The sequence below is a fragment of the Eriocheir sinensis genome, chromosome 16 (genome assembly GCF_024679095.1).
Source record: "Eriocheir sinensis breed Jianghai 21 chromosome 16, ASM2467909v1, whole genome shotgun sequence".
Lineage (NCBI taxonomy): Eukaryota > Metazoa > Arthropoda > Malacostraca > Decapoda > Varunidae > Eriocheir > Eriocheir sinensis.
The window spans coordinates 9,192,815-9,250,498 of NC_066524.1; the positions used below are offsets into that span (position 1 = coordinate 9,192,815).

A 57,684-nucleotide genomic window follows, 5' to 3' on the forward strand; every position below is an offset into this window, starting at 1 on the left:
ATTTGCTAGCCAAACTGTGAACATTTTAGCCACTCTCCTTACGGTGGGAGTAACAATTATTACTCAGTGCAAAGACCTCTGTATAAAAAGTTGGCGAAGAACGCTATAGATTCAGTGGCGGTAGTGGTGACGGATCAGTATGGACGAAAATATACTTTGAAGAAAACCGCTCGGCCACGATCGTCTTGCACATTACACCCACCCACCCTCTCTTTAAAATCAGTGGGCCAGCAAAAACGCTCACTCATGGCGAGACTTTTGCCATGGAAGAGTGTTATGGGGAAGACCTTATCGATTTATTTCCCCGCGAGCGAGGAGGAGGATATTTGTGGCCGGTGCGTCAGGATCTGGGAAGACACAGCTAGTGACGCGACTTGTGCGGAAATATTGTGACAAATTCTATCGAGTTCTTATTTGCGGTGCAACACATCATCCCATTCAAGACTTGCCAGAGCTGCAAAATAAAGTAATACTTAGTAAGGACATTATAGACCCAGAACAGGAAATTGATCTCTGTCAGAAAAATAAATCTATGTTAGTAGTATATGACGATAACTTTTTACGCGCTGCCAATGATGAAAGAGTCGCCAACGTTTTATTAAAGGCAGACATCTTGGCCTTAGCTCCATACTCATTTCTCAGAACTTATTTATGCAGGGAAAGTATGCGCGAAGCATATCCTCAATTGCACTCATTTCGTTTTGCTTAAACAAAGAGATCTTGGTCAAATTGAACTTCTAGGTCGTCAATTGTATGGTCGTGACAGAGCCCAGGCATTTCTCAGTATCTACAAGCGAGCTGTTGCGGGAAAACCATACGGCTATCTGCTGGCTGACGTCTGCATAACTACCCCCGAGGTCCTATCACTGAGATCAAATATAGCGAACGACGGCTCCTGTGAGGTTGTGTACTCGTGGAGAGAGTGAGCGATATGCTAGCCCCATCCAAGACACGTCTTTTAAAGTCACTTTATGAAGACCCTCAAGTACCTGGAGGCTTAAGTGGAGTGAGGCCTTTATTTTTAGCAGCGAGAGCCATTGAACCCGACGTTTCTATGCGCGATGTTGAACAGTTTATGGAAGGTTGCAGAACACACACATTACATAAGATACAACCCCATAAGTTTAAGCGACGCGCTATTCTCAGTCCCAAACCGCGAGTTATCATAGCAGCAGATCTCGCGGACATGAAAGAATTGTCCCGCTTTAATGGAGGTCATAATTACATCTTAGTCTGCGTTGATGCATTTTCCAGGTACGCCAAAGCCCTGCCTCTTAAACGTAAAGATGCAAAATCGATGGTAATGGCAATGAAGACATTGCTAGAGGAAGACGCTGCTTTCAGTGGGGTCTCTAGGCTCTGTGTTGACCGAGGCAAAGAGTTCTATAATCGTCCACTTCAAACCTATTTGCAAAGTAAAGACATAAAATGTACAGCGTTTACTCCCAAGAGATAAAAAGCAGCCTTGCTGAGCGATTTATCAGAACTCTGAAAGGTCGAATATATAGGTATATGACAGCTCACAATAAACTCGAGTATATTTCCATCTTGCAGAAGGTACTCGAGAGCTATAACCGCACGCCTCACGCACGTCTAGGAACAACCCCAGCCGAAGTACATGCCATGAAGGACCCGCGAGGAATCATTCGTCAGTTTAAGAAAATGCATAATTATAAAACAGAGAAAGCGTCAAGGTAAAGCCAGTCGTGTGCTGAACATCGGGGACTACGTTCGACTCGTGGGCGCGGATAAAGCTTCTAAATTTAACCGAGGCTTTCATATCCAAAACACAGAAGAAATATTTAAAATTGCAAGCGTGGATTATCGACAGTCCCCATTGGGTTATACCTTGCAAGATTTATCCAATCAACCCATCCAAGGCTTGTTTTACAAAGAGGAGCTTATCAAAGTTCAGCTACCGGACGTTTTCCCGTCAGCATAAAAAATCGAGAGGGGTGACCGGTCGCAAACAATTTGGGGTATCTTGGTTGGGTTATGATCCGAGTCAAGACTGTTGGATAGACGCTCAAGATATTTCCTAATGACCTCGAATTCACCAACAAGAAGAAAAAAAAAAGCACCTCCCCTCGCCTTTGTTCACAAGGATCTTGTTTTGTTGTTGGCTAAACTCTCCCCCGACAAGCGGAAAAAAGTAATTGCAGTGTTGAACAAGAAACATATAGATTGCTTGTCAGAAGTGTTTCTAAATTTCCTAAAAACTAATCTTACGCGAAATACAAAGATTGTGAAATCCTGAACAAATATAAAAACACATAAGGAAACTCGCCAACAAGGGGGTAAGTACACTAAAAAAAAAAAAAATACTGCGAACACAGCGGGGCGGTGCTATACTCTCTGTGCTGTTACCTCTGGCAGCTAGTGTCATAACTGGTCTTTTAACAAAATGAAGGAATATTGTCTCATCCCGAAATCAACAGCAGAACAATTTTTACTCAAGTCTTCTACGGGGAGCCGTAACATAAAACGAAACAGAAAGACGGACGAGGAAAAAAAAGAAAAGAGAGTGCGGAAACCGTTGTCGGGTTCGACGGTCAAGGCGTCAACTGCATTAAAAAATATAAAGAGACGCGCGCTGCAAGATGTATTAACCCCAAACAACCACCCGCCATCTATAGCGGCCATAGGTCCTCGCACGACGTTCCCCACCAATACTATCGATTCGAAACCCGCCATAGATAACAGGATTGATGTTAGAATGAAAGCAGCTCAAAGGGATTATGCCAAAGCTTTCTTAGCTCTCATGAAACATACTCCAGGAATTACATGGGATACAAACGGAAATCTTTTGAGCCCCATTAATAATTTTAACGTCATTGATATATTGCAAACCTTAAGTGACGTCAACAGCAAATTAGGCTTCAAAGCTGATGATATACCATTTATTAAAATGCTTTTCCACAACACAAACTTAGATCCCTCATTTATACGCAATAATAAGGCAAGGAAGCAACTGTTTGGAGGAGGAGGTGGGGGAGGAAGGAGAAGTGCCCCAATTCGGGCAAAGCCACGCCCCACGCCTTCTTTCTCCGCCCCCGCGCGGATGCCGGGTATGACGTGGGAGAATTATCGCGTATAAAAAGGATTTTGTTTTGGGGTGGGATATAGGCACTTGTGTGACCTCGCGGGACAGGGAGACACTAAGCGTGAGTAAGAGCGAGAATTAATATATATTTTTCTATAAACATGTCAGATTATCCCATCATTCCTGTGAAGGGCGAATGACCGATCGCCAGTTCATTGACGACAGTGTGTGTTTAGTAGCCACCATCAACGCCAGCAGTTTTAAACTTAGCGGTATAGCCAAGGACTTGGCTGAAGTGTATGGCTATGCTAATCTCTTTGAAAATCGGAAACAACTTTATAATTTGAACAGAGTCGTTTGGAGTGACAGACCGAATGTGGGGTCGCTGGTAGTGAAGGAACCACCCACGGAATCAAATTATCCCATTGTGGTGGGTATGGTGACTCAATTTTGTCAGGGTGAATCTGTAGAATATAATGACGTGTCAAGATATTTTATTGAAACCAGCAGAGATATGCATTATGTGAACGGTTTAATGTCGGACACCAAGCAAAGCAGACGCGATAATTTTAAATGTTGCCTCAATGAGCTTGGTGATTATGTAAAGCAGAAAAAAAACATTCGAAAAGTCATTTTTCCTACCGGCGTAGGACGAAGGGGAAAGATGGATCATGAATGGAACGTGGCCTACTTGAAGGAGTTAAGATCTTGTGCCCACCAACTAGATTTGAATAACGTTAAGGTAATGCTCTTGGGGCAGGAAGAGGGACGAAGAATCTCCCGCGAAAGCCTCAACTGCCGGGGATGGGCGACAGACACAAACCACTGTGTAGCTATAAAAATGACGCTTTATATATTTTTTTAACTAGTGGTCATGCAGTCATCGTCGCGAACAGTGTTTCTTCCGCCTACGGAGGGTGAATTTTCAAGTCTTTTGAGTAGCTTTCCACATCAGGTGGGGGGTGGTTTTGACAATATTCGAACTGTGCATTTCGCCCATCCTGCAAGACTACATCAAAGAGGTGGCGGTATTTTTAGTACGCTCGCAAACCTAGCCAAGAGTGTAATGCCCTTTCTATTCAGAACCGTTAAGCCCTCAGCGCTTAAGTTTACTCAAGATGTTATCCAGGATGTGAGCAGTGGACAAAGAAGTGTGAGAGGCGCTTTAAAGAAAAGAGGTATTGAAGCCTTAAGTGACGTAGGTGCTAGAATTATTAAAGGAGGAAAAAAAAAAAAAAGTTACTTCGCGAAACAAGAAGAAAAAAAAAATTAATAAAAGGAAAAGTGGTTGCAAGAGAAAGAACAGCGATGTGTTTGATATAATTTAGTAATGTGGAGGTGAGGTGGACACTCATGAAAAAAAAAAAGGGGAAGGAGGGCACATTCTGACCTGCGCGCGCGCGTGGGCTTGCCATTTTTTTTTAGCGAGTGGTCTCTTATCAAGTTAACACGTCGCCCGCTCCCGCGACCAGTGTCTCCATTAGTATATAGCGGGCGACGAAAGCGACAACAGCATGGCCTCCGCCGCTCCCTCCGTTCCGATTTCTGATTATGCGCTCAGTGTGGTTGACGAATTCCTAGTCTCAACAGACAACGGCAGGTTGATATCTCTAGTGCGTCTAAAACTCTTGTCGAGATTTTACCTGTAAATTTGTCCAGCCACGCCCGGTTAAAAGATAAGTACCTAGAGTTCCGCGTGCCGGGGGTGAAGGGGGCATTTATCGATCTTGCTAAATTAATTCTTGAGTTGAAATTAAGTGTCACTCAAGCTGATGGACAAACAAAAGTCGAGGAGGCTGTCAATGTCGAATTCTGCAATGGCACTGCTAATACCATGTTCAAATCAATTCAGGTGTATGTAGGCGATCAAATGGTTGAAAGTAACCCATACTTTAATTACTGGTCATTCCTAAAAATGCTCACCACCTTCTCCACGTTAAAACTCAAATCATTCGGAGAAATAGGAAACCTCCTCAAAGATAACAGGTCGGGTGGAGCAGGCGTAGCCGAAACCTATGACGCCGCATACTTCACTAGCCTTGGGAGCAAATACAAGAGACATTTAAAAGATATCAAAGATCACGGTCTTCATCTCACCTTCCCATTAATGTCGGACATTACTTCTTGTGATCAGTATTTATGCGACGACATCCCATTGAGAATAAGGCTTGAGTTAGCTAACGAAGCTTGGTATTTGAACACTGACGGCGATGGGAGTGCTGTGCGTGCCCATATTGATTTTGCTAAACTTTGGGTCACCAGACTCAACCCTATCCGTCAGCATTGCTTGCATTAAATAAAGAATTAGATACAGGAAAAATAACGCGTACAATATTTAACAAGACGTTATATAAATCTCTGGTTCTCGGCAAACAGCAGACAAGTATTGTCTGTGACCAACTGTGGGAAATGTCATTCCAGAGCGTTTATATATCGTTATGGCTGACATGAGGGCCTTTTCGGTGTATATAATAAAAATGGCTTGTATTTCAAGAATGCTGATTTGTCTGAACTAACAGTCTCTGTCAATGGTATGAATATGTATAAAAATACGGTTTCTTTTCCCCACGAGTGTACGCGAGTCTATTATGATATTTTAGATAGTTTAGGAGTAGAAAATGACACTTTGCTTGATTACGATAGCTTTAAGAAAGGAAGGACAGTGTTTGTTTTAGTTTGTTACCGGAAGACATACGAGGCACAGTGCCTCTTGAACACAGTGGAAACTTACGCATAAGTCTTCAGCTTAAAAAGGCTTGGATGAAAATTTAGTAATTATCTGTTTTGGGGATACAAAGGGAGTGTTGTCAATCAACTCGGAGAGGCACGTGTCTTGCGACACTAGAGCATAATGAATAATCAACAAATTATGAAAGCTCTACAAGGAAAACTTTATCACAATAATATATATTTCTTAGGCTGTCTTCCCGCTGACGATGTAGCGAAATTAAATCTAAGGAGTGAGTCAGACAAGCCCATTGTCTTTATTGCTAATGTGTTAGGCGCATCGCAAGCTTCGAAAATGGGTCACTGGGTGGTGTTCTATGTTAGTGATAAGTGTATATATTTCTTCGACACATACGCCCTGACCCCATCATTATATTCTAAGTACTTTCGAAGTTTCTTAAATAAGCATAAAGATTATCCTGTTTTAAACTTGCCGCAAGATTACAGTCGGACAAAACTCTGGTGTGTGGCGTGTATTGCATTCAATTCGTATACTTATGTAATAAAATAGGCTTAGAGAGGACTAGTCAGTTTCTGAAAGATAATTATGATTTAGGAAATTTTTTGAAGAATGACAGAAAGGTGTTAACATATGCTTATAGAATGTTTAAAATGCCCCCATGTATAAAAACATTTTGTCAATCTAGTCAAGGACTGACTTACAAGCATTGTATTTCTAAGATATGTGGCTAACTTATTAAATGCTACAATGTGTGTGTGTGTAAAAAATGTAGAGCAGTAGCATGTAGCTTATTCATTTATGGCGTGTGTGTGCAATTATATGTAGTTATTAAGAACAGGATTTTTTTTTTTTCGTGCGATGTGACCGGGTGGGTGTGAGTTTGTTCACGCTTTCCTATGTGTAAAAAAAATGTAGAGAAGTAGTATATAGCTTATTCATTTATGGCGTGTGTGTGTAGTTATTAAGAACAGGATTCTGTTTTTTTTTTTTTTTCGTGCGACGTGACCGGGTGGGTGTGAGTTTGTTCACGCTTTCCTATTGTTCGGATGAAGAATGGCTTGTGGTTTTGGGCATGTGCGCGCGTGTTTGCATACATGTGTGGGCGTGTCCCCTATAACCTGGGGTAGCCTCGGAAGAAGAAAAGGCTTGTGGTAGTGTGCGCATATGCCCCAAATAACCCCGGGTAGCTTAGTCAGTCCCCTAACGTTGCGAGAGGAGCGTCATGGAGGAAGTCTTCGCCGTCATGAACTTACAACAACAACAGCCCCACGCTGCCGCTGCAACTCTTCATGCTGACGATGTTGACGATCAGATAATGGGTCAAGCCGCATTAGAAGTTGAAGCCATGGATAACACATCCCAAGCTGAAGCCGTGGATAACACATCACATCCCAGAAACGGAGGTGAGATATCCGCCTCTTGTATTTTTTTTTCTGCGCGCACAAGCGCTGGTGTGTGTGTATTTCTTATTCATTGTGTTTAAAAAAATATATATATATTTCTTGTCATTTCAGCGGATGTTGGTGGTGGTGAGGTGGGGGATGTTCCAGAAACTCCCAAGTCTACCGGTGAACATATCACGGGCGAGTCATTGGGCAACAACAACCGCGGCGCGTTGGGAGGTGTCGGTAAAATGGGGCGGCGTGTGCTGAGGGAAGGATGTGATACCTCCATTACCAGTGTCTCATCTGAAGAACGACCCACCGGACAGCGTAACGCATAGTAAGTATTTTTTTATTCTTACAAAAGAGAGAGAGAGAGAGAGAGAGAGAGAGAGAGAGAGAGAGAGAGAGAGAGAGAGAGAGAGAGAGAGAGAGAGAGAGATTGATTTTTTTTTGTCTAATAATGTTTCTCTATCTTTTCATAAGTCCACGGCAACTACAACAGACACGCTTCGGTGATGGTGTGTCTTGACTCTCCATCGGGCGCTGAATCGCGAGAGCGGCGGCGAAGTCGTCTGCAGCAAAAAGATCATGAAATGCGTCAATCACGACTGGAAAAAAAAATGAAGCATATGGCGGAAGTGTTGCGGCCGCGCCCACTTCTGACTTGACATACCCCGCTTGACCTTTCTTGGAAGTGTCATAGGCGGGGTGGGTGGTGGGGAAGTTACTAAAATCCATTATGGATTTTATGAGTGGAAGCGAATAAAATTCACTAATGTCTTGGAAGTTAGAGATGCATATGGTGGCCGAATCTGTGAGAGTCCTATATTTAGTGCTTAACAATCTTTTTTTTATATATGTACTCGCTCTGTGTGTATTATTTTATATATATATGTGCTTGTGTTGTGTATTTTTTCTTCATTTGTATATGTACTCGTTTTGTCATCCTTTTAAGGGCTGTCTTTGGGCATGTACGACATAAGTTTGTAATATGTCTCTTTCAATTAGGATTTAGTTTGGGGGAGGGACTAAAGAAGGGTAGGATGGGTGGGTTTCCCTTGTATGTCTTTGAGCCTGTACGGTGTGAGTTTGTAATATGTCTTTTTTTTTTTTTTATGGCGATTGTGTGTTTTTGTTTTTAGGCTTAGCATGTATTTAGTCTGGATTAAGAAAGAACAAATTAGCCTGGATTAAGAAAGAACAAATAAAATAGACTAGATTAAGGTAATATAATAACTTGTCATACCATTTTTTTCCACTATATTTCAATAAAAATGTATAAAATCTACTTTTCCCGTTCCTACCCCTCACTGAAAAGACAATCGATATAACTCCAGTCAATATGAAAATCAACAGTAACACACGCACACACACACACGCATATGCTGGCAAACAGAAAAAGCAATATCGGGTAGAGGGAGGGGTAGTGGTACCCTCAGACTGACCATCAAGTCACCGCTCGCGAGGGGTAGGGCATAGAGGGACACGCACACATGCTGGCAAACTGGAAAAAAATCAATAGCGGGAGAGGGAGAGGAGGGGAAAGGTAGCCACAGGCCTCCGCCCAACAAGTCACCGCTCGCGCTAACCGATCCCCGGCAGGAGGGTGACGCCCCGGCACGGTGCGAAAGGACCGATCCCCCGGCAGGAGGGTGACGCCCCGGCACGGTGCGAAAGGACGCCCCTAGCCGATCCCCCGGCACTGGGGCGAAAGGACGCCCCGGCACGGCGCGAAAGGACCGATCCCCCGGCGGGGGGGCGACGCCCGGCACGGTGCGAAAGGACCGATCCCCCGGCTGGAGGGTGTCGCGCGGTCACAGTGCGAAAGGACGCCCCTAACCGATCCCCTGAACAAGGCACCGCTCGCGCTAACCGATCCCCGGCAGGAGGGCGCGAAAGGACGCCCCTAACCGATCCCCCGAACACGTCACCGCTCGCGCTAACCGATCCCCGGCAGGAGGGCGACGCCCCGGCACGGCGCGAAAGGACGCCCCTAACCAATCCCCGGCAGGAGGGTGACGCTCAGGCCTCCGGGGAGACACGATGGCGTGGAAGGTGGTGGGTGTTTGGGGTGGGGTGGGTGGGTGGGGGGGGAAATGGTCACTTTTGGGTAGGTTTGTGACCACTCCCCGGTTGGGTAGTGGGGAGGTCCCCTCGGCGGCTGGCTGCCCGCGCGGCTGGCTGGCCGTCCGGCTGACTGGCCGCAAGGCCGGCCGGGAAATTCGACGTACCAAATTTTTCGACGTCATTTTTTTTTGGCTGCAAATTCTTGATTATGCTTGCGAATTATTTTGGTCCCGTCACTGTCACCATTACCTACTACTCTCCTGTGGCTGGGGCTGGCCGGGGGGTGAGGTAGCCTGCTCCTGTGGCGGGGGCTGGCCAGGGGGTGAGGCAGCCTGCTCCTGTGGCGGGGGTTGGCCGGGGGGGGGGGCAGCCTGCTCCTGTGGCGGGGGCTGGCCGGGAGGTGAGGCAGCCTGCTCCTGTGGCGGGGGCTGGCCGGGAGGTGAGGCAGCCTGCTCCTGTGGCGGGGGCTGGCCGGGGGGTGAGGCAGCCTGCTCCTGTGGCGGGGGCTGGCCGGGGGGGGAGGCAGCCTGCTCCTGTGGCGGGGGCTGGCCGGGGGTGAGGCAGCCTGCTCCTGTGGCGGGGTTGGCCGGGGGGGCAGCCTGCTCCTGTGGCGGGGCTGGCCAGGGGTGAGGCAGCCTGCTCCTGTGGCGGGGGTTGGCCGGGGGGGGGGTGGCAGCCATCACCAGTGGCGGGGGGTGGCCGGGGGGTGAGGTAGCCTGCTCCTGTGGCGGGGGCTGGCCAGGGGGTGAGGCAGCCTGCTCCTGTGGCGGGGGCTGGCCGGGGGGTGAGGCAGCCTGCTCCTGTGGCGGGGGCTGGCCGGGAGGTGAGGCAGCCTGCTCCCGCAACGAAGACACGGGCTGGCCGTCTAGGGTGACAGCCCGCTCCTGTGGCGGAGGCTGGCCGGTGAGGGTGACAGCCCGCTCCTGTGGCGGAGGCTGGCCGGCGAGGGTGACAGCACGCTCCTGTGGCGGAGGCTGGCCGGCGAGGGTGACAGCACGCTCCTGTGGCGGAGGCTGGCCGGCGAGGGTGACAGCACGCTCCTGTGGCGGAGGCTGGCCGGCGAGGGTGACAGCACGCTCCTGTGGCGGAGGCTGGCCGGCGAGGGTGACAGCACGCTCCTGTGACGGAGGCTGGCCGGCGAGGGTGACAGCACGCTCCTGTGGCGGAGGCTGGCCGGTGAGGGTGACAGCCCGCTCCTGTGGCGGAGGCTGGCCGGCGAGGGTGACAGCACGCTCCTGTGGCGGAGGCTGGCCGGCGAGGGTGACAGCACGCTCCTGTGGCGGAGGCTGGCCGGCGAGGGTGACAGCACGCTCCTGTGACGGAGGCTGGCCGGCGAGGGTGACAGCACGCTCCTGTGGCGGAGGCTGGCCGGTTAGGGTGACAGCCCGCTCCTGTGGCGGAGGCTGGCCGGTGAGGGTGACAGCCCGCTCCTGTGGCGGAGGCTGGCCGGCGAGGGTGACAGCACGCTCCTGTGGCGGAGGCTGATCGGCGAGGGTGACAGCACGCTCCTGTGGCGGAGGCTGGCCGGCGAGGGTGACAGCACGCTCCTGTGACGGAGGCTGGCCGGCGAGGGTGACAGCACGCTCCTGTGACGGAGGCTGGCCGGCGAGGGTGACAGCACGCTCCTGTGGCGGAGGCTGGCCGGCGAGGGTGACATAAGAACATAAGAACATAAAAACGCAGGAGTCTGCAAGAGGCCGGTAGGCCTGTACGAGGCAGCTCCTTTGACCCTAAGCTCCCGTGTATCTAACCCCACCTAATATCGCTGTCCATGAATTTATCTAGTCTATTTTTGAATGTGACAATTGTATTGGCACTCACCACATGACTGCTAAGCCTATTCCACTCATCCACCACCCTATTAGTAAACCAATTTTTGCCTATGTCCCTGTTGAATCTGAATTTATCCAGTTTAAACCCGTTACTTCGTGTCCTACCCGGTTCTCTTACCAACAAAACCTTATGAATGTCTCCCTTATTAAAGCCCTTCATCCATTTATAAACCTCGATCATGTCTCCACGCACCCTTCGCCTTTCTAGAGAATGCAAGTTTAACTGTTTGAGTCTTTCCTCGTATGGCAAGTTTCTCAACCCCTGAATCATCTTAGTCATCCTCCTCTGCACCGATTCTAACATTTTGATATCCATTCTATAGTAGGGTGACCAGAACTGAACCGCATAGTCAAGATGAGGTCTAACTAATGCTAAATATAGTTTGAGGAAGACTTCGGGGCTTCTGTTGCTTACGCTCCTTGAAATAAATCCCAGTACCCTATTAGCTCGATTTCTAGCTTGAATGCATTGTGCCCTTGGACGGAGATCAGAGCTCACTAAGACCCCTAAATCCCTCTCGCACCCAGACCTACTTATGTGACAGCACGCTCCTGTGACGGAGGCTGGCCGGCGAGGGTGACAGCACGCTCCTGTGACGGAGGCTGGCCGGCGAGGGTGACAGCACGCTCCTGTGACGGAGGCTGGCCGGCGAGGGTGACAGCACGCTCCTGTGACGGAGGCTGGCCGGCGAGGGTGACAGCACGCTCCTGTGACGGAGGCTGGCCGGCGAGGGTGACAGCACGCTCCTGTGGCGGAAGCTGGCCGGCGAGGGTGACAGCACGCTCCTGTGACGGAGGCTGGCCGGCGAGGGTGACAGCACGCTCCTGTGGCGGAGGCTGGCCGGCGAGGGTGACAGCACGCTCCTGTGACGGAGGCTGGCCGGCGAGGGTGACAGCACGCTCCTGTGGCGGAGGCTGGCCGGCGAGGGTGACAGCACGCTCCTGTGACGGAGGCTGGCCGGCGAGGGTGACAGCACGCTCCTGTGGCGGAGGCTGGCCGGCGAGGGTGACAGCACGCTCCTGTGGCGGAGGCTGGCCGGCGAGGGTGACAGCACGCTCCTGTGACGGAGGCTGGCCGGCGAGGGTGACAGCACGCTCCTGTGACGGAGGCTGGCCGGCGAGGGTGACAGCACGCTCCTGTGGCGGAGGCTGGCCGGCGAGGGTGACAGCATGCTCCTGTGACGGAGGCTGGCCGGCGAGGGTGACAGCACGCTCCTGTGGCGGAGGCTGGCCGGCGAGGGTGACAGCACGCTCCTGTGGCGGAGGCTGGCCGGCGAGGGTGACAGCACGCTCCTGTGGCGGAGGCTGGCCGGCGAGGGTGACAGCACGCTCCTGTGGCGGAGGCTGGCCGGCGAGGGTGACAGCACGCTCCTGTGACGGAGGCTGGCCGGCGAGGGTGACAGCACGCTCCTGTGACGGAGGCTGGCCGGCGAGGTGACAGCACGCTCCTGTGGCGGAGGCTGGCCGGCGAGGGTGACAGCACGCTCCTGTGGCGGAGGCTGGCCGGCAGGGTGACAGCACGCTCCTGTGCCGGAGGCTGGCCGGCGAGGGTGACAGCACGCTCCTGTGTCGGAGGCTGGCCGGCGAGGGTGACAGCACGCTCCTGTGGCGGAGGCTGGCCGGCGAGGTGACAGCACGTTCCTGTGGCGGAGGCTGGCCGGCGAGGGTGACAGCACGCTCCTGTGACGGAGGCTGGCCGGCGAGGGTGACAGCACGCTCCTGTGACGGAGGCTGGCCGGCGAGGGTGACAGCACGTTCCTGTGGAAGGGGCTGACTGGCAGGGGTGACAGCCTGCTCCTGTAGCGGGGGCTGGCTGGTGAGGGTGGCCGCCCTCTCCTGAGGCAGGAGGGAACTGGCGGGGGATGCGGCACCTCGCCGTTCATGGTGGGCCAGGGACAGGAGGCCAGTCTGCCTCACCGCTTCCCCCTGGGCAAGGGAGGCGACCAGTGAGTAAATTTTGTACTCATCTGCTCTGGTCCAGCATGGGTCGCTGCTCCGCCATCGTCGCAATTGAAAAGATTAAAGTAAGCAAAGCTCCTGGTCCAGACAAAATTACCCCTAGGGTCTTAACCCTATTCGTTCCGACCCGGGCCACATTTGCCCCCCCCTGAGGATTTTTGTCAAAACGATCATTTTTTTTTTATTACCAAGTTTAAAAGAAAAACAGACCTACTGATAAACGTAGAAAATACCGTAGATTAAGATGCGATATCAAAAATAACCATAGGAGCCTCCGTTATCTTGCTAAACACGAATATTTAGAAACACCGACGCGAATCATTTTGAAGCACGGCGATACGCTGTGAAAAAAAAACCAACGTTCAAACGCCTCCGGATGACGATATTATTACTGTTATAAGTATTAATATACCTGTATTGTATAGTGCTATACTGCATGTTCTGCATCTTTTATGTTAACAAAGCTTTAGCTGATACACTAAACAGACCAACAAACAAGCGAGCTGTACTAAAAACATAATCACAACGTCCACAGCCCGCTGTGTACGAGAGTTAGTCAACGGCAGTTGGCGACACGAGCTTGTGATTGCGGCGAGGCGATGACGAATTATGGCACATACAATACTTATTTTGACACTACCATAAGGTGATAACTGTGTCTCGTACATATGTTAATTTCTTGTACTTTGGCCAGACAATTCTATATATAGCTAATAAAGAAAAAACGTACGTGCTTGGAGTCAGAGAGAGAGAGAGAGAGAGAGAGAGAGGCCAGCCATAGGCTATTTGACCGTTTGAACCTAGCTCCCTCTTCTTATATATATATATATATATATATATATATATATATATATATATATATATATATATATATATATATATATATATATATATATATATATATATATATATATATTAACCAACAATGATAATACCCAAAATAATATCAGTGCCAGTGTCACTTGCTGCGAAATATTCATGTCATTCATATTCAGTTCCTTTCAATATAAGCAAATATACTCTTATCGGCAAAAAAAATTTAGCGTAATAAAAAATATTATGAAAGATGGAAGAGAGGAGCTAGGTTCAAACGGTCAAATAGCCTATGACTGGCCTCTCTCTCTCTCTCTCTCTCTCTCTCTCTCTCTCTCTCTCTCTCTCTCTATATATATATATATATATATATATATATATATATATATATATATATATATATATATATATATATATATATATATATACTATGAAAGATGGAAGAGAGGGAGCTAGGTTCAAACGGTCAAATAGCCTATGACTGGCCTCTCTCTCTCTCTCTCTATATATATATATATATATATATATATATATATATATATATATATATATATATATATATATATATATATATATATATATATATATATATATATATATATATATATATATATATATATATATATATATATATATATATATATATATATATATATATATATATATATATATATATATATATATATATATATATATATATTAACCAGGCAACAATGATAATATCAAAATAATATCAGTGCCAGTGTCACTTGCTGCGAAATATTCATGTCATTCATATTCAGTTCCTTTCAATATAAGCAAATATACTCATCGGCAAAAAAAAATTACTTTCTATAAATCACTGGCCTCGTATGGTTTATTTTGGGGGGGACCTGGATGCATTGAGAGAGAGAGAGAGAGAGAGAGAGAGAGAGAGAGAGAGAGAGAGAGAGAGAGAGAGAGAGAGAGATTATTTTGGGATATCAAGACGAATAGGAAAGCGAAATTTAGCGTAATAAAAAAAATACTATGAAAGATGGAAGAGAGGGGAGCTAGGTTCAAACGGTCAAATAGCCTATGACTGGCCTCTCTCTCTCTCTCTCTCTCTCTCTCTCTCTCTCTCTCTCTCTCTCTCTCTCTCTCTGACACTTATCATCAACGCCACCATCACGACCACCATCATCACCACCATCATCATCATCACCACCATCATCATCATCACCACCATCATCATCACCACCATCATCATCACCACCATCATCACCACCATCATCACCACCACCATCATCATCACCACCATCACCATCATCACCATCATCACCACCATCATCATCACCACCACCATCATCACCACCACCATCATCACCACCATAATCATCACCACCATCATCATCACCACCATCATTATCACCACCATCATCATCACCACCATCATCATCACCACCACCATCATCACCACCACCATCATCACCACCATAATCATCACCACCATCACCATCATCACCATCATCACCACCATCATCACCATCATCACCATCATCACCACCATTATCATCACCACCATCACCATCACCACCATAATCATCACCACCATCATCACCATCATCATCACCACCATCATCATCACCACCATCATCATCACCACCACCATCAGCACCACCATCATCACCACCATAATCATCACCACCATCACCATCATCACCATCATCATCACCATCATCACCACCATCATCATCACCACCATCATCACCACCATCATCATCATCATCACCATCATCACCATCATCATCACCATCATCATCACCACCATCATCATCATCACCACCATCACCATCATCATCACCATCACCACCATCACCATCAGCACCACCATCACCATCACCACCATCATCATCACCACCATCATCATCACCACCATCATCATCACCACCATCATCACCATCATCATCACCACCATCATCATCACCACCATCATCACCATCATCACCATCATCACCACCATCATCATCACCACCATCATCACCATCACCACCATCATCATCACCACCATCACCATCACCACCATCATCATCACCACCATCACCATCATCACCATCACCACCATCATCATCACCACCATCACCATCACCACCATCATCATCACCACCATCATCACCACCATCATCACCACCACCATCATCACCACCATCATCATCACCACCTTCATCATCACCACCATCATCATCACCACCATCACCATCATCATCACCACCACCATCATCACCACCATAATCATCACCACCATCACCATCATCACCATCATCATCACCATCATCATCACCACCATCATCATCACCACCATCATCACCATCATCATCACCACCATCATCATCACCACCATCATCACCACCACCATCATCACCACCATCATCATCACCACCATCATCATCATCACCACCATCATCATCACCACCATCATCACCATCATCATCACCACCATCATCATCACCACCATCATCACCATCATCACCACCATCATCATCACCACCATCACCATCATCACCAAAAAGGAGGAAGAAGAGGATGAAGAAGAGGAAGAGGAAGAAGAGGAGGAAATAGAGGAAGAGGAGGGAGAGGAGGAAGAAGAAGAGGAAGGAGAGGAAGATGCAGAAGAGGAGGAAAAAGAGGAAGAAGAAAAGGAAGAGGAAGTAGAAGAGGGTGGGGTGGAAAAGGAGGAAGAAGCTAGAAGAGGAAGAAGAAGAGGACGAGAAGCTAGGAAGAGGTGGAAAAGTATAGAAGAAGAGGAGGAAGAAGAGGAAGAAGAGGAGGAAAAGAGGGAAGGGGACAATAAGGAGGAAGAAGAGGAAGACTAGGAAGAGTAGGAAGAAGAGGAAGAAAAGGAGGAAGAGGATGAAGAAGAGGAAGAGGAAGAAGAGGAGGAAATAGAGGAAGAGGTGGGAGAGGAGGAAGAAAAAGAAAGAGGAAGAGGAGGAAGAAGAAGAGCAAAATCAAGAAAAAGGAAGAAGAAGATGAGAAGGAAGAAGAAAAGGAAGAGTGAGAGGAAGAATGAGGAAGAAGAGTAGGACGAGAAGCTAGGAAGAGGAGGAAAAGTAGGAAGCAGAGGAAGAGGAAAAGGAAAAAGAAGAAGAGGAAGAGGAGGGGGAAAAGAGGGAAGAGGGAAAAGGAGAAAGAAGAGGAAGAGGAGGAAGAAGAGGAAAAGGAGGAAGAAGAGGAGGAAGGAAAGGAGGAAGAGCAGGAAGAAGAGTAAGAGGAAGAAGAGGAGGAAATAGAGGAAGAAGAGGAGGAGGAGGAAGAACAGGAAGAGGAGGAAGATGAAGAAGAAGAGGAAGAAGGAAGGGAAGAGGAAGAAGAGGAAGAGGCAGAAGAAAAGGAAGAGGAAGAAAAAGAGGCGAGAAGCTAGCGAGAAAAGGAAAAGGAGGAAAAGGAGGAAGAAGAGGAAGAGGAAGAATAAAAGGAGAAAGAAGAGGAAGAGGAGGAAGAAGAAAAGGAGAAAGAAGAGGAGGAAGAAAAGAAGGAAGAAGAGGAAGAAGAAGAAGAAAAGAAGGAAGAATAGGAAGAGGAGGAAGAAGAAGAAAAGAAGGAAGAATAGGAGGAAGAGGGAGAAAAGGATTTTATTTCTTGAGAGTTTCTTTTCACTCATTATTCACTATTGCTTTACACCATTGATTAGGTTGCAGTACTTAGTGTTCACGAGCGTTATTGTTGTTCAGAAAATCAATACGATGCTAGCTATACATGAGCGCGAAAAAATCAAGGCGTCGGAACGTATAGGGTTAAAAGAAATCAAACATCAAATTTGTAAACCGCTCTCCATCATATTCAATAAATCTTTAACAGCTGGAAAAGTTCCGTCGGATTGGAAACTTGCAAATGTCACACCAATTTTTAAAAAGGGGGACAAGTCGCATCCAGGAAACTATCGACCAATTAGCCTGACATCTATTGTTTGTAAGTTAATGGAGACTATCATTCGCGACAATATGGTGAAATTCTTCGAAGAAAATAATATAATAAATAATTCGCAACATGGCTTCCGTAGTAAACGTTCGTGTTTGACTAACTTACTTGATTTTTTTCACTATATTTTTGAGGTGTTCGATGAAAGCAGATCAGTAGATATCATATATCTGGATTTTCAAAAGGCATTTGATAAGGTCCCCCACCAACGATTGCTCGGCAAACTACTGGCGCACGGTATCTCGGGTAACATTCACAATTGGCTTGCGGACTGGCTCTCTGAGCGGAAACAGAGAGTAGTTCTAAACGGTGTTACATCTAACTGGCTCGATGTCAGAAGCGGCGTACCTCAAGGATCAGTGCTTGGTCCCATGCTCTTCTTAATTTATGTTAATGACACCGATGATGGGCTCACTTGTAAAATATCAAAATTTGCGGATGACACAAAAATCGCTAGTAAGGTAACTGCGATACTGGACGAAGAAGCTTTACAATCAGATCTAGATCGACTTGCACGTTGGGCCGTCTTGGAATCACTATATCAAGCGATTTAAAGCCCGGTCAGCATTGTTCAGAGGTAGTTAAAACTGAAAACAAATTGGTTGGCTTCATCGGACGAGTCTTTAATAATAAATCGGAAAAAGTAATATTAAAACTGTATAATTCGTTGGTTCGACCCCGTCTAGAGTACTGTGTACAGTTTTGGTCTCCCTACCACAGAAAAGACATAGAAAAGTTGGAACGGGTCCAACGAAGAGTAACAAAGATGATTCCTAGGTTGAGAAATTTGTCATATGAACAAAGGCTTAAAGAAGTAAATTTATTCAGCCTATCAAAACGAAGAATGCGAGGCGATCTAATAGAAGTGTTTAAAATGTTCAAAGGATTCAGTGATATTAATGCGGAAGATTACTTTACAATTGATCGATCAAATAGAACAAGAAGAAATCACAATTTGAAGATAAGTGGTAAAAGATTCTCGTCGCACGAAGCTAAACACTTCTTCTTCAATCGAGTTGTTAATGTTTGGAACTCTACCTTGTGATGTCGTTGATAGTACAACAGTTACGGCCTTCAAGAATAGATTAGACAAGTTTTTTGAATCCAACCAGCAACTTAGATATTACTCATTGTCGTAATAACGTTAAGTTCTTTGGAATACTGGTGTCCTTGTCCGCTTTTATCGCCCGGTTAGTGGTAGCAGTAATGGTAGTTCTTTCCTCTTTCCTACATAAATTCCATGCAGTTTTTCCATGCTGCATGGTTCTTTTTCCTTTCCTGCCAGCTTTGGCTGGAGGGATGAGGGTGGGGAGAGCCTTCGCCTTTGCTGTCCTTCATCTTCCACCTTTGATTAGATAGTTAGTGTAGCTTGTCACAAACAACCTCGTAAGGACCAGCAGGTCTGCTGTTGTTTGTTCTTCCTTTGTGTTCCTTTGTGTCGTCACTATGTCGCCGCCCAGCTGCTGTGCCACTCCCCTTACCTCCTGCTCGAGTCTGCTGCAACGCACGTCAAGCACCACGCCTTCAATGCCGCCGAGACGGGTGTAGGGGGGGGGGGGGGACACACATCCCGGCACACCAGGGGCAGGTGTGCGTCAGCCGGTACCTCCTGCATCAGATCCAGGATCGTGTCGATGATGGTAGCCATGATTCTGAAAGCTTTCTTCATGTTGGTGGTGGGACGCCCTTGCAGGATCCTGTAGTAGGTGTCCCTAGCCCTCACTATGTCCTCATCACTGTAGTATTCGCATACCAGCCTGGCATATCAATCCCGCCCGTGCGGTGAGTTATCACAGCGACGAAAGCCGCATACACCGCGCGCGCGAGGGTCGACGGATACACTCCTCGCCCGACCCCTGATAAGAGCCCGGGCCAGCGACGCTCCACTATCCCGCACACTATAGTCCACATGTTATTATCCACATTATCTAATATTACAGACTGTAATATTATACTACAGACTGTAATATTCTATTACAGACTATTATATCACCAAAAACAAACAATTAACCTGGTCTTCGGCTGCGGTGGTGCAACGTGGGCGCTCGACTCGTGGCATGTCGTCTGTAGCACCTGTGTCTGCGTGCCACCGAATCCGCCGTGCTGCTGTGTTCCGGTGAATAAGAAGCTGACGGGCAATATCAGTAATAGTGACACCCCTAGCATGGAGGGCTACGCCAGCCCCTCGTGTCGCCTGTGATGTTTTCATGTTGATTGGCATGATCATGATACGAAGATAACCACGTAAACTTCCTGTCAGTCTTTGAAATGTTTTTTTTATCTGAATTATGAAACAATCGCTGTGTGGTTCGAATCTTACGAACAAGCCACAGTCAGCCATGCCAACCCTTCCACAATATCAGCGGATGCTCGAATGTTTGCTGTAGGCATCGCATTCCCTGTGCACCGATACTTTTTTTGACGTCTGTACGTTTGTGTTTTCCCGTGCTTACAGTTCCCTCCCGAGTTTCGAGCTTACTTCGTTCCGAAGGTATAGCGCTAAGCTCGAGGATCGCGAAACTTGGGGTATTGAAAACAAAGAAAAAGCACTAGATGTCACTCACTCGCCTGTCTTCATCAGTCATCACCAACACTAATTTCCAAATAGCTCGGGTGTTACTAGAGGCAGCGAGACGCACTGTATATCACTGAGAGCGCCTGCCGTTCACGCACAAGAGGGTACGCAACCCCTCTTGGTGACTCATGTTGTCCCTCCCCAAACTCGAAGATTTGACGGAGCCGCGCACAACACTGTCTCTCTCTCCTTTAGATGCTTGGGCTATGGAACCCCTAGCCCCCCCAGAAATTACGGCCCTGCTCAGACGCACAGTCAAGTTGGCTCCCTACTTAACCACTCAAAATCACTCGTATATTGGCAAATACATAATGAATTCTTGTATTAGGTCGTGGTTTAAGTCTTTTCAACTACTACAGTAACTGAATATACTGGTTTATTGTAAGAAAGGGTTCATGAATTTCTCAATGCTCCCGGAAAGGTGCATGAACTTAGAAAACGTTGAAGAACACTGTTCTTAGAAAAGGTTGAAGAACACTGTTCTAAGGAAAGGGTGAAGAACACTTCTTTTACGATTTATAATGTAACAAATATTGCCTGTTATACATAAACATAACAAAACAAAACAAAATCATTAGCAGCTGAATATTGAAAATAATTGAAATTCAGGGAACATAAGTTAAATACACTAGCAAAGAAAATTTGTTGACGTTATCATAGATGTCATCGTGTCGGATTGGTGGCAGAAGTGTACGTATATAACACAGATCCTTATCCCATTGACAGGCGCACGATTAATTTCAGAATAGCGAAAAGGAGTGCTGCATCGTGGTGTTACTGATTTACCTGCCATCTGTGATGTGCTTACACTCCACCACAATGCACTGGTTAGCGTCCCTGCTACGAATCTGCGGGCCTGCCAGGGGTTCGAATCGCGGCAGTCGGCGCGCAGACTACCCAGCCGTTCATCATTCCTTTCAGGATGGTCGATAAATAGGTACCTGGGGATACCTGGGGAAGGTAAGCTGTGGTAACCCGGATGTTACCCTGGCCCTGTTTGGGATAAGGGTTCTTCCCACCACAGGCTCAAAGGGCCAACAGGACGGAGATGAGCACCGGCTGACTTGCCTTAGCCATGAGTTACGAGGGTGTCCCCTTGGTCTCCTCTACGCAGGGTTGTCTCGTACAGAAACAACCCTGCAAGCAGGACTGACGTCCGGGAGGCGCGCCACGTGCCCATATAGCCTGAGTTGGCATTTACTGACTATTTAAGCTGGTTACAGGCCTCGATTCAGTTTCATGGAGTAGTCGTTGGTTCGGCATAATTATCCAAGCGATACCCCATGGTCCTGCGAAGGCACTTGGTACCAAAGGCATCGACACGTCTTTCCTGCTCGCTATTCAATGTCCATGACTCACAGCCATACAGTAAAACGGGGAGCACAAATGACTTGAAGATTCGAATCTTTGCCCGCCTACATAAATATCGATAACGCCATGGAGGCAAGTAGACGGTGTACCCCACGCTGCCATCAGCCTGCAGGGTCCCGTCGGCACAGTATTGGTGTGCGGCAGGAACAGTAGAAGACACTTTGGCTAGTTGTTTTTGTGGGAATGATGGGTCACTTTTGGAGGTAGGAGTGAAGAACACACGCGGCCGAAGAATCTTCCAAGGAGGTGAGCCCTGATCCACTTCAGCCACGGGAACACTGATATCGAGTCTTCGTAGGATGGAGCAGACTGTATTAACTAGGATGCTGGCGCCGGTTATGAAGTTGGGGCATAGGTGCACAGGGTGAAGTGAGGCTCTAAGGACATGAGAATTGTGGGGGCGAGGTGAGGAGAGTTGAGGCATTTGACATCAAAATATGACACGTTGGCGAATATTGCTTCAACTAATGGTGGAAGATTGAGTTCAGTCTTCATGTTGACTATTCTTGTGGAAGTTGGGCAACTCACCTATGGAATGTGCATGACGTCACCATGAACAACAATGCCCGTACCAACAACATAATGCGAAGGGTGGAATAATAAATTCTTCAACCTCGTTGGTCACTACCATCCTTCAGTCTGGCGAGTGACGAATATTTTTTGTTTGATTACTTGACTTTCTTTCTTAGCCAAAACCGACTTCTTTTTCCTGTGACTTTATTACCGGCCACCGGTCTATACAAGGCAGCTCCTGTAAGTCTAATCCCACCTCACCTCACTATCCATGTTAGACCGTTAAGTGGTTTGTAGTTAATTGGTAGTCAAACAGCTCGATTACCGTTAATTAGATAAGTAGTTAAATATGTAGTTTAAAAGTTAGTTGATTGATTAATTCATAAGTTTAGTGTTGCAGGCACAACAAAGGAGAAGGGAGGAGCATGCCATCCCTACCCCCAGGCAGTACAGAGTGTAGTTAGTACAATGAGATGGAGAAAAGTACAACACTAGGGGCCAGATCCTTCTGGAGGATGAGCAGGAGACTAGCAGAAGGATCAGCAGCAGGAGCAGAGGCTGACTGTCCGCCAGCGGGGCCAGTAGAGGCGGGAGAGGACCCACGGTCAGTGGCAGGAGCAGGAGGGGACTCACGGCCAGCACCCGGAGAGGGGTGGCGAGGTCCAGAACTAAGTGAGGGATGTTCCCAGGCATTATAGGCAGGAGGCGGTGCAGGGTGGTAAGTAGGAGTGACATGCTGATGGGGTAAGGGGTCCGCTGGAGCCCGAAGGGTGCTGGAAAAGGGTGCAGGTTTTGGGGGACACGCAGTGGAGGAAGCATTATGTGGGCCACCACAGTTACAGCAACGCGGCGGAAACCTGACACCTTCCTGGATCCGTTTTCTACACTCTTCCGAGTGGTGGCGGCCAGCACAGTACCTACACCGAGGCAACGACCTACACTTCCACTCCTTATGGCCCCACCGACTACAGTGTTGAGTGTTGACACAGGTCCGGCTCAGGTGTGTAAGGAGCGACCCTCTTACGGCCCAGGTCACAGAGCCACACGTCCTCAGGGAGGTCGCCCTGTACCGAGCCAAGGAGTTGTGGGCGCGCTGTCTGACCCTCAAACCGTATCTTCACGACAGAAAGCCCGGAGGTGTAACCAAACAGGTAACAGACACATAAGTAGGCGCATCAAAGACAATAACCACCCTCGGGGCCACCTCCGGCGGAACCATGACCTCCCCTTGAAAACCTTCCGTAACCAGCATATCAAACACAGGCCCTTCATCCAACGTAATGTAGGGGACGTTCCTACTTCTTTGAACAGCAGGGAGGCCCCAGGGTGTTGCTGGAGAAGAAACATGAACCAGTGATGCTTGGAAGCAGTTGACTGTGTAATGCCAGTATTTAAATAAGGACGGAAAAATAGAAATGTAGGAAGCAAAGAGTAGTTTAAGTATTGTAAGTAGTTATAAGTGCCGCCGGAAGCCGTTACTGCTTGGAATGTCCCCCAGTCTCACGCAAAGGGGCCCATACCCCACCCTCCTTTACCCCTCCTAGCATCCTCCAGACACTGGTCCGCCGCCCGACAGGCACCTTTCCACCAAAGTGCCGAGTTGGGGTGGGCGGCGGAGTTCACGAGACCAGTTTTGTAAACAAAGCGCCTGCTTTTGACGATGGACACCAAACAACACAAAACCGGGTGCCTTCAGTACCAAGGCATGCTCACAAACGAATATGGAATATCAGTGTATCTTCATCTATTCAAAAGCCTTAGGCCTTGGCGCTCTTGCTCACCTTCAACTCTGTGGTCTTGGGGAGGCAGGGCAAGCAATTGAAGACGTAGCTGTAACCAATCATCTTCTTATATCGAACCCACTGGTCAAGGAATGGCCAGGGTGACCGAAACTCAGACTCACTAGAGTGACTACACCCCACCGACTCTCCTCGTGACGACGGCGACGCGGCCACCGTCACTACTTTTTCAGTTATTCTTACTTATCACCATTAACACTTTGACAGTCACTTCAGTAAAGAAGCACTGAAGCACTGGGAACCGGAACACTGGCACTCACTCCGTCACTCGAGACGCAGCTGAGAGGCCACGCGGCACGCCGCCACGTGATTGATAACACAAGTCGCTAGAGTCCCTTGATAGAGAGAGTCCCGACATAGGCGGACCTGTGTATAAGGCTGCTGGGCGCCATTTTTGGCCCTTCCGGCACCGCGCCGACTTTGAACTGAGGTAATAAAAACATAATTTTACCTATTTTGGAAGCGGATTCGGCTGCTTTTCAATGTAACAATGCCTTGCTGCCTAGCCTTCGGCTGTAGCAACATGCCACAGAGGGGATACAAAGTGTATAATTTAACTGCAAGGCCGCTGAGAAGACAGAGGTGTGCTAACAGTCAGTCGTCTTGGGAGGAAACCATCGGTTATGACAGCAAGACACACACCCTGCCATTGTGTGTGTCTTGCTGTCATAACCGCCCTCCCTTTGCACTGTGTATAGAACTCACTGTGAGAGAGGCACAGCTACAAGGATTGAAACAATCGTTCATATCAGATACAGCCATCGAAGCTGATGAGGGAAGCCGTCGCGCTTCTGGCCAAAATTATTGGATGTGATCTCTCCCACAGGGCTCTAGCTGTTATTACAGACTCACAATGGATATTTCACTCTCATCAAGGCCACAGTCTAATAGACTGGACGTGTTACAAGAGTTTAATGAATAGAAGCTGAGTCATACCTGTCTCGGTAAGACTCTAGAATCACACCCAACTCACTCTAAAAGAAAACACATTATTTTTTTTTTTATTGTATTTGCTAATTATCACTCTGGTAACCGTTTCCATTATTATTATTCGTTTCTGAGATTTTAAATGCGGGGAAATATTACTATTTCAGCGGTGATAGGTTAGGTTACTATTTGCCCATGTACGTCAAGGGTCTTCAGCTAGAAACTCCTTTAGCTTGGGTTATAAGTGCATCTTTATTTAATAGCCTAATATATAAGGTTGCACAGTCTTCATTTTCATGGGTACCAATGTCATTATAATATGCTGATAACATTTTCCTACAGTATTCTCTAAACCTAGCTATTTTGACCCTCAAGCAAAATGAAACACGTTTACATGGCTTTAGTATTTTACTGTATTATTTATTAATCAACAATAAGTATTTAAATTAAATTAAATGTTATTTAATTATAGTCATTGATGACTTATCTTCACAATACCTTGGAATCGCACAGAACATTTATTGCAGCAGTAGTGTGTGTGTGTGTGTGTGTGTGTGTTAACACAATAAAGAGAGCAGCACGGCGAGTAATGGAATCAGGGCCCCTTCCACCCCCAGATAATTAGTTTACACTAATTTTCTCTCCATATGCTGAAGTTTACTGCAAGCAGGTAACGGAAAGGAAGCAAAGTGCCTTTGCATTGATGGAGCTTGGGTAGTGTGTCAGCCACGTGGCCCATGACAAGTATATCAAGGCTCATGACGCCCAGGAGGCAGCGTCCCTCCCTGCAGGCAAGGGTCAGGCGATGAAGGGATATGTAGGTAATAAAAAGACTTCCCAAACTGCTGCCGATAATGTTTTACAGCGATAAGTATTGTTTAATCCATCCATCACAGCAGCAACACTCAAAGAGAAGCACCCAGACTTGTGTGAAGTCTCTCAGTACCCTCTGAGCGCCGCTGCCTCTCAAGGTCGTCAGCAGCCCGCCTTGACGCGCATATATCACAGGCTACGTGGGTTACTGAGTGCCTATACAAAGATTTACAAGGAATATCAGACCACACAGACCCCATGGTCTAGACTAGGTGGTCTGTCCTTAAACCTAAGTGATTCTACATTAATCAAATGGCTCCAAAACGTTGCATTTCTACTCTAGTTAATATTAAGTTGAATAGTGTCGGTCGAGCTTGTTTTTAAAGGAGTCAATCGTGTTACACTGGACCACTGAAGGTGGGAGCTTATTCCATTCTTGCACTACAACGTTGGTGTAGAAAAATTTGGTGCAGTCTGAATTTACTTGTCTACATTTGAGTTTTATGCCATTGTTCCTCGTTCACAAAGTGTCATCGATCATAAACAATTTTGTTCTGTCTACATTCGTGAAACCATTAAGTATTTTAAAACATTCGATCAGTTTTCCTCGGAGGCGGCGTTTATCAAGAGAGAACATGTTAAGGGTGGAAAGCCTTTCTTCGTAAGATTTGTTGCGCAAGGAAGGAATCATTTTTGTTGCCCGACGCTGAACACCTTCTAATTTAGCAATGACCTTTGCATGGTAGGGAGACCAAAACTGTACCGCATATTCCAAGTGAGGTCTGACTAAACTATTGTAGAGCGGAAGTATTACATCTTTATTCTTGAATAAAAAGTTTCTTTTAATAAAACACAACATTCTGTTCACTTTATTTGCTGCATCGATGCATTGATGTGAGAATTTGAGGTTTGCCGCGATTTTGACCCCCAGGTCCTTAACGCATTGAACGTTTGTGAGTTTAACGCCGCCCATTTCGTAATCGAACATCTTATTTCTTGTTCCAACTTGTCTATGTTAAAGGGCATCTCCCATCTATCCGACCAAGCTGAAATTTTGTGCAAATCCTCTTGGAGGCCTTGCATGTCTTCGTCAGTGAGAACCGAGTTACCAATCTTTGTGTCGTCTGCAAATTTACTAATGCGATTATTGAGTCCAACATCCACATCGTTGATGTAAATAATGAAGAGCACTGGGCCAAGAACCGAGCCCTGAGGGACGCCACTAGTGACCGGTGCCCACTCTGAGTTAAATCCGTCAATCACCACTCTTGTTGTCTGTTGCTCAACCAATTCGCGATCCATTGGTTTACTTGACCGAAAATACATATTTGCTTTAATTTATAAAGTAATTTATGATGTGGGACTTTATCAAACGCTCTCTGGAAATCAAGACAGACTACGTCCAATGATTTGGTTACGTCATAAACTGAGAAGAGGTCGTTATAAAAGGTCAATAGGTTTGATAGACAGGACCTTTTTTTACGGAAGCCATGTTGTAAATCCCCAATTAATGAGTGGCTTTCAAGGTAACTCACAATTTTGTCTCTAATTATGCTCTCAAGTAGCATATATATATATATATATATATATATATATATAGAGAGAGAGAGAGAGAGAGAGAGAGAGAGAGAGAGAGAGAGAGAGAGAGAGAGAGAGAGAGAGAGAGAGAGAGAGAGAGAGAAAAATCAAGGGTCAAATCAGAAGTTTATTCCTGACTAGTTTCGCTTGGTACAGCTTCTTCAAAGGAATGAGTGAATGAAGAAAGGAATGAATGAATGAAGAATTCCTCTGAAGAAGCTGTACCAAGCGAAACTAGTCAGAATAAACTTCTGATTTGACCTTGATTTTTCCCTACAATTAATATATATATATATATATATATATATATATATATATATATATATATATATATATATATATATATTTATATATATATATATATATATATATATATATCAGTGGTGGGCACCGATCACTTTTTTGCTGTTCCGATCCCCGATCATCCGATCAGTTTGGGCAACTGATCCGATTCCGATCATCCGATCATTTTTAAAGTATTGCTACTCCGATCATCATTCCGATCATCCGATCATTAAAACTTATAATAATTATTATTATTTTTTTAAATAATAATTACAAGATACACCTATTTTAGGCTTTCTTTAAGTAATAATTTCAAATAAGTAAAAACTTAATTATTTGCTTATAAATGTCTTTATTTTTCCTCTTTCTTTTGGTACACAGGACATGTTAAAGACAAAAATATTATCTTAACTTCTTATTCTAGGCATTTATTTAAGTCTACTCTTTTTATTCAATTTCTGAAAGTATGGAAAAAGGAATTATGTTCGCTATTTTATCTTTTGTTTGAAGTTCATCTATATTTTTGACAAACATTTTTCATTTTTTCAATATTTTATCATCGATATCTAGGAATCTTTTTTTTTTACCATTCAATAAAAACGAGCGATAGTGATCATTAATCATCTCCTATCCTTCCTGATTAAATAGCTTTCTGAATAATATATATTGGTCCATAAATAAATTAGTTACAAGAAGAGCATAAGCATTAAGGTTTTGATTTTAAGTGAGCCGGTGTTGTGTCATCTGTCATTCACGTATCCTAAGACTAGGGTTGCACCGATTAATCGGCAGGTAATCGGTAATCGGCCTTATCGGCCATTTTGCCGATTAATCGGTAATCGGGCCGATTATCAAAAAATTTTTCTCTCTTTTATGGTGCAATGTACATAACACAATATCATTAATATTGATATAAGGATGGTGATGTTACCAAAACTCTTGACACACCTTTCCACAGCATTTATTACAAACAAGTTAATATGCAAATGTACATTAGACAATTCAAATTACATTTGAATTAATAATATGAAATACCTATATTTCCTTTAACTGTATCTAGAAAAAATAAACCAAAAAATATATACTTATTTCAACTCCTATAGTACAGTAACAGTAATATCATTCACCATATACTCATTCATTAATTATTTGAGAGAGATATTTTGCGGTCATTCCTTTCCCCTTCATTAGGCAAACATGAATCAATACCTACTCAAGAACTTTTTTTCCCCAAAAATTATGGCAGATGGCAGACAGTGTATGGCAGATGGCAAACGCGTGCCAAATTATGGCAGAATTCCATAATTATGGCAGACAGCGCAACACTGGCCGGTGGTCATTGATGTTCACCGTACTGGTACTGGACACGTTCTGTTACAGAGTTCGTATGATACCCTCATACCATTTTCAGTTTTACCTAATTGATGGACAATATTTATGTAACTTTTTCATCATTGTAGCTACACAAAGCTATTATTTAATCAAATTAATATATACGTAATCATTCTGCATATTTTATAGTATACTAATAGAAAAATTAGAACAAGCGTGTTTTTAGATTAGAATTAAGCTAACACAGTGTAAAACACAGTAAATCAGAACAAGACGTGAGAGATTGATAAACTCTCTGTACACTATCATTTCTAGTAGCATCTGTATATACGTACGATCACCACAAGAACGAGAAAACTGACAAATTTTAACATTAAAATCAGGATGTTGCCAAATCATAAGTAACAAATTACAAGAAGTATTTGCTCTCCATACAAAAGATGACAGCTGCCCAGTAAACAAAGTTGTAAACATGAGAGTAGAGGTATGTCTCTAACTTTGTGATATCAGTATCCACTCCAGTAATAATATTAATATTAATCTCATTTACAATTTCAAAGTAATCGGCCGATTAATCGGTATCGGCCGATTATTGGCAACCGATTAATCGGTAATCGGCCCAACTGCTTATCGGTGCAACCCTACCTAAGACATCCCATCCTGATCTGCGCATGCGCGGAACCCGATGTTTACAAACACTGTTGATATCGTAGTTTGTCCAGGCAAGATGGCGGCAAGACAGCAAGGCAGCTTTTATGGGAAAATGGCCAAATTCAAGAATGACATGGACCCCATAATTAAGATAGCCGACCATTAAATGGAGAGAATCCGAGAAACATCACCATCAATCAGAAGAGAGTGTAGGTTATCTCATTTATCATATATACTGACATACAAGGTTTCAGGTTATCTCATTTATCACATTTACCGACATACAAGGGGTGCAGGTTATCTCATTTTTCACATTTACTGACATACAAGGGTAGGCGGTGGCTGAGTGATTAGCGTGCGGGGCCAGCATTCATCACGACATGGACAATGTCGATTCGAATCCCCACGCTACCACCTGGGATTTTTTAGTCACCGCCGAGTGCCTTAAGACTACCCACAGGCTGTCCAGAAAACCACCTATCATCCCGCTTTCTAGAAGAAACCGCACAAGCGAATCAAAAATGAGTTCCAGGGGGCAGGATGAGCCAAGCATAACTAGCGCCATTATAAAAATTGCCTGCGCCATGACGGGCATCTTGCTACGGGCAAAATGCAGCAGTGTAGCAGCGACGACTTGGGGCCCTCACTACAGACCGTCAGCAGGGTCACCCGGGAGACTGTGTACGCCCTTGCGGCGGCTGTTCCTGCTGCTGCTGCTGATGTGGCTGGGGGTGAGGCTGTGGTCCCTCCTGCTGCTGCTCCTGGTGTAGCTGCTGCTGGTGTAGCTGCTGCTACTGTTGCTGCTGACCTCGCTGGCTGCTGAAGGGCTCTAGAGGTCGGGGCTGGCTGTCCATGGCTGCTGACTGCTAGCTTGAAGCTCGCGGGAATGTTTGTTTACATGTTTGAGGGGCTACGTCCTTAATTTTATCATTATTCCATGTGATGTTGGTTTATGCATCGTCAACAATACCCGAAAATACTTTTCTTTATTTCATACATATTTTCAATACGTCAATATGCTTTTAACATCAAAATTATACGAAATTCCAACATTATATTTTGAGTTGGTATCCCTTTCTTAGGTGCAGCTCAGGGGTTGGCAACGATGTACTAATACTCGCTTATGTCGAGCTGGTTATGTTGAGGGGGTGAAACATAAGGAGGGGGGTTATGTCTCGTCATTGTTAATGCTCGTATATGTTTCAGTTTACGTCTCACATAAATTTCTTTACAAGTACGGTATCCACGAAAGTGTCTTAGGCCGATGCCGTCGTCCATAGCAAAATAAAATGGCGGCTATCGTGCCTAACTTGCCTGACGTCGTACATAAAATTTTTCGACGGCCCTAACATCGTGCTTAGCGGTAAAACAGGCTGGACCCTGTCTTACCAGCCCTTAAGGACGATGGATTTAAACGTAAACAATCAAGATGGCAGCGCCACAAGAGCAACAACCACATCAGCCAGGGAATAATTACCTTAGAAAGGACGTTCTAAATGAACTTAATGATGCTGAGCTCATCAAGAGGTACAGGTTAGACCGGGAAGGTATATTATTTGTTACCAACCTTGTAAGGGCAGCGCTGAAGAGTGATACCAACAGGTCTAACCCGCTCACCCCGGAGTTGAAGGTTCTCATAACCTTAAGATATCTTGCTACTGGCAAAATGCAACAATGTAGCAGTGATGACCTTGGCCCTCACAGTCCTGCATCAGCAGAGCCATCAGTAAAACTATAGACGCCCTTGCAGATGTTAATGTCCTCAAGAGGTTCATAACTTTTCCTGTCACCCAAGACAGCGCTGACCGAAAGAAAGCAGAATTCTTTGCTATAGCCAATTTCCCTAACATCGTAGGTGCCATTGATGGCACACACATCCGAATTGTGGCACCGAGGATCAAGAAGAAGTGTATGTGAACCGGAAGGGGTATCACAGCATGAATGTCCGTTGTATTTGATGCCAATTATCGAATATTGGACATTCTTGCCAAGTGGCCAGGGTCAGTGCATGATGCACGTATCTTGAACAGCAGTGGATTGTCAAGATTGTTTGACGGAGGATATGTGCCAGCAGGAAGTCACTTGCTTGGAGACAGTGGGTACCCTGCAAGACATGGCTCCTTACACCTTATCTGCGTCCACTGCCTGGACCTCAGTCACGATATAATAGGTAAATACATTGTCTTATTATTATTATTATTATTATTATTATTATTATTGATAGCAGTAGCAGCAGCAGCAGTGGTATTAGTAGTAGTAGTAGACAGTATTAGTAGTAGTTAGGTTAAGTTTGGTTAGGTTGGATTAAGTTTCATTTCGGAAAGATAGTATTGGGCTTGGTAATAAGTTATATATATATATATATATATATATATATATATATATATATATATATATATATATATATATATATATATATATATATATATATATATATATATATATATATATATATATATATATATATATATAACATGCACTAAAACATTTAAATATTTTTCTGGCAGGAGGTGAAATCAAGGTTAGTATGGTTTAGGACTTTGATATAACGTTTATAATTAGTTTAGACAGTGAGACTGGTAAGAACTAACACTGGGAATGGGGTGTATTTAGTACTAAATCTGACTCAACGCCCTATGCATTAAAAAACCTTAACCTGTGCTCAAAGTTAAATTACTATTTGCCTGAGAATCGGCCACTGAGAGTTGAGTCCCAAATTTTGTCCTGTATATTTTTGCTGAAACTTTGATAACCACTAACTCATCATATGAACATTAGGTATTTTTTTTACTCGTACACCAGTCTCGAGATGGCTTTACTTACCCTTCTCATCTGATAGAGCTTTTCATCCTGAGCAATTTGAACCCCATATATACCCTCCGCAAATTATTTATCATGTTGACAGTGATTTTTAAAGATTTACCTATTTCGGGCAAACGCCCATTGAGCAGCCGCAACATACCCTCAGGTGTATTGTCTGGGTGGTAACTGACAGTGATTTATTAAAGATTTATCTACTTGGGGCAATGTAGGTTACTATCGAGTGGCTAGGTTACTATCGAGTGGCTAGGTTACTATCGAGTGGCTAGGTTACTATTGAGTGGCTAGGTTACTATTGAGTGGCTAGGTTACTATCGAGTGGCTAGGTTACTATTGAGTGGCTAGGTTACTATCGAGTGGCTAGGTTACTATCGAGTGGCTAGGTTACTATCGAGTGGCTAGGTTACTATTGAGTGGCTAGGTTACTATTGAGTGGCTAGGTGAATATCGAGTGTCTAGGTTACTATCGAGTGGCTAGGTTACTATCGAGTGGCTAGGTTACTATAGAGTGGCTTGTTTACTCTCGAGTGGCTAGGTTACTATCGAGTGGCTAGGTTACTATCGAGTGGCTAGGTTACTATCGAGTGGCTAGGTTACTATCGAGTGGCTAGGTTACTATCGAGTGGCTAGGTTACTATTGAGTGGCTAGGTTACTATTGAGTGGCTAGGTTACTATCGAGTGGCTAGGTTACTATTGAGTGGCTAGGTTACTATCGAGTGGCTAGGTTACTATTGAGTGGCTAGGTTACTATTGAGTGGCTAGGTTACTATCGAGTGGCTAGGTTACTATCGAGTGGCTAGGTTACTATCGAGTGGCTAGGTTACTATTGAGTGGCTAGGTTACTATTGAGTGGCTAGGTTACTATCGAGTGGCTAGGTTACGATCCAAGGGCTTAATGATCTTTAGTTTCGTTTCCAGTAGGAAATTCCTATGGCTGCGTGTACTGTGAGTGTGTGCCGCTGCTGCTTCTCATTTGTGAGGACGAAACTATTTTTTCCTGGTAGATTTCTGTCTATTTAAGGGTTTTTAGTGATTAGGCTATGAAGTGTAGACTAACTCAACAAGATTACCACTAGGACAACAACGTACAACAATTAATTACAATTAATTACCATTGTTATTCATCCAGGTCTCACAAAATTACACGCAGTATTGTTGAACGTGGAATTGGACAACTCAAACGCCGATTTCATGTTTTGCATGGTGAGGTACGATTGAGGCCCCCCCTCAAGGTGTGCAAAATCATTCATGTGTGGAATGCTGCACAATATTTGCAAGGATAGGAATCTTCCTCTTCCTCTGGATGACGAGCAACCAATGGGTGCAGAGGCACAAGTCCCAGTGCCATTAAATGATGCTGCAGAAGAACCTGCCAATGCGCCCGGTGGTCACCGTAATGAGGGTCGTGCCTATCGGGATGCATTCTGCACCTTGCATTTCAAGTAAGTTGAATCTTTGCAAGAGAAACTGGTATTATGTTCTAATTTAATTAATTACTTATTGGAAGATCCCTAATGAGATGAAGGTGGTAGTGGGAGTGGGACGGCTGGGTGAACAGGTGAGAGATGGAAAAATAGATATGATCGATAAAAATAGATAAATAAGTATACTTGCTTCGCATTGATTTTATACATTTCTCTTAATGTCATCATTTCTCTTCTCAGCAATGAGGACTGATTGAACTTCCTCCAACAGGTCCTCGTGGTACCTACCTTGGTAATGTTTCCTACCTTTTAATGCATTATGATAAATTTAAATTCCCATTAGCATAGTCTCTCATCTCCTAACCACAATTTCTGATGACCTTCTTATGATTGTTTTCTAAAAGGAGACTAGAAAGCTTCACCATAGTATATCTTTCCACAGTCAAAATTCTAATTGTATAGTCATAAACTATGCAAAAACAAGCAGTGTCAGTATAAGTACAAATTACAATACATATGAGAACTAAGCTTATAATAGTTTAATAATGTTAGAAATAACATAAGTAGTATTTGGTTGTCTGTTTAATTATTTTCTAGTTTAAATTTATAGTATCTAGCTTTAAGCCTCATGGCGTCAATTTTCTCCTTGGCAGCCTGTGCCTTGGCCCGCATAGCTGCCTCCTTGGCCTCGCAGCGGACTCCTTGGCCCTCGCAGCGGACTCCTTGGCCTCGCAGCGGACTCCTGTGCTCGGGCAGCTGCCTCTGGGCCCGTGCAGCGGATGCCACTGCCTGAGCAGCTGCCTTGTGTTCCTGGGCAGCAGACTCCACTGCCTTTACAGCTCCCATTTGTCCCGTGGTGGGATCTTCTGAGGGGTGGATGAAGGGGGAAGCGCTTCTTCTGCAGATGCATCAACATATATTACAGTTGGTGCATCTGCAGATTCGTGGCTATTGATACCGACCAACGGATCTGCTGTTGCTCCTCCTGCAGCAGGTCTCACGTTCTTTCTGCAAGCAATGGATTTAATCATTACATGGTGTACAAGCTTGGAAGATGCAAGGACACACCTGCCAGCATAGTGAAATCACTCCTAGAATAGTATACTACATTATATAATCTATACACTATATTACCTTACATGAACACAATCTATCTTATATTCTTTACTAATTTTGCTGTGCCTTTGGTCGGCGCCTAGTGAAAAAAAATTTCAATTAATGAATGATATAAACAACTGACTGACAGTAATTTCCTTTCTTTTTATTGAATGAAGCCTTAATCACAATGAATAGAAATATGAATATGGAAGTAATATTTTACCCAAAATGGTTATTTTAATAACATTGCTTTGATTGAAAAATAAGCATAAATTAGAATCTATGTTCTAGTATTTGGGGTAAAATTAAGAGAGGTTCAGAGAAATTAGGGAGTTGAGCAAAGAGGGTAAAGCTGCAGAATTTGAGTATAGAATGAAGGGAAGAAAGAGACAAAGAGGTAGGTGTCGTTGAGGTGGAGTGGAGTCAGTTTAAGGAAGCGGTAAAGGGTAGAGCAGGGGAGTGATTCATATAAAATGAACACAGGAAAGAAATAACTACTCACATGTATAAAATACCATTAAGCAATATTTTTAATACCTTCAAGCCTTACCTGGTATTGTAGGACAGGAGGAGATCTGGTAGAGTTGGAACACACAACGCCGAAGGCAGGTTGTACAGTATAGGACGTGAGGCTGGTGACTGAGCTGGTGACTGTTTGTTTACACAAATTCTCGTTTCCAACGGGAATGTATTTAATATTTTTCTTTTCCAAGAAATACTGTCATTCACTCCGTGTTATTTGGTCAAAAATTGTATTGTAAAATTATTAAAATAAAAAACAAAGAAAATGTAAGTATAACTATGTTTTATTTAACATGATTCATGTCGAAATTTTGCTCGCTGTGCGTTCTAGCGAGACGAGCGACATCAACAGAGAATGGTCTAAGCACGATAAGTTACGACGGCCCTAACTCGTTGACCATAAGCTATGTATGATTTTGTGCTTAAGTAGCATCGGCCTTAGACACTTTCGTGGATATGGCCTATGGCGCTATAGGCTGAGATGTAAACAAAACAAAAAGTTACCTCATTTATCACATTTACCGACATACAAGGGGTGTAGGGTACCTCATTTATCACATTTACCGACATACAAGGGGTGTAGGGTACCTCATTTATCACATTTACCGACATTTAATGGGTGTAGGGTATCTCATTAATCACATTTACCGAGATACAAGGGGTGCAGGTTATCTCATTTATCACATTTACCGACTTATAAGAGGTGTAGGTTATCTCATTTATCACATTTACCGACATATAAGGGGTTCAGTTTATCTCATTTCTCACATTTACCGACAAACAAGGGGTTCAGGTTATCTCATTTATCACATTTACCGACGTACAAGGGGTATAGGTTATCTCATTTATCACATATACCGACATATAAGGGGTTCAGTTTATCTCATTTCTCACATTTACCGACAAACAAGGGGTTCAGGTTATCTCATTTATCACATTTACCGACGTACAAGGGGTGTAGGTTATCTCATTTCTCACATTTACCGACATACAAGGGGTCCATGTTATCTCATTTCTCACATTTACCGACATGCAAGGGGTTCAGGTTATCTCATTTATCACATTTACCGACATACAAGGGGTGTAGGTTATCTCATTTATCACATATACCGACATACAAGGGGTGCAGGTTATCTCATTTATCACATTTACCGACATACAAGGGGAGCAGGTTATCTCATTTATCACATTTACCGACATACAAGGGGTGTAGGTTATCTCATTTATCACATATACCGACATACAAGGGGAGCAGGTTATCTCATTTATCACATTTACCGACATACAAGGGGAGCAAGTTATCTCGTTTATCACATTTACCGACATACAAGGGGTGTAGGTTATCTCATTTATCACATTTACTGAAATACAAGGGGTGTTGGTTATCTCATTTATCACATATACCGACATACAAGGGGTGAAGCTTATCTCATTTATCACATATACCGACATACAAAGGGTGCAGGTTATCTCATTTATCACATATACAGACATACAAGGGATGAAGGTTATCTCATTTATCACATATACCGACATGCAAGGGGTGCAGGATATCTCATTTATCACATTTACCGTCATACAAGGGGTGTAGGGTACCTCATTTATCACATTTACTGACATACAAGGGGTGTAGGTTATCTCATTTATCACATTTACCGATATACAAGGGGAGCAAGTTATCTCGTTTATCACATTTACCGACATACAAGGGGAGCAGGTTATCTCGTTTATCACATTTACCGACATACAAGGGGAGCAGGTTATCTCATTTATCACATATACCGACATACAAGGGGAGCAGGTTATCTCATTTATCACATTTACCGACATACAAGGGGAGCAGGTTATCTCATATATTTATCACATTTACCGACATACCTCATTTACCTCATTTACTGACATACAAAGGGTGCAGGAAGAAACTCATATTTCAAGCAATTCTCAAATTCAAAACATACGTCAACATTTACTTTTAAAAAGATTATAAAAAAGAAAAAAACTCAGGTGGGACATATCACGATAGGCAGGCGACAAAACACGGTACCGTGTCGCAATGGACCGTATTGGCTATACAGGCAGCGCCACACGTGGCCACTCAGTGAAGTGTCAAAGCAGTACTTCCATAGAACTCAAGCTATGTACTAGAGTGCGTCTAAGGCTGCCATGATACAAGGCCTTGGTGCCGCCACCGCTCCAAGCCAACGACTGCACACACTTTACTCCTACCCGATTTCCTGACTACTATTTGACATGGAAAAAAAATGATATCGGGTAGGAGTGAAGTGTGTGCAATCATCGGCTTGGGGCGACGGTGGTATCATGGCTGTGTATCCCCAAGACAGCCTCAGACGCACTCTAGTCTATAACTTGAACTCTATGGAAAATTCACCTTCGAGTTGAGTGGCCACATGTGGCGCTGCCTGTATAGCCAATACGGTCCATTCATCCACCCTTTGTTTGTAAATAAATCCCGCGCATGCGCAGATTGGATGGGATGTCTTAGGATACGTGGATGGCAGATGACACCACACCGGGTAGGACACGTAGCAATGGGTTGGATAAGTTCAGGTTCAACAAAGACATAGGCAAGAATTGGTTTACCAACAGTGGTGGATGAGTGGAACAGACGTAGAAGTCATGTGGTGAGCGCCAACACGATAGATACATTCAAGAAGAGGTTTGATAAGTTCTTGGATGGGAGGGGTATGGGGCGTTAGTTTGACTTTGCGCCTGCGCATCTCGTTCACGATGCCTTACCAGGATTAAATAAATTAACGAATAATAAGAAAAAAAAACAATTTTTGTGCTCAATGTTTTTATTAGTTAAATAAATGCATTTGTACAGTTGTTTTGCTTTATTTTCTTATGCCGGAGGATAGAATCGATCTTGATTTTCATGACCCTATTTGTGCTGAGTGAATGAGAGAGTTATAGTTCAGCAGTGTTATCATTAGGTAAGGTTGGAGGCATTTGATAAGCTGTGTGTTGTCTTGATCTTGACAAGTAATGCACAGGGCACCAGTACAGGTGCATAACACGGATATTTGTGTTGGCTGCTGGGGGAACTGGGGTGCCGAGTGTGTAGGGAAGGGAAATGAATAGGTGTACTACTAGTTAGTCTTGGTGTGTTGTGACAAGTGAGTGTGTATTTGTTTTCTGAATGAGTCTATTGTACCGCAGTCTAAAGTCTGTAGGGGGAGGCTGTTCCAGTCACGTGTGGTGCGTGGAACGTATGAGTCCGTACATGTGTCAGTGTTTGTGTGATACGTTTGGTATTTTTGGCTGAGTGTGTTACGAGTACGCTGACTGTTTGCGTCCTGTAAGTATGTAAGTGTATGTGATCTTGTACAGAATTTTAAGTGTGTGCTTGTCTGCACATGTGAAGAGGTTACATATTAATCTGTTGTTTGATCTGTGTTATGATGCCTGGTGTTCAAGTTCATTGTTTATAATGAACCGAGCCACCTTGGTGTTGATTAGTGCTAACTTATAAATGTTTGTGTGTGTGTAAGGATCCCACACCGTGGAACAACATGCTAGTGTTGGTCTCACAAGTGTGTTGTTCATCAGCGCTTATTTGTCTCTGGCCCTTAAGCCTGCGTCAAGTGAGAACCTATTACCCTGGGACACAGGCAAGTATCTAATGTCTAAGTTAAAAGTGTTTGCTTTCCCAGAAAACCCATTTATCCATCAGCCTGATAGGGTATCAGGACACCTCTCCTCCCGAAATTGATCTTTCTTTCGGCCACCTCTTTTAATTATTTTTTGGGAGCAGCGAGTAGTGGGCTTTTTTTATTATTTTCTTTTTTGGTGCCCTTGAGCTGCCTTCTTTGTTGTAAAAAAGGGAAGATGAACAGGTGGTGTGCCATCTGCTTAGGGTGGGCCTATGAATTTTAGAGTAAAAGAGTCGACATTAAGATGGTACAGCAAGACACAGAAGCTAGAGGGAGTAGACTGGCATGTAGGAGACTGGGGGAGCAAGCTGATGTTTAAAGCAAGAACGAGAACCCCGCAGCTAAATGGCAGGAATAGGGAAGGGGGAAACCAGAACTGTAGCTGTAGGACAGGGGAGAAAGAATCGGTGGAACACCCAATAGTAGAATGCAGCAACTATGAGAGGCAGAGAGGGGAGTTATTAGTAGCACCAGGGAGGAGTGGGCTAAGAGGCTGGAGGAGGACACCGGGGCCATCGCACGGTACGTGTTGGATGGAGATGCAGTGCTGGGAAAAAAGGGCACAAATGCTTGAATAAGTGCACGGATAAGCAATGTCAGTAAGTTATTCCAGCAACAAACTGAAAAGTAAAGTATGATAGTATATTGCAGTGAAGAAAAATTAAGCTTCACAGCACAATTGAAAGGAAAAGTGTGTGAATAAACAGGAGAGACGCCCGAGAGGAGGAGGACAGGTCAAAAGAAGAAGAGGAAGAATGTTTGTTTACATAGCCGCCTAAATGCGTTCCATTTACGGCGCGAAAACCCGAACATGGGTCTGGGTTTATCCCCGAACCTGGTTCCGGGTTTTGTGTCAAATGGAAGATGCTATAAATAGACGCCGTGCATCGCAACAGACCCGTAACCGTGATCCCACAAGTACCACCACCTCTATTACCAAGCCTCTAGATAACTTAAAAATCCTTAGTTTCAATGCGCGTAGCCTAAGAAACAAATTTGATGAACTGAGATGTCTTGCTCTAACAGAAAATTTTGACATAATTGCTATAACCGAAACATTTATCGACACCACAAATACTGATTTAAGTTCCGAATACAACTTAGATGGCTACAGACTCTTCAACAAAGATCGTGTAAACCGTAGAGGCGGTGGCGTCGCCCTTTATGTCAAAAGCTATTTGCAACCCACTGACAAAACACCGGGAAACAGTAACGTTGAACATTTGTGCGTGCGAGTAAACATTGCAAAAGTCAATTTAAATATATCTATCACCTACAGACCTCCCGGGCAATCACTCCATGACGACCTTGAAATGTACAGTGTCTTAAGGCAGTCACTTAATAACAACGACTCACTGATATTAGGAGACTTTAACCTCCCCCATATCGACTGGGCGACACTGTACAGAAGGCGAGTCACATAGAATGATCGAATTTCTAGAAGAAATTTATCTAAGCCAAATGGTTTCTGAGCCAACTCGACAAAATAATATACTCGACCTTCTTACAACGACCCAAGATAACCTAGTCAGTAATGTCACGGTAGGAGAACACCTCGGTTCTTGCGATCATAAATTAGTGCGCGTCGACATTAGAGCTCAATCATCAGTGACTGAAAATAAAGTAAAGGTGCCCAATTTCAAAAGAGCTAACTTCGTAGAAATCCGACAAAAACTAACAGAAATACAACTATCAGATGACGGCAACGTAGAGGAAGCCTGGCTAAGCTTTAAAAATCACTTACTCACTCAGCAGAACACATTCGTCCCCTTGTGAGAGAAGCGAATTAACACTAATAAAAGCCCACCGTGGTTTAATAGCGAAATTAAACAATCAGTCAATGAGAGAAAATTGTTTTACAGGTTAAATAAAGAACAAAGCACGCCCGAAAACATTAGGCTTTATAATGATGCCAGGCGACGAGTAAAAAGACTAATAGGTCAGGCAAAGCGTAGATATGAAGAAAATATTGCAGCCAACTGTAAAAATAATCCGAAATCTTTCTTCAGTTACATAAACAACAGAAAGGCGATCAGAAGTGGTATTGGACCTTTAACAAACAGCGACGGTGCACTAATGACTGACAGCCAACACATTGCAAACCTCTTAAACAATTACTTTTCCTCGGTGTTTAATACTAACAGTCTTCCTCTCGCTACCACCAACACCAGTACTATTGTAAATCTCGAGCATGCATTGCCTAATTTTGAAATAACAACCGATGAAGTCCTTAAAGCTCTCCATTCACTTAAAACAAATAAAAGTCCCGGACCCAACAAAGTATATCCTATACTGCTTAAAGAAACAAAGAGTGAAATACTCTCCTCCCTCACTACCGTATTCAATATGTCCTTGCGACAAGGCATCGTCCCTTCGGATTGGTAAAAGGCTAACGTGACTCCGATTTTTAAGAAAGGAGACAAAAAAATACCAGGTAACTACCGACCCATTAGTCTAACTTCAATTGTAGGTAAGCTACTCGAGAGCATAATTAGAGAAAAAATTGTGAGTTACCTCGAGAGCCACTCATTAATTGGGAATTCACAACATGGCTTCCGTAACAAAAGATCCTGCCGGTCAAACCTACTGACCTTTTATAACGATCTCTTCTCAATTTATGACGTACTCAAATCAGTGGACGTATTCTATCTTGATTTCCAGAAAGCGTTTGATAAAGTCCCACATCATAAATTACTTTATAAATTAAAGCAAATAGGCATTGACGGTCAAATAAACCAATGGATCGCGAATTGGTTGAGCAACAGACAACAAAGAGTTGTGATTGACGGATTTAACTCAGAGTGGGCGCCGGTCACTAGTGGCGTCCCTCAGGGCTCCGTTCTTGGCCCAGTGCTCTTCATTATTTACATCAACGATGTGGATGTTGGACTCAGTAATCGCATTAGTAAATTTGCAGACGACACAAAGATTGGTAACTCGGTTCTCACTGACGAAGACAGGCAAAGCCTCCAAGAGGATTTGCACAAAATTTCAGCTTGGTCGGATAAATGGGAGATGCCCTTTAACGTAGACAAGTGCCAGGTCCTTCAAGTTGGAACAAAAATTAACAAGTTCGATTACGAAATACGCGGCGTTAAACTCACAAGCGTTCAATGCGTTAAGGACCTGGGGATTAAGATCGCGTCAAACCTCAAATTCTCACATCAATGCATCAATGCAGCAAATAAAGCGAACAGAATGTTGGGCTTCATTAAAAGAAACTTTTTGTTCAAGAATAAAGATGTAATACTTCCGCTCTACAATAGTTTAGTCAGACCCCACTTGGAATATGCGGTACAGTTTTGGTCTCCCCACCATGCAAAGGACATTGCTAAACTAGAAGGTGTTCAGCGTCGAGCAACAAAAATGATCCCTTCCTTGCGCAACAAATCCTACGAAGAAAGGCTTTCCACCTTTAACATGTTCTCTCTTGAGAAACGTCGCCTCCGAGGAAAACTGATCGAATGTTTTAAAATACTTAATGGTTTCACGAGTGTAGACAGAACAAAATTGTTTATGATCGATGACACTTTGCGAACGAGGAACAATGGCACAAAACTCAAATGTAGACAAGTAAATTCAGACTGCACCAAATTTTTCTTCACCAACGTTGTAGCGCGAGAATGGAATAAGCTCCCACCATCAGTGGTCCAGTGTAACACGATTGACTCCTTTAAAAACAAGCTCGACCGTCACTTCCTTGAACTTAATATTAACTAGAGTAGAAATGCAACGTTTTGGAGCTATCTGATTAATGTAAAATCACTTAGCTTTAAGGACAGACCACCTAGTCTGGACCATGGGGTCTGTGGTCTGATTTTCTATGTAAATCTATGTAAATCTATGTAAATCCTCACTGTTTCTAGAACGACACTTAAAACACTAGGTTATTTTTTTATGTTAGACTCAAAAATCAATAAATCAAAGAGAAAAATCATTTAACTTTGCCCCCAAAATTATTGTTCACTGCCTCAAATTTGATATTCCATATTCGTTTGTGAACATGCCATGGTATTGCAGGCACCCGGTGTTGTGTTATTTGGTGTCCCATCGTCAAAAGCTCGCGCTTTTGTTTACAAACACTGGTTTCTCGTGAACTGCGCATGCGTAGACCTGTACAGTCTCACAAAGCTTTTTAACCGTAATTAAGAGTTGCTGAAAGACTGAATCAGACATACAGTACCACTACCACCATCCTCGCTGTTTCTAGAACGACACTCTGTACGAGTTGTATTTATATGTACAGAGTGTCGTTCCAGACACAGCGAAGATGGTGGTATTGTATGTCTGATTCAGCCTTCCAGCAACTCTTAATGTGTTAAAAAGCTTTGTGAGACTGTACAGGGCTACGCTTACTGGTCTGAACATGCGCAGTTCACGAGAGACCAGTGTTTGTAAACAAAAGCGCCGGGTTTTGACGATGGGACACCAAATAACACAACACCGGGTGCCTTCAATACCATGGCATGCTCACAAACGAATATGGAATATCAAATTTGAGGCAGTGAACAATAATTTGGGGGGCAAAGTTAAATGATTTTTCTCTTTGATTTATTGATTTTTTAGTCTAACATAAAAAATAACCTAGTGTTTTAATGTTGATGATCTAAGTATGAAATCTCTTCACCGAAGATATTTCATACCCCGAAGTTTTTTCATACAACACCGGGCGCCCGGGCCACACATGCGCAGTTGGGAGGAGACAACGTTTTTTTACTGAGGCGGAAAAAAGTATCGATTATCACTAGTTTGGTTACAAAAGTAACGAAGATACCGATATATATTTAAATAAGTAGCGAATGACCGATAACCCGATTTTCTTATCAGCGATAAAGTATCGCGATAATTTATCGCGATAACGCCCAGCTATGGACTTATTTGTGTATTTGTGTTATTTTTGTGTGGGGGGGTGCTAGTTTGGGGCGCGGAGGGCTTTTGTGGCCGGCGGGCGTGGGATGTTTCGCGGCTGCCCGGCCGGGACTCCGCTGCCCGTAGTAGCGAGCCCTGTGCTGTGTCTGCCCCCACCTCTGTGTACTGGGAGTACTGTGCCTTGTGAACGAGTGTTTGTACGGTGTAGGAGCTGTTCAGTAAAGAAGAAAACCCACGCTGTGAGCCCCATTACCCTGCCTTGCTTCCCTCGTGGTGTGTTAGCGGCCCTGTGGAGTGACGACGTGGGGTGTCTTGCTGTTCTGAGTGTTCATGACCCTCGTGTGGTGGTCTGGGGTTGAGGTGCCACCGCCTGCTTGTGCTGTGGAGTGTGTTGTGCGGGCCGGTGGTGCGTAACAATATATATATATATATATATATATATATATATATATATATATATATATATATATATATATATATATATATATATATATATATTGTTACGCCACCACCTCCGCTGAATACACTCCACAGCACGGGCAGGCGGTGACACCTCAGCCACAGACCACCACACGCAGGTCGTGAACACCCAGAACAACGAGACACACCACGCCGACATTCCCCAGAGGCCGCCAACACACCACGAGGCAAGCCAGGCAGGGCAAAGAGGCTCAAAGTGTAGGTTTTCTTCTTTACTGGACAGCTCCAACACCGTACAAGCACTGGTTCACAAGGCACAGTAACTCCCATTACACAGAGGGGGCAGACAGAACACAGGGCTCGCTACTACGGGCAGGGGCACACACTAGCGGGCAGCACGTCTCTATTCCGTCGCAGCTCAACTCTCCTCTGCCCCGCGGCTCCGCCCGCGGCCCGCCGCTCCTCGGCCGGGCTGCCGCAATGCACCCCACGCCGCCGGCCACAACAGCCCTCCGCGCCCCGAACTAGCACCCCCCACACAAATACACAGATAACACATACAAATATACCCCCTGGCGTAACACTATCCCCCCCTACAAAACAGTCAACCCGACTGCCCCAACATTCAAAACTCAAAATGAAAAAGTAAATCAGTCCTCCGGCACGTCGCAAAAGTCTCTTAACCATCCGGGCCGTCGCCTCTCTCGCCGAGGGCGCCGCTGGGGAGATGCGGGCGGCGGCAGGTAGGCGGCGGCACCCAGAGAGACGTCAGCAGCCCCAAGTCCCTCCTCGGGGTCGCCTCTGACGTTTGCCGCTACGCCCGCACCGCCCAAGTGCTCGTCCGCTTCTTGGTCGACCTCTGACACGTCCCCTTCGTTGCTGCTGGGGCTCACGTCCTCCTCTTCTCCGCCATGGCCCCAGGAGTAGCGCCCTGGACCGTGGTAACGCCACAACCGGTCCACATGGACAACAGACGGGCGCTTCCGACCCCGTCGAATCCGGTAGGTGACGACTGAGAGGACTGCTAACACCGTGTACGACCCCTCCCAGGGGCTCTGTAGCTTTGGCGAGAGCCCTCGCTTCCGGCGGGGGTTATGCAACCACACTCTGTCACCCACAAAGCACCTCACGTCCCTCATTCGCCGGTCGTACGTCTCTTTCATGGCCTGGCCTGCCACCTTGAGCTTGCCCCGCACGCGTCGATGCACCTCAGCCAGGCTTTCCTGCAGTGCCGCTGCGAAGCCAGAGGTGACGGTGGGCAAGCTCACGTCGGGAGGCCGCCCCGTGGCCAAATCCACCGGTAGCCTGAGCTCCCGGCCGAACATGAGGCGGGCGGGTGTGTAGTCCGCAATTGCCTCATGCACAGCGGACCGGTACGCCATCAGCATAGCGGGCAGCTTGACGTCCCAGTCTTCTTGGCCTTCCCCGCAATACTTGGCCAGCTGTTGCGCAAGAGTCCGATTGAAGCGTTCCACCATGCCGTCAGACTCCGGGTGGAGGGGCGTCGTCCGGGTCTTGAGCACCCCCAACAACTCGCAACACTCCCGGAACACTCGGGACTCAAACTCACTGCCCTGTCAGAGTGCAGCTCCGCGGGCACTCCGAACCGAGTAAAGAACTCGTTCACCATCACACCCGCCACGGTCTCTTCTCGCGCCCCCAAGGGGCTCCGCCTGTCAGCCACGCCATCGGCCAGCCGCCAGTCCTCAGTGGGCTCTTCCACGCCATCCGCTCCACGTAACGCTCGGGACGGTCGACACCAGCTCCTGGCCTTGTTAGCCGTTTTTGTTAGCTGTTTTTAAGTGTTTTTGTTTAAGGCGCGAACTTTTATCTCACGTCAGGTCCGGTGTACCGTTGCCTGCTTTCTCCAGTTGATTGAAGTGGTTGAGATAACACAATAGCCTTTACTTAAGTGAGGTGTATTATGTGTTGGCCGAGCGGAGCCGTTAAGTTCACTTTGAGTTCACTTAATTTACTCTCTCTCTCTCTCTCTCTCTCTCTCTCTCTCTCTCTCTCTCTCTCTCTCTCTCTGGTTGATTTAAACAGTTATTTTGGGCGTTTTAACTATATTAACAGTCTTACAGAATAGTTACAGGTTTTGTGGAGGAGTCGTACGCACACCCCGAGCAGTCCTCTGCTCTCGCCCGTCGCCCGCTGGTATCTGCCGGCTTCTCGCCCGTCGCAGGAGCAACCCGGTGCAGCAGGCTTGTTGAATCACCACTGTTCTCGCGGCAAGGAGCACCTCCAAAGCACAACCTAGCAGCGACGTGTTAATAAACATCCTGCTGTGCGGCTGTGCCATGGCGTTGCGACATACATTCACACATTCACATGTACATTACAATATACACATTTCATCCTCCTGCCCTCGCCCGGCTGTGACTACCTCCCCACGCAGCCATGCCGAATACCTCCTGGCCTGGCCTCCTGGTCTTACTGGCCTGCGTCAGGTAGTCGAGGCCCAGCAAGCACGGCTCGTCTCGATCGGCGACGTCCACCGGCCGGTGTAGACGTATCAGGACACTCCCCCTAAACATGACTCCCGGAGTCACTTGAAACTAGTTTGAAAGCACTCTCCAGTCAATTGAATCTAGTTTGACAGCACTCCCCAGTCAAGTGAAACTGCGTTTCATATGACTCCCCATCAGGTTGAAATGACTCCCATAATTTCCTAATTGAGAAAACATTTTATTAACATTAATTACCATACAAACAATAACTTGTTACCATACAATGTATAACTTGTTACAAGACTAGCCCTACACACCCATAACTACATTATAATGGACGCCAGACTCATTTTCTAAATACATTGACTCCTTTACCACTTCTTTACCATTTGGCCTGTGTATATGCCAAGTTAGTTCTGGCCCAAACTTTGCCCACACACAGATATTAACATTAAACATGTTGGCAGCTGCTAATATCTCCGTTGATGTTCCCCACACCTTATCATTACGCATAGATTCCACTTTGATCCCTTTATTGCAGGCCATGAAATCACAAACCATGCTCCTGACAACGGTATGTTGATTCTCATCTCCTGTTATGGCAAACGATAATGCACGGGAGAGACAATTTCCGTCACCTTTAATTATTTTTACATTAAGAGGTCCTTCGAAAATTCGCATATTCCCCTTATCGTTTCCAACACGCACTGGGTATTTTTTTGACCGAAAATATTCTTCCACCTCGTCCATTTCACTAGCGAACTCCATGGTGGCTCTGTAGACACTGACAAATAACAAGTCAGCACAAGCCTTGTTATCTTTATTTCAGATTCACTTCAAAGTAGGTTTATTCGAATGTGGATTCATTTCAAACTAGGTTCATTTGACTGTTTGATGGTGGAGCACTCCTCAGCCCCCGGTGTCCACTGTCACGCATCGTGGCAACAACCGCTGATCCTCCCACTGGCAACACGCTGGTCGGGCGGCGGCAGCTTAATCAAGGCGGTGCCCGAGGGCGGGAGACGGCTGGAAGTCGGCTCCCTTCTCCAGCCCGTCCGCGCTTCCCGCCCGCGCCGCGTCCCTGGGCCTGGGGCAGGCGCTCGAGCGGTGGCCAGACTGGCCACAGTCCTTGCAGCGAGGCTGGTGGGCGTCGGGGCTCGGCCGGTCAAGGGAACGCGTCCTTCGCTCCCCCAGGCACCGACTGCACCTATGCCCCCTCTTGCCACAGCCCCCGCACGAGCCACGGAGACCCTCCGGGCTCGCCTTCATCGACGCTGCCTTCATCTTCACCTTCGCCATCCGGCCGCGGAGGTCATGGCAGGGCGGGGCGGCCGCCCCCAGGCCGCTGGTCGTCGTCAAGGCCCCGAACTCCAAGGCCCTCGTCAACGCGTCGTCGGTCCACGGCAGGGGGTGAGAGTCTTCGCTAGTCTCGTCCCTCAGCGCCCGGTAATCCGCACAGGAGCGTTGCGCGCCGTCTTTCTTCATATCCAGGACTACCGCTGAGGGCCACGGACTGTCTCTCCGCTCAATCACCCCCTGCGCCGCCCGCTTGTTGACGGCGCTCTGCAGTTCCTCCCGCCTGGCTGGCGCGATTCGTCGGGGCGGGCTCTTGGTAGGCGCACGATCTCCTGTGTTGATGTGCCTCACCATCACCGTGCGGCTAAGCAGGTCCAAACCACCCCCGCTGATCACGTCCTCGCACCCAGCCAGGGTGTGGCGCACCTCCATCTGCGCCTCCGTCGGGTGAGCGGCGCTCCGGTGCGCCAAATCCTCCAGGAAGTCGGGCCGCGGCCCCACAGCGGCCGACTCCGCGCTCCCCGACACCTCCTCTTGTCGCTCCTCCTCCTCACAGGTGCCCAGCTTGGCACCAGGGGGTACTTCCCGAGCCTCGTCGGAGGAGTTAGCCACCAGCACCGTGACTGACTCCTCCCCCGCTCCTTCGAGACTCCGTCCGGCTGCCACACCACCAGGCAGCTGCAGGCCCTCCATAGACTCCACTGCGCCTTCCGCTGGCACCGCGCCCGACCGGCAACACACGACCCCGTCCTCCGTCCCCGGGGCAAGGTGCAGTCGCTCCCCCGCGACTACCTCTACACAGCCGACCTCTTGGAGCAAAGGCGCCTGTCCGCGCAGCCTCTCCAGCTCCCGTTCACGGTCGGCACAGGCCTCGCCCTGCGGCAGGTAGTCGAGGCCCAGCACGCACGACTCGTCTCGATCGGCGACGTCCGTCGGCCGGCGCTCCACAGCGCTGCCTACGCCGATACGAGCCCCCACTGGGCCCTCAGACTGCACGCAGTGCCCCGTGACGCCACACAGCCTTTGTGGCGCTTCCTGGAGTCGTGTGGCGGCCAACATGTCAGGCCGCCCCAAGGTCCATTCGGCGCTCCCCACCAAGCGGCCTGGCTCGTCCACTGAGCTCCGTAGCGCTGTTGTCAACTGCAGCGCCTTCTACGCCTCGCCCCAGCCCTGGGTAGCAGCTAGGCTATCATCTCACACTGGGCCTCACATGACAGCTTCCCGTCGTGCTCCGCTGGCTTAAGCCTCCCTGAGCGCCGGGAGACTGAGGGGCCACAGCGGGGAGAGGACGGACCACGTGGGCTGCAAGCCGGCCAGCATGGCGGGGAGGGAGGCGGTGAGAGAGGCAACGAGGCGGGGTGAATGGGTCCGTTTCCAGCACCAGCTGGACCCAAGGGAGCGGCTCCGACGGCTCCCCAGCCAGGCCTCAGGGGCCCTTGCCAGGGGACCCACATGGAGCCCAGCCAGCCCGCCACCCCGGCGCCCGCCGCCAGCCCACCTGACGCTCTTCGTTCCTACGCGCACCACGTTGCCACGTACCTCTCGTCGCCGCCTCCCCGAACGGCGGGAAGCTGAGGGGCTACATTGGAGAGAGAGTGGACTACGTGACCTGCGAGCCGGCCAGCATGGAGGGTGGCCACGAGGCGGGGTGAATGGGTCAGGCTCCAGCACCGCCTGGACCCATGGGAGCGGATGTTGGCTCCCCAACCTCCTGCGGCTGCTACTGGTTCCACCACGACGCTACCAGGCTCCAGGGGTCCCTCCCAGGAGCCCCAGATAGGCCCCAGCTGGACCGCCGTCTCGGCGCTTCCCGCCAGAACTGAGCCCCGTTCCTCCGCTGCAAGATGGCGGACCTGCTCGCGTGCCCTCTCGTCTGCCCTCTCGTCCGCCCTCTGAGCCTGTGTCTCACGAGCCACTGCCATTTCCTGACTCACAATGGCCCTCACGGCAGCGATCAAGTCCATCTGGCTCGGTGTAAACTCGCCCGCGCCGGCCTCGGCCTTGCCCTCCTCCCGGGACGCCATGACGGCTCGGCGTAACTCACTGTTCCCTGTTCACTAATCCCACTCCTGACACCACTGTTACGCCACCACCCCCGCTGAACACACTCCACAGCACGGGCAGGCGGTGGCACCTCAGCCACAGACCACCACACGCAGGTCGTGAACACCCAAACAGCGAGACACACCACGCCGACTCTCCCCAGAGGCCGCCAACACACCACGAGGCAAGCCAGGCAGGGCAAAGAGGCTCAAAGTGTAGGTTTTCCTCTTTACTGGACAGCTCCAACACCGTACAAGCACTGGTTCACAAGGCACAGTAACTCCCATTACACAGAGGGGGCAGACAGAACAAAGGGCTCGCTACTACGGGCAGGGGCACACACTAGCGGGCAGCACGTCTCTGTTCTATCGCAGCTCAACTCTCTCTCCTCTGCCCCGAACTAACACCCCCCCACACACAAATACACAGATAACACATACAAATATACCCTCTGGCGTAACAATATATATATATATATATATATATATATATATATATATATATATATATATATATATATATATATATATATATATATATATATATATACACATAACAGTACAGTCTAGAACGTTACAGTATATTCGATCACACAGGAATGAGCATGTAGCAAAACTATGGGCGAGTTGGCAACACTTCCCGCCTAAGGAAAAAAATTCTATTTCAAAAGTAGATACTGTTTCCGGTATTACCGGTACTTTTTGAGGAAATACCGGCATTACCGGTACCATGACTTATACCGGGAAGAGGCGTACCGGTTTTATTTCAGAAAACCGGTATCGGCAATACCGGTACGTACGTATTTTTGTCGATACCGCACATCCCTATAGCAGAGAGGGGTTTGAGCTGAAAAAAATTAATGTGATACATAGAGCAATGAAAGATGAGGGTCTGAACAAGTGGAAGAAAGAGATGGAGAAGAGAAAGCTTTGGACCGGTATAAGGGGAGAGATCTGGACCGTATTGGCTATACAGACAGGGCCACATGTGGCAGTCACTGATCTCTATTATAACTGGATTGGCTTTCTCTGTATTAGCCTGGTTATAATCCTGAAGCCCGCAGCCGCCATCTTAAGATTCCCTCGGGCCGAGGCATATATGTAAAAAAAAATCGGCATCAACGCTCGCATGAGTGGCAGTAGCACGTGTTAAACACTTCATTACGAAGTTATTAATTTATTGATTTTTTATATGCCCTAGCTACTAGCTTTTTATTGGTTTATGAATAAAAAAAAACATTCGTTACCTAGTCTCAATATTTCCCACAAAACAATTCTTTTCCGCGTTATTTGACTGTTACATCCTCTATCTAGCATGTATGATATGTGCTTCCTTACAGACGACTTTTTCAGTGAATTGTGAAATAACAAATGTTAGTCATCATGAAATAAGACATAAAAATGTAGGTTCTTTTCATATATTTCTTTTGGTTACGTATTAAAAGAATTATTCATATTCTAAATCTAAGATTTAAACAGAAGACGAATCAATTAGATGAGTAACTAATTAAAACGTTCAACTAATTAATTTATTCTGTACGTAGTGACGTACATTTTTTTTTTTTTTTTTTTTTTTTTTTTCTTGTAAAGTGTAACATTTATGTTGACTGCATTATATTCGTCATTTACACAAAACTTCAACGTGGCCAACACTGTGATTCTTTCATTCAACACAGTCTCAACTGCAGTTCTCATAAGGGTGTTGTAGTTTTTACTCTGTCTGGTAACTGCCAGCCAGTTGAATGTATTCGGCTCAGCATTACACAGACCCAGAGCTGGGCACTTCCGATCATCAGTCCGATCGTCCGATCTTTCGATCTGATCGGAACAGCACTTGGCGATCGGAATGCAAAGATTGGATCATCTTTGTAAAAGGTAATCGGACTGTGGAGATCAGAACTTAACAAACTAACTTCCGATCACCGATCACAGAAAAAAAAGTGGTCAACGTTGTCATGGCAACAAGTGACTGCGGACTTCTTACAATTATTTTTATTCACGTTACTAAATAGTTATTTCAATAAGCGTCTTTATTTATAAAATTAAGCGATAATTATTGATCGTTAATTTATTTAATCCTGGTAAGGTATCGTGAACGAGACGCGCAAGCGCAAAGTCGCTCCTCGTAATGAGCCAATAGGTTTTATGTTGCCTGCATTTCCATGTTTCCATGTTTCTATGTCTGTTCCACTCATCCACCACTGTTGGTAAACCAATTCTTGCCTATGTCTTTGTTGAACCTGAACTTATCCAACTTAAACCCATTGCTACGTGTCCTACCCGGTGTGGTGTCATCTGCCATCCACGTATCCTAAGACATCCCATCCAATCTTCGCATGAGCAGGATTTGTTTAAAAAACAAAGGGTGGATGAATTGCGACACGGTACCGTGTCTTTGTCGACTGCCTATCGCGATATGTTCCACCTGAGTTTTTTTTTTTTTATCTTTTTAAAAGTAAATGTTGACGTATGTTTTGAATTTGAAAATTGCTTGAAATATGAAAGTTTCTTCCTGCACCCTTTGTATGTCAGTAAATGAGGTAAATGAGGTATGTCGGTAAATGTGATAAATGAGATAACCTGCTCCCCTTGTATGTCGGTAAATGTGATAAATGAGATAACCTGCACCCCTTGTATGTCGGTAAATGTGATTTATGAGATAACCTGCTCCCCTTGTATGTCGGTAAATGTGATAAATGAGATAACCTGCACCCCTTGTATGTCGGTAAATGTGATTTATGAGATAACCTGCTCCCCTTGCATGTCGGTAAATGTGATAAATGAGATAACCTGCACCCCTTGTATGTCGGTAAATGTGATAAATGAGATAACCTGCACCCCTTGTATGTCGGTAAATGTGATAAATGAGATAACCTGCACCCCTTGTATGTCGGTAAATGTGATAAATGAGATAACCTGCACCCCTTGTATGTCGGTAAATGTGATAAATGAGATAACCTGCTCCCCTTGTATGTCGGTAAATGTGATAAATGAGATAACCTGCATCCCTTGTATGTCGGTAAATGTGATAAATGAGATAACCTGCTCCTCTTGTATGTCGGTAAATGTGATAAATGAGATAACCTAAACCCCTTGCATGTCGGTAAATGTGATAAATGAGATAACCTAAGCCCCTTGTATGTCGATAAATGTGATAAATGAGATAACCTGCACCCCTTGTATGTCGGTAAATGTGATTTATGAGATAACCTGCTCCCCTTGCATGTCGGTAAATGTGATAAAGGAGATAACCTACACCCCTTGTATGTCGGTAAATGTGATAAAGGAGATAACCTACACTCTCTTCTGATTGATGGTCATGTTTCTCAGATTCTCTCCATTTAATGGTAGGCTATCTGAATTATGGGGTCCATGTCATTTTTTAATTTGGCCATTTTCCCATAAAAGCTGCCATGCTGTCTTGCCGCCATCTTGCCTGGACAAACTACGATATCAACACTGTGTTTGTAAACATCGGGTTCCACGCATGCGCAGATCAGGATGGGATGTCTTGAGATACGTGGATGGAAAATGACACAACACCAGCTCACTTAAAATCAAAACCTTATTGCTTATGTTCTTCTTGTAACTGATTTATTTATGGACCAATATTTTTTATTCAGAAAGCTATTTAATCAGGAAGGATAGGAGATTAATGATCACTATCGCTCGTTTATTATAGAATAGTAAAAAAATATTTCCTAGATATCGATGATAAAATAGTAAAAAGTTGAAAAATGTTTGTCAAAAATCTAAATCAACTTAAAAAAAAAAAGTTAAAATAGCGAACATAATTCCTTTTTCAAACTTTCATAAATTGAATAAAAAGAGTAGACTTAAATAAATGCCTAAAATAAGACGTTAAGATAACATGTTTTCATTAGCATGTCCTGTATACCAAAAGAAAGAGGAAAAATAAAGATATTTATAAGCAAATAATTAAGTTATTACTTATTTGAAATTATTACTTAAAGATCGCTTAAAATAGGTGTTTCTTGTAATTATTATTTTAAAAAAATAATAGTAATTATTATAAGTTTTAATGATCGGATGATCGGAATGGTGATCGGAACAGCAGTACTTAAAAAATGATCGGATGATCGGAATCGGATCAGTTGCCCAAACTGATCGGATGATCGGGGATCGGAACTGCAAAAAAGTGATCGATGCCCACCACTGCACAGACTCTAGTAATTTTATAATTTGTTCCTCATACTGATTTGGAAAAAGGGTGATGTAGGCTATGCATAGAACTTCAATAATAGGCTACCAATCACCTATATATACTGTTACGCCAGGGGGTATATTTCATGTGTATTTGTGCGAGGGGGTGCTAATTTGGAGCGCGGAGGGCTGTGATGGTCGGCGGCGTGGGGTGCATCGCGGCGGGCGGGAAGGAAGCGAGCCCCGTCGCGGGGACAGAGAGAGCCCACCTGCCAGAGACGAGAGATGTGCGCCGCTACCTGTGTGTGCCTTGCCCGCTTCTGTCCGTGCCCGCCCCCCTCTGAGTACTGCAGGGAATTACTGTGCCTTGTAAACCAGTGTTTGTACGTGTTAGAGCTGTTAAGTAAAGTGGAAAACCTGCTCTGTGAGCCTCTTTGCCCTGCCGTGTTAGGGCGGCCTTGGGAGTGTTGGCGCGGTGTGTCTTGCTGTTCTGGGTGTTCGCGACCCGTGAGTGGTGGTCTGCCGGGTTGAGGCACACCGCCTGCCCGTGCTTGGAGAGTGGTATGCGGGCTTGAAGCCAATCACTCGTGTTGGCCACGTTGAAGTTTTTTTGTGTAAATAACGAATATAATGCAGTCAACATAAATATTACAGTTTACAAGAAAAGCAAAAAAAATGTACGCCACTACGTGCTGAATAATTTTAGTTGAACGTTTTAATTAGTTACTCATCTAATTGATTCGTTTTCTGTAAAGTCTTAGAATTAGAATATGGATAATTCTTTTAATGGGTAACCAAAAGAAATATATGAAAAGAACCTATTTTTTTTTTTTTTCAGTTTTATTTCATGATGACTAACATTTGTTATTTCCCAATCCACTGAAAAAGTCGTCTACAAGGAAACACATATCATACATGTTATATAGAGGATGTAACAGTCAAATAACGCGGAAAAGAATTGTTTTGTGGGAAATATTGTGACTAGGTAACGAGTGCTTTTTTATATCCATAAACCAATAAAAAGCTAGTAGCTAGGGCATATAAAAATTCAACAAATTAATAACTTCGTAATGAAGTGTTTTACCACGTGCTACTGCCACTCAGCGAGCGTTGATGCCGATTTTTTTTACATATATGCCTCGGCCCTAGGGAATCTTAAGATGGCGGCTGCGGGCTTAAGGATTTGCACGGTGTCAACCACAGAGTTTTATACATAGAGGGTTCCCAGATTTGGAAGCAACTGGCGCCCATCTTAGGATGACGGATGGCGAGACAGAGAGAAATATAACATCACATAGTTATGTCTGCTACTGGTATTATCAAGTTAGCAGCGCCTCGGCGATCCTCTGTCAGATAGACTTGTTATTTTCTTGTCCATTTTTTACACCCTGATTATTGTTACATTGGTACATGCCATATACCATCTGAATTGGGAAAATGTGCTGAATTTGAAACTGTAAACAAAAATTGAATGCAATAAAAAGTACATGAATGACAAGGAGTTGAAGCAAAAAAAGTGAACAAAAATGTTTATACTGTTATGCCGGACGTGTTATTTGGGTTCCGTGTCGCCGTCAGGAGACTCCGTGGGAGGGAGATATGTAAACACTTCGCACAGCTTCTGTAGTTTAATATTCTTCCTTAGTAGTACACTTCACTTTGACTCTTCACTGGCCACTAGCTTACTATGACTGGGACTGGCCCTCTCTCACCTTCTTCTCCTGTATATATCCAGAACAGTACAGTTTAGAATGTTACAGTATATTTTAGATCATACAAGAACATGTAGCAAAAATATATGCGAGTTGGCAATACTTCCCCCCCTGGCGCCTGTCCGCGGGCCCCGCGGGGTGTGCGGACGGGGCCTTGCTCCCCGCCCCCCTGCTCGCTCCTCCCAGAGTCTTCCAGAGGCCCATAGACCCCGGGGGAAGCTTCCAGCACAACACTATTCCGCCCTCTTAATTGTGATCGTCCCGATCACACACTTAACTATATACAAACATAAGAGAATTAATCAAAAACATAATAATCGTCGTATCGCTGTGGACGCCTGCGTTGTCTCGGTCTTCTGTTCTCTGCCTCCTGCGCGTCTGTCTCCTGGTGCGCCTCGTCGTCGTCCGCTTCTTGGGGTGTCCCTGGAATATCTGCCGAAGCCGGGAGGTTATCTCCCTCGGCTGAAAGGTCCAGAAGGCCTATGTCGCCGTCGACCTCCTCTCGGTCCTGGACGTCCCTTGCGTTTTCGTCGGCTGCTGGGTGTCTGTAGTTGTTCCAGGTGTAGTTTCCCGGACCGTGGTACCTCCATAGCCGGTTGACGTGGCCAACTTTCGGCTTGGTCCTTTCCGTTCTCCGGATTCGGTAAGTCACGTCGGAGAGGCGTTCTAGCACAGTATAAGGGCCTTCCCAGGGGCTCTGTAACTTCGGAGACTGTCCTTTCTTCCTCTGCGGGTTGTAAAGCCAGACTTGGTCTCCTTCCTTGAAGTCAACGTGGTTTGCCTTCATATTGTAACCGCGCTTCATGGCCTCCCCGGAGAGCTTCAAGGCACCACGGACTTGATGGTGCACCTCTTCCAGCCGTTCCTCTAGCTGACGGGCAAAACTGGAGGCGTCCCTTGGAAGGCTTTCCCCAGGAGGCCATCCTGTCAGTAGGTCCACCGGCAATCGCAGCTCACGTCCAAACATCAGCTTTGCCGGCGAATACCCCGTAGTCTCGTGGGCGGCAGACCTGTAGGCCATGAGGAGCGCAGGCAGCTTCTGATCCCATGAAGACTGATCATTGTTGCACTGCTTGGTCAACTCCTGGCCCAACGTCCAATTAAACCTCTCCACCATTCCATCTGACTGTGGGTGCAGAGGGATGGTCCGGGTCTTCTTGATACCCAGAAGCTTGCAGCACTCAGCAAGGACTATTGACTCAAAATTCCTTCCCTGGTCGGAATGGAGCTCGTTAGGCACACCGAAGCAACAGAAGAACTCCTCCACCAAACCTTAGCGATGGTAGTGGCTTCCTGGTCAGGGATGGCGTAGGCTTCCGGCCACTTGGTGAAGTAATCCATTGTGACGCAGATGTACCTATTTCCGTTCGTCGTCAGAGGCAAGGGTCCTGCTATATCCACTGCCACCCGTTCCATGCATGGGGGCTCCAACCTGGTATAGTTGCAATGGGGCACGGTGACGCTTCTTGGGGCCCTTCTTTGCACAGCACACCTCACACGCGTGACACCATTCTTCCACGTCCTTCCTCATGCCAACCCAGTAGAACCTTTGGCGCAGGCGACTCAGTGTCTTCTTTACCCCAAGGTGTCCACTGGTGATGCTGTCGTGCATTTCTTTCAAGAC

General features: G+C 45.9%; 1 long non-coding RNA gene across 3 annotated transcripts; it reads left to right on the plus strand.

Annotated features, from left to right (window-relative positions):
• Positions 1-32,345: 32,345 nt before the first annotated feature.
• Positions 32,346-33,638, plus strand: LOC126999243 (uncharacterized). Of its 3 annotated transcripts, none has more exons than XR_007753164.1 (3): positions 32,346-32,657; positions 32,734-32,809; positions 32,924-33,638. It is a non-coding gene; the product is annotated as an uncharacterized LOC126999243 (long non-coding RNA). The 3 variants fall into 3 exon arrangements; XR_007753165.1 differs by having other exon boundaries at positions 32,734-32,790; XR_007753163.1 differs by having other exon boundaries at positions 32,346-32,638; positions 32,696-32,809.
• Positions 33,639-57,684: the final 24,046 nt, after the last annotated feature.